The sequence below is a fragment of the Haemorhous mexicanus genome, chromosome 2, assembly GCF_027477595.1.
Source record: "Haemorhous mexicanus isolate bHaeMex1 chromosome 2, bHaeMex1.pri, whole genome shotgun sequence".
In the NCBI taxonomy this organism is placed as follows: Eukaryota; Metazoa; Chordata; class Aves; order Passeriformes; family Fringillidae; genus Haemorhous; species Haemorhous mexicanus.
In genome coordinates, this window is record NC_082342.1 from 116,398,957 (window position 1) to 116,470,098 (window position 71,142).

Below are 71,142 nucleotides of genomic sequence, written 5' to 3' on the forward strand. Positions count from 1 at the left end.
ACAAGCAATCAGGCTGCAACTTCCTCAGCATGTTGCCATTTTACAGCTGGATACTGTTCTGATCTCACTGGTCAGGAGAAGGAGAAATGCCATTAAAACCAGAGAAATTGTCTCAGCCAAGCAGAGAGAAGAGCATCCCTACCTTGGCACCCACATCTGCCTCCCAGTGCTGGGAGATCAGCTCCCCCTAAACTGGAGCAAGACATTTCTGTGGGGACTGTGGGCTATTTTTATCTGGAGCCCCTATGTTTCACATTTTAAAGAAAACCCAAGAGTTTGTCTTTTTCTTGTTGAAATGCAGGTTAAAATACACAATTGCATGACACCAAGTTGCTGACATCATTTACATCACATGATGTCATGACTGCTGTCAACACTGTGCCATATTTATAAAGTAAAAAATAGCCTTTTACAGAAACAGCTCAGATTTTCACTGCTGCACAGCTCTTCTCCTTTGCTTTTCTGCATATAACACGCATAATTTACTTTCCTATGCAAATAAATCCTAGCCTTTATTCAACCCCTCTGGTTGCACCTATTTATAAAGGATTGATTCAAAGGCATACAACTTCCTTTTTCACAATTTCCTGTTCAAGACCTCCCTGTAACACCTTTTAAATGACAGCTAATAAGTTCCCAAATACCTGCTTTTAATCTTACACAAATTAAATAGAAACAACACCACCCCACCACAAACTAAAGAGAAATTAACCACCTCCACATCCCCACATATTTTTATTTTTTCCTCACGTAAGGCAAACCCGTTCAGCCTGTGAGCTGTCAAACATACTGTGTGTCTTGGTTAAGGAAGGAAAAAAATAAAGTTGCATTGCAAAAGTAAAGATGCATTGTGTTTGGCCAGGATGGCAAAGCAATGTTCTTCTCACCAGTTGTAAAACTGCACTCTAAAAACCACTGTTACCACTCTTTTTAATAATTTTTTCATCATTTTATGTTCAGCTAGTGATCAAAGTTGGAAATCACCTATTCTTTTGCATCATCATATTCAGCTACATTTTCTCCCTGGGGCTGGACCATCTTTGCAGGAAGTCCAGCAGAAGTTCTACTGGAAGATTCCCTATATTTGCACTTTAAAAGAGTTTTGTTTTCATTATGGTATTTAAATCACCCTTCTATTTCCTACTCAGACATGTGGCAATTATAATTAGCAGGAAAACAGAGAAATTTGAGTAAATTCAAACTAACACACTCTCTAGCAAAAAACCTGTCAACCTTCTTCTTCACTACACATTTTACCAATTGCCTGTAATTCCCTAAAGTTGGAAGACCTGCCCAAGGAAAAGCCATGGGTGCCATCACTGCTGGCTGGCTTATCTTTCTTCTGCAGTTTTTAAAAGAAGTGGTGGATGGGGGACAAAATCTAGAAATTATAAGCATTAAGGCTTAAAGTCAAAAGATGTGGTGAGATGATTTACTTAATTCAGTTGTGACTCTTTGGATTTTTGCAGCCATAGTGACATTCAGCCAATTAAAATGGGTCTCATACACAGCTGTAGACAAAATGTTGTCATTAAGTCCATTTTGTACCACTGCAAAAAGGCCACTGCTGAGAAACCCTGAACTGCATTTCTCTGAGCCATCCTCTACAATACCTCAAGCACAAGCTTCTTGGTGAAAAAGAAGAACATGGGAGTAACACACTTGAAAAAATACTGATATTATTATAAAAACTAATATTACAAAGGGTAGCACCTTCTCAGCAGGATGCTCCTGATATAAATGAAATAACCCAAGGTCATTACTAACACTTACAATCCTTCTTTCAGAAATTTCTCAAGCTGTATATATTGTGTGACATTGTTTCTTAAATTTGAAGAAGCTAAAACTCACCTGCCAACACCTCTGATTTCACAAGGATGATGAAGAGCCACTACCTGTGCTGCAGAAGATCTTTATAATGTTGTATTTGGTTTGGAGCTCCACTTCTGCTTTTGCTTGTTTTGACACACTACTCCTCCAGTGCTCCCCTGCTTTCTAACTTGATTAAATCAGCCTGACTGATGGCTAAGGGGCTGGGACAGCTACACAGACATTAGCTAGACAGAGTATTCACCAAAAGAATATTTTGGGACACACCAAATACTGCTGACCCTGAATGCATACTCTGTTGTGGTGTCAGTTAAAACTGAAGTTGTAGTTCTCAAAATTACTCTCAGAACAGCCCTATTTCCAGTTGAAGAAAGAAGCTGGGTGTTATAAAAAATCCATTATAGGAGTGATAAGAAGTGCAGGAAAAATATATTACTTAGAAAATCAAGGTACTTAGACAATCAACCTCCTCAGACCTGAACTTACTTAACAGAAGCATTGGAAAGGCATAATGGGAGGAAGGACAGAACTGCAGGGCCAGAATTTGTAGTATTCCTTTACTGCAGTTGATATCATGACAGTCCCTGCTTTGCTTTGCTGCAAATATGGGTTTTGTGAATCTACTGAAGATCAGGATCACACCCACCCTGCAAGCAGCACATCCCAGTGGAGCTGGGAGCCCCTGCTTCCCAGGCTTTTCAGCCAGGACTACAAGTGTTCATCCCATGGCAAAACAGTTCCAGCTAGCATTTACCTAAACTGCAGGAGATAGAGGGAAAACCATCTGAGCTCCTGTGTAACTCTCTTCTCTCTCCAGGAGCTGTAAGTATTAACCTTCCTCCCACCACCCCAGGCACACTGACACTTTTAAATGCTGTTGCTCTCCCTGTTTTTCTAACCTGCCCTATGGATTTTACAGCCCACTTACAGCCACCAGCACTTGAGCTCTGTTTGGATTAACCCCCAGGTTATTTTCCTGTGGTTTGTGCTCTAGTCAGTCTCACACCCAGCTCCAGGAGGCAGTTTGCAGGAGAACAGAAACCACTGACAGCAGATGCTGCCGGAGAGCAGGTATGCAGGAGAAACCTCTGCATCCAGGGGGAAACCTCCTGGGGGAGAGGGCAGGACCAGGACTGGAGCAATGCCCCAGAATGGTGATGAAGGTATGGTTTGAAAGGACATGTTTCCAACAAAAACCTGGCAATACAGCACTGGAAAGAACCCACATCCAGCCAAACTCAGCTGCAGGCACCCCAGAACAACACAGGTGAGAGGCCCCAGATCCCCCCCTTGCTGTGACACCTGGGATGGGACATAAAAACAGAATATTCCAAGTTCATTTGCTGTCCTCTCCCTCCACCTGAGAGGGATCCCCTGCACCCAGAACACATCTGGCAGATGTTTTCCAAACCTTTCAAGACTCCCATGAAGGAGATGCCATGGCAGGAGCAGATGAGAGGGCCCTAAATCAGCTGGGATAGCAGGATTCCCACACGAACACCCCCTCTCTCCAGCCAGTAGGATTTTGACATGGGTGTCACAACCTCCCTCTGCCCCAAACACACCCCACAAAAAATTCTGGGCTCCAAACATGAGCAGGAGGATGAACATTTCTGAGGTACATTGAGTGATACCTCCAAGGATGTTCCAGTTCCCAGTGATAGGATTTTTCTTTTTTTTTTTTTTTTTTTTTTCAGCCAGACAAGAATTCTCTTATTGGTGCCCAGAGATTTCAGGACTCAGCTTCCAGGAGTTTCCAGCAGGAAATTCTCCAGCAGGAAACTAAACATTTTTGTGATTGTCCTTCAAACTCTGAGCTAAAGTTTCCCAAAATCTAGCATTTATTTTGTGGGAAATTCCACCTTTTTCAATGAAGTTTTACTCTCAAAGGAAAAGATCATTTGCAAAGTTTCCCATGGAATAAAAACCCTGAAATTTGTTTCTTTCAAAAAGAATAACTAGGAATTTACAACTATTTTGAAGAAATGCTTTATTGCTTAATTTAAATACACTGTTCTTATATTATTAAACAAATTAAACTACAGGAAATTTGTGATTCAGGAATTAAATATAACTTCTCCCATTAGTTCATAAAACATTAATTTTTCATTCCTATTTGAAAATCCTTAATGGCAGTAGCAATTCAACACACACTGAAGGCTTTGCTCTTCTTTCTGCTTGAAACTTCTTTCTCTGTGCTGGAAGTTTCATCACATTTTTACTAACAAAACATATATAAAAGATTAAATCAAATTTCAAGCAAAATATGCAGTTTCTTTTTGCACCATCTCATTCTTTTGAAGCGTTTTCCAAAATGGAAACAACTTGTTGTTGTTGTTGTTGTTGTTGTTGTTGTTGTTGTTGTTGTTGTTGTTGTTGTTGCTGTTGTTGTTATTGTTATTATTTTGTTTTATTTTATTTTATTTTATTTTATTTTATTTTATTTTATTTTATTTTATTTTATTTTATTTTATTCTTTGTGAAATTATTTGGAAAAGATATCCCATGGACATATTTCCACATTAAAAATTCATCAGATTTTTCTGACAATCTCTTTTCTGGTTAATTGCACTGGGATTTCCATGAGGAGGGCCCCTAAAAACCTCACTCAGTCAGGTTTTGCAGAATTTTGTTTCCTCTGTATACTTCCTTTTGGGATCTTGAGTGCACATGGACTTTTCCTTTCAAAATTAACCTCTTCTCCATTTCTCAGACAAACAGACCATTAAGAGACATCCATTAGGCTGCAGAAAGTGGTGGCTTTTATTGAAAATACACACCCAGGAAAGCTGGTGCCCCACCACGTCCCTTTATGGCAGTTCCAATTCTGCTCTCATTTGTTACATCCAGGCTTTTCCTCCTGTGAATGCTGATCAAACTTCTGCTGAGCCTGAGGAAGGGGCAGGAAGGATTTTTACCAAAGTGTTTGATTGATTAGTTTTATCCTTCTTTTTTTCAACATCAGAACTGAGGTGACCAGAAGTTTGTATTAATTGGCAGTAAATTAGATTAAATAAAATTTCCCCAAGTAGGGACAGTTTTGCCTGCAACATCTGCCTCAGTCACTTGTGCTTCTGTGCCTGCACTGGAATTTATGACAAAATAAAACCAGCCTTATAAGCACAATGACAAAGCAAGCAATAATTTCACAAGGAAACACTCACCACTCTAATAGCACTAACATGCAGGTGTTAAAATGAAGATCCCAGAGCTTTCACAGAAATATATTTCACATCCACCTACTGTAAACAGCATCAGACTCCTCACACTGACAAACCAAGGGGCACTGGATGCTTATTCTGAGAACAAGCAGGGGCAGAACATTCCTATCACATATGAATACATAAAATAATAGATCTAAACCTGACATATAATCAGATGAAACTATTTTTAAGATTTAAACAGTCTTTTCTTACAGACAGAGTTAATTTTCCTACCTTTCTGATTCCTTACTTGGCAATAACTCATATTAATGGACCAGCACAACTTGTCTGACTGCAGACACAGAGCACCACTGAAGTCCAAACTTCTAAATCCTGTCTTTCATTTGAGGGTTCCTGATGGTCTGCAGAGCATATTTGGAATGTCAGAAAATCAGAGTGCCCCACACTGTCACAGAAGGCTGTCAGGGTCAGGTGCATTAGGAGTCTCCAGGACTGACCCCCTGCCATGGATTACTTCTCACAGGAATGGAGAAGACATTAGGGGAGTGAAGGGTGTCAAAATCTCAACCCATGGGGCAGCAAAAAACCATGCACTTTACAAAGTTACAAAGTAATAATCCAGAAAGGATCCTAATGGATGAAGTAGACCCCATTCCCACCTCCCTCCTGGTGGCACAAGTTGCCCAGAGAAGCTGTGGATACCCCATCCCTGGAAGTGTTCAAGGCCAGGCTGGATGGGGCTCTGAGCAAGCTGGGACAGTGGGTGGCACCCCTGCAGCTGACAGGCAGTTTGAAACAAGATGGATTTAAATGTCCTTTCCATCCCCAAACCATTCTAAGACACTTTACAAGGGCAGAACCTGCATGAGGGAGAACTTTAGTTGAAATTTAAAATCACAGAGGTTCCAGGTCTGGGCCAAAACAGGATTTCTCTACTGCCTTAGAAGGGGCTGTGCTTCAATCTAGCAGCAGCACAAAACCAAACCTCCACCCTGAACATCCTCCCAACATGAGCTCATCTAAAAGGAAAAAGCTTTAAATTTTAGTTGTTTGTATCTAGGGAGAATAGAGGAAGAGGCAAAGAAAAGAGAGCAGGTATTAGTAAATCAGAAAAAAACTCTTCTACTTTCATATAAACTCCTTTATAAATTTCTTGAAATAACTTTTTGTTAGTTACCTCAGGGGTTTCCTGCCTCTTTTTTCTGTGTTCTCATGTTTGTTTCTTCTTGTTGTTTGGACTGTACAAAACAAACTCTGCTTCCCCACCCAGTAAGGAATTAACAGACGCTGTAAACTGAATCATGACATTTGAACCTGCTCATTCTTGTTATCAACTTGATATTCCCCTTCCTCCTCCCATTCTCCAGGTTTTTGAAGGAGGCCACAGTGTGGCAGCCCAGTACCAAAAACAGATGGCTGACAGGGTCAGCAGTGTCCCAGTGAAAACTGATCATGGCAGTAAATAAATAGGGAGCAAATACTCAACTCTTCTTGCTGCAGTCATAGATGGCAGGAGTGAGAGGGACAGGATTACTTGCTCTGTTGCTGAAGGAGCCCATTCCATGCAGGTGCAGTCAAATACTGTGTTAAGCATCTTCTCCCAGTCAGTCACCTTTGCAGGGAAATACTTTGCAGAATAACAGATCTGACAAAATTTCTTTGTGAAGTTTCAACTTAAGATTGCCTTTTTCAGTATCAATACATTTAATTCATTGTACAACTTTTACTTTAGAAAGGTGAGTAATATATCAGCTCTTACACAGTCATAAAGTAACTTTTGGCTTCTTTCCTTGCTCTCTGTGAGAAGCCCTGCAGCTGATATAATGGTGAGTTAAAAAAATAAACAAGTCCACAAAACTCCAACCCCACCGTTGTAGAGGTAACTCATGCAAGGAAAAAAGAATCTGAACCACACAAAATATTAACATAATATTTCAAAGACCCCAAAGAGTACCTGCATCTTCTCATTTCTGAAGTGTGAATGATGATTTCCCTTTAGAAAATTCTAAAATAAGCATCCAGAGAGCTCCAAATCCGTGTGTCACACCTCCTTCTACATCCTGGACAAACAACCAAGTCTGTGAAAATGTCTTTTTTTTTTTTCATTACAAATATGTTCTGATGTGACTTCAGCCTCTTGGGCTGTGACCTCATCCCACCTAGCAAGCTGAGTAGATCTGCAGGTCTGATCACAGTTTGGATGGACAGAGCCAAGGAAAACCTCGCCTTGTCCCACAGCTCTGTGGCTGATTCAGTGCTGGAACCTTCTCTTCTGAGTCAGCACTGAGTCACTGGTGGGGCTCAGTGCTATGGGACAAGGTATTTCCAAAGAAGTGTTTCCACTAAAACACAAACCAACTTCCAGCTGAGGACTAAACACAGCTCTCTTCAGCCAGGACCATGAGGGCAACAGCTTTACACAGGTAAAAATACAGAAAGTCAAGCAGTCCTTTATTTCCTGCATCTAGAAACTGGATGATTTTATCTAATTGTTAAATAGTAAGGCCTTCACATCAGGCTGTGGCACTGCTCTGTCAGAGGGGATCAGTCTCCTTATCACTTCCACACAGAGAGAATTGGAGCCCCAGTCCTGCTCCTCCCACCCACATTTCCCTTACCCAACAGAGCCATGGACAGGCTTCATCCTCCACCACCACAGCTCCTCTTCCCTCCCTGTGAAATGGAGCTGGAGCACTGGATGTGGCCCCAGGTAAACCCAGTGTTTCTCTAGAAAAGCCTACAACCACAGGGCAAGATTATGAGGGTAAGGGTAGGAAATGCTGCAGGATCTCCAGAGCTCACTCAGGACTTAAACCCTTTCCTTCCTTACCTACAGAGTCTTCTGAGCAAGCACAGGGTAGAAAGGTGTCCATATGCAAACCCTTCCAAGAGTTCATCTCTTTAAGAGCCTGTGTGAAAAAAAATCTGGGTTTGGTGGTGTTTAGATTGCTAGACACTGAACAGTAGATGGGACCCACAGACCTTTGTCCATTGTGCCTGCCAGGACAGGAGAAATTGCTTCAGCTCTTGTCTGGTGCCTGGGGCCAGACATTCTGTTCCTGTCCTGATTTCACTAAAGCCCTTGAATGTGCCATCCTCTGGAACACCCAGTGGGAATTCCTGAGGGGCTGAATGTGGGCCATGCTACCCCACTGAGCCCCAAACCCTCCTTCTTTTCAGCCCCACTCTGTCCCTCCTGTGGTGCCCATGCTGGCACCACAGCATCTTGGCCACTGCCCTCCCAACCATTGTCAGCTGTCTGGGGACAGCACAGCCCTCAGGCTGCTGAAAAAACACCCAGTGCTCAGGGTTCTGTCAGCTGGTACCAAAACCTGATGTTTAAATCCAGAGCAGACACCCAGTTCCTCAAGTCTTCCAGCTGTTGGCACCATGGGGTCAAGCCCACAGTCAGAAGGTTGGTTTAAAAGAAGAAATTCCACAGGGAAATGCACAGGACTCACAGCTGTCACACTGAATATGCAAAGTTGAAGAGGCTACACATGTTCTCACCATAACTGCCTTGGGCTTCTTCTTTTGCCTTCTCTGGTGTCTCATTTCCACACAGCCTTTCCCTGCAAGGTAGAAAAATATCCCAATAGTCTGCTCATCCCAGTGCTAGCTTTAGGTGGACAGATAACAATTAAAAATGCTTAAGGATAATTTTCGGTCATCCATAGGCTGCATTTTAAAGATCTGGTACAGCTGCATAACTGTATGTTACATTGTCATATATTTACATGAATTTACAAAGTACATGTGGCTTTCTCTCCAATGCAGCTAGAGAAGCACACTCACTAATCTCCAATTTTAACTCAGCAAGAATTTTTCCTTTTTTCCATAGGAAAATGCCAGTTCCTGAAAAATATGCATATATATTCTGCAGGAACAGATTGAGTGAATCAAATCTTCTAACAGCAAGCAAACACACTTCCTAGGGAAACCTGGCTGGTTTCCTGCTAGCTCCTGGCCTCCCTGGGAGCTTCCCTGGTGAGCAGCATGTCTGGGCTCACAGGCTCCCTGCTGCAGTCATCACAGGGAGCCCATCCTTTTCTGTTTAAAATTGCGAAATAAAAATCTTTCTTTTATTAATTAAATGAAATTTCATGTTCCTGCTCTGTGGGAAGTGAAAAATTCCAAGATACTTAATTTTAATACAGAAAGAATGCAAGAATGGTGATAAACTTGCCCATTTCTCCCTCTACAGGAATTTGAGGTTCTGATGAGCCCTTTCTACACATCATTGCTTATTCCATTGCCCACCTCTGGCTGGGTAAAGACAACTGGTGGAAACCCAAACCTGACAAATTAACATTTGGAAAAAGTTAAACTAAACAACTTATGAGTTTAACAACAAACAGGAGCCTACATTCCCCAGAGACCAACCATGGAGAGCAGCTGGCAATAAAACCTGATTGCATGTGGAAGTGGTTAGGAAAACAAAACAAAACAAATAATACAACTTCAGCACGCAAACTCAAACTTCTAATCTCACCCAGGCCTTGGGAAAAAAAAAAAAATCAAGTAGCAGAAAGAATAACTCCATTTTTAAGCAGCACTTTCCAGCCATGAATCTCAGAAAGTTTAACGAAGTTTAAAGTTTTACAAATAGAAAAATACACATAAAAAAATAAAAATAATAAGGTAGATGAGCAGGCCAGTGGTAGGTGAGCAGAGCATGCTTCACAGCCCAGCACTCAACATTCAAGAATTTATCAAGGTGAGTGAAGGACTCAGATTCTTAGGGCAAAAACCTTGTGCTCTTCAGTTTTGCCTGTGAGCTCTGGACTGTTCTGCTCCCACTGCCAACAGGCAGAGCAGCCCCTGGAGGTGGCAGGATTTCCAAACAGCTGGACTGATACCAACACAATCACCTTCTCCTTCCTATAAACCACTTAAATGAAGCTTTTCTCTTCAGGGACATCTTTTGTGGCTGGTATCTGCATCTCTCTGAGTGAAGGTACAACCAAGAAATATATTTCTGTTCTTACAGTAGCCTCCATTCCAACAACACATTTCCTACATGGGGAAATGGCTGAGGCTGGACTTTGCCCATCCCAGAGAAGTCAGAAAGCCCAGAGCCATCTGCCCAGGATCCTGAGAGAGCATTCAGCTGCAAGCATTGTAACATCCAGGCCAGCATGAGATCATGTTTTGGCTATCTGCTTGAGGTAATTTGCATGATGAGCACACGATCCATTTGTGGCTGGTGTTAAAAACATTTTGGATTAGGGCTCTAAAGGGTGGTGGGAGAAACCAAGTAGACATCTGGTCATGCTGTTGGAATTTATGTGGGAAGCAAGAAAAGTATCTGCAAACCACCAAAAAACAAGATTTAAACATAGAAATGGGGGAAAAAATCCTAGTTCCCAGTTCAGCAGGCCAGGATGGCAGGTGTGAGGAGGCTGCTCCTCCTGCTGCGTTTTCCCCCATACACTGCTAGGCAGTGTTAGTGCAAGGAGAATTTCCATGTTGAAAGATACAGAGGGATTCTCTAAACCACTCGTGCAGAGAACGGTGTGATTAGATTTTCTGTGGCAAGAAAGACTTCCAGAACAGGTTAAAACAGCTCTTAACAAAAGCCCACCAACTCTGCCTTGACACAGCCTTGCAACAAGCACGACACATCCACCCCTCCTTGCAGCAAAGGCATCTAGGGTAGGTGTTGAAGAAAAACTTGGTATCAAAGATGGACAAATCCATTTCTGTACTTTCTATGCTGATTTTTTTCAGCAGTGAGAGTCATCCCTTTTTGGTTTTGTCGCTGGGAAAATCTGTGGGGAGAGAGCCCAGGTTTTTGGTGCCATGACAACACCTGAGCCACCAGATCATGTCATGTTTCTGCACAGAAAGGGCAGTTACAGGCACAAGAGAAATATCCCACATGAAAAACCAATCAGAGAAGAAACTTAACATTTATTACTTTTTTTGCTAGGATGTTTTGTTTATTTGTTGATAACATAGATTATTGAAAGGAGAAAAATTTATCTGATTACAATGGAAGCATCTTTTTTTAAAAAATAATTATTCTCAGTTTACTTAAAAGCTCAGAATTCACAGTGCTCAGAAAAGTGGCATCTCCAGCAACCAAGGCATTCTCCAAACCTAGACATTTGTTATAAATATTATTTGCTCTTTAAAAGATAAGTCTTCCACTAGAGGACATGTTGCCTCTTGAAGGGAAAGGGGAGTTTCTCCACAGTCCTAACGAAAATCTTACTTTTAAATTGATAGTCCTACACATATTTCAGGCAGGACAAATATACTCAGCCATTAAGACTTGTGTTTTGAATGATGAATTATTTTCATCTGCAAGGAAACATCTCCAAACTTTGGGAGCCACAGACCCAAATCCTTATTTTTAAAGTTAATGCGGCCACCTTTGGCACAAAATGGACTTCCAGTTTAGATAGGCACCACTGATAATTCTGAGATAGAGAAAAGAACTGAACCTAAAATTTCTAGAACTTGGAGAGCTCTCAGAGTGCTTTGAGAATTGAATGATCAACTTGAACAAAAATAGCAGTACCCATGAACTTATAATGCCCAGTCAAACTGAAGATAAAAAAAAATTTAGAAGTTGTCTTGTCTTGCACTTCCAAGTGAAATTCCAATGTCCCCAGGGCTGAAAGCAAGTGCTTGCAAAACTTAATATAGGAATCCTTTGCACCTTCCTATTTTATGTGAGCTCCTGAGTTAGGAGCAGATGGGTTTTGCAGATTTAAACCTTTGGGGTTTGACTGCTTGAGGTGCACTTAAATACTTCTCATTGCTGCTGTTATAATGAACATATTTCACCAGTTAATAAGGTAGCAAACTTTGAAATGCAGGCAGATGGGCAGCGTGGGAATTCAAGTGAACTTGTGTTTCTGTGGGATGGAACAGCCTTGTGCCATCAAAGGTGAAAATTGTTAATGGCTGGAAGTCCAACATCTGCTACACCACCTTCACACAGTCCATGTGAAAACAAAATCCATATGAATCCCTGGTGGGAAGCAGGACCTCGTGAGCCCCCTTCAGGCTCACAGGATGCCCTGACCATCCCTGCCTGGCTCAGGCTCAGCCTCCAATTTCACCTGTCACATGAAGCAGGGCTGAGCAGCACTTCAGTAAAATACCAACCTTATATTTTTCCTGCTTTAAAACGACATCCTTATTTAATATTTTAGGGAGATAATATTTTTAAATTATTATTGATTTCTATTTTATACTTTTTTTTATGTGGCAGCAGAAAGCTTCAAAAATGAGACTGTTGCTGAGACTGATTTTGTCTTACCAATATTTTCTTTACCACCATTCTGTTTAATAAAATATATTTGTTAAGAAAAAAAATAGGCTGTTTTTAATTTTATCAGTGTTCACCCTGAAAACAATATTCAAAAATTTCAGAAACAAGCAGAAAATGAAGAACCTTTTCACCCTGAAAAATCTGTATTTGATTTTAAGTAATTTTTATTTCAAGACTTCTAAACTTTTTAATATACAAAGCAAACATTACAAACACATTCTCGTCATCAGAAAGGATCCTGCCTCACATCCCTTCATAGTTTAAGAATAGAAATTGTTGAAACTTGCACATTCAGTGCCCTAATGAGTCTTAAGGCAGAGGTCATTCCTCCAGCTAAGGGGACTGTATTGATTAGGGTGTAGGTACTTGCACAGAGGAGTTGTTTGAAAACCTTCTACAATTTTTTAACAGCTATAATTAGAAACACTGACACAGCTGAGTGAATCAGTGCAGCCACACCAGTGCAGACAGTGGTACAAATGTGCCTCCCTCCCTCAAGGAAGAAGAAACCACACATACAGAGATCTGCTGGTTAAAAAAAACCTAAATTACCCTACCCCTAATTAGTTTTAAAAATATGCAAAGTCCAAACCCTGGGAGAGAGTTGTGGTAACAGAGTTAATTGGCATTTCCATGGATAAATATCATTTGAGAGCTTATATATTGAGTAAATGTGGGTGTTGGTCACCTGACTCAGTACAGATTCTTCCAAGAGTTATTTTACAGATTACTGAGAGAAACAGGTAGGCCATAACTGCTTCATCCCAAGGAAGGAAGATGAAGCATGTCAGGTCAATCCCAGCCAGCAATGCCTGTTCTCTCCACTGACTGTAACTGGAGCCAGGGAGATTAGCTCTGATAGAGACACCTTCTTCAAACATCTGTAGGCATGCAAGATCATTCCTGCTCCAGCTAAGGCTCCAAGAGACCACAACCAACCACAAGTGTTGGTTTAGAGCAGAAATCTCCCACTTTAGGGCAAGAGCTGCACCAATAATCAACTGAAGCAGAGTTACCACTTCCTACAGTCATAGGGCAGAGCTCCTGCTGCTCCAGCAGCAATCCCAAAGGCTTTTGGCCAGACTGCCTGTGTGGCAAAAGGTTGGATGACTCTAGTGGATAAACCACATCCTGTCACTGGTCAGGAAGAAACCTGAGGACTTCCAAGTCCCTTGAGGACAAATTACTCAGAGAAAAATCTATAAGGGTTTAATTATTATTATTAGTAGTAGTAGTAGTATTTAAAATACAAGTTCCTTAAAATAGCATGACCAGGAAGGGTGGATTGAGGGAGTTGACATCTGACAGATGTTGGTAGTTAAGAAAAACTCTGGAATCCAGCCCAAAGACTCACTGACTGAAATAGGCTTGACACCCAGATCTAACCAGGGAAATAAATGCCCAGATCCCTCCATCCTCTGGTGCCTGGGTGCCAGATGTGTCAGTGTCTAGTCAGCTGCAGAGGGGCCACAGAGTACTTCCTCACTGTCACAAACAAAACCCAATCCTGGCATGTGTCATTTAATAAATGTGCCTTTCAGTCCTTAATGTTGTGGTTCCCAAACCAGCCCAAGCAGCAGGAAAGGAGGATTAGTGTCTTTCCAGAAAGGATGCAGCAGTGAGTCACAATCTCAGCACTGCTGTGAGTCACTTCAGCAGTGCTGCTGAATGGCTCAGCTATGAACATAAAGCAACAAAACATTCCCTTTGCATTAGAGATCACAGGCAAATCCCCAAATCCAGACTGGGAGGTGTCTGTGGTCCAACCCTGTACCCAGATAAGAACTTCCCCTCTGCTTCTGCTCACTTTTGTGATGACAGGAAGCAGAGAGGAGCTGAAACACGAGACAGCTGGACTGTAGCTGTGTTTGCAGCTCTGCCCCATCACCCACTGGAGCAATGAGCTGCACCAAAGCTGACTTTTCACTCACTGTGGGAGATGCTGCTTCTCAAAACCCAGTCTGTGCCAGTCCTTGACAGTCATCCCTGCACCTCTCTGGAAGGAGCACGGGGTCTGTCCTGGGGCAGGACAACCCTCCCCAGGCACAGGGTCACAGGGAACAGACAGATTTTCCTTCCCTTCCAGTGGGCAGAAAAAGCCATCCTCATTGGCACAAATCTCTAATAAATATCTCTTTTCCTAATCTAGCTCCAACAGGACCTAGGGAAGGAGTCAACATCTTTCTGTAAACAAGTGACTTCCCTGATCAGAGGTTGGACTTTCACTGGAAAGCCTTTGTGTTCTCTGCTAGTAATGTCACATAACTTAAGTCCTCAGCTTAAGCTCAACTCAGATGGTAAAAGGATCCCAGAAAAAGGTGATTCTAAAGACATTGCCTGCTGAGACAACCAGATCATTCACCCCCCAACCCTTCTTCTCATGAGCATCAAAGTGAAGTGAAGCTCAGTAGATAGACCTGGAGGTTTCCAGCAAATGAGTCCTGTAGGCAAATCTAAGCCCTTGAACAAGACACTTCTGCTCTTCCTGAGAGGATTGTGCATACAGATAAAGCATCAGCTCACTGCTTAAAGAAATCACAGTAGTTCATGGCAGGACACAACAGAATACCTGGCATTTAGATGGAGATGAAAAATACCTTTCATTATATAAAAACTCCAAATCACAAATGCTACCACACAATTTTAGATTACATATTTTAGTGAGTAAGTAAAGCTGAGCAGGGAACAAATCCTTCTCATTAGTGAGAGACTTACCTGGATGCATTATCCAGTTACTTTTGGATGACTGCAATTTGAGAATTGCTTCATTGCATCTCAAGTTCAAATTCCCTTGGAAAAGGAAGGAAAAGCTTGCTTGCAAGAAAAAAAAAAAAAAAAGAAAATATATCTAGAAAACAAAGGTTTGAATTCTGATTGTACATGAGTTGCATTTTCCAGCTGTTTCTATCAGTACTTTGCTGTCAGAAAGCCCCAACCCTTTGTCTCCACTTCTGAAAGTATTTTATAATATAGAGTTTAAGGAAAAGACAAAGGAAAGAACTGCTAAAACCTTTTCTTTACTATTTAATTTTCAGCAAGGTACATAATAGTTCAAAGAAAGTGGTATCCAAGCAACAGGTTTGAAAGGGGCAAAGTATTAAAAGATTGTTCAGTCTATTATCACAGCCTGAGCATGCTGCTGACTGGCATGATTGCCTTTGATGCAAAACACACTTTTTATAGTTATAAATAATCACAGAATATCCAAAAGCTATATTAATAATGAAGAAAACCATCTCTTGAAGTATTCTTCTTACACCCAGCTCTAACTTATATACATTTCCTCCTCTAGCCAGAACATCATATCTCTCTGGAACTAAAAGCTGACACCTCAAAGCAATATATTATTTTGATTTATTATTTTGATTTTCAGTTAACTATAGCCAGGAAAGTGATATTTCTTCAAAACATATATATATATATATGCATTCAAAATATATTTAATGTCAGATCTGGCTCTCTGAACAAACTAAAAATAATTTTCCACCATTTTATTCCCTTAGCTCCATGGAACTAAAGATTATGGGTAGGATTCTACATAAGCATTATTAAAGCAATAAGAAATAACACAGCACCACAGAGAATCTTTTTGATCAGAAGAATATACATTAACCATGGCCTAAGTGCTCCCCTGTGATGGCTGAGTCAAGGTTACAGGTGATGATTCACAAGCCAGAAAGGACACAGCTTGACTTTCAGAGTTTCCATGGGTGGCAGATAGATAATCTCCATTCCTGCAATGAACACAGCTGATGGAAAGACAGCAAATGGATAATCTTAGAATGCTGTATCTGCAGAACTGGGCAGCAGTCCTGGAAACATTCACATTTAACAAGCACAGAGCTGTTCAGACACGTAAAATGGTGTGTGTGTGCTTGGAGCATTAGGCTTTGGTTCAAAAGCCAGAACTGCACCTTATGATGTGACAACACCTCCTCCAAACTGCCACAGACGGGGCTGTTTCCCACACAGATTTAGAAAAGAAAAGACTTCTCCCAAAGCAAGGTATCTGGCAGTGCAGAAATGAGCAGGCAGGTTACCAGGCAGCAAGAGAGCATCAGTGAGGAGATGCAGCCATCAACCTTCCCTCCCTGATCCAGAGATGCTCTGGCAGAACCTGAGCCCTCCCTGTGGCAAACCAAGCACTTGGGCAGAGTTTATGGAAGCACAGAAAGGAAGGAAGGCATATGGCATCTGCCTGGCTCCTAGCAAAACTTCTTGTCTCAGATCTCTCTCTGTCTGCATTCCCCTGTGCCAGAGAGATCCTGGGTACGAGGATGGGGAGATTCTTCATTGCTCCCAGTCTGCAGCTCAGGACAGGGGCACTGCAGGGTCCTAGTAGCCCCTCCCTCTCATATCCTCCTCTGCTTGGCATCAAGGGATCCCACACACCTCCACTGTGATTCCATCAATCCCTTAAGAAGGGGGCAGTTGAAAAAGTTGCCTTTTGTCTCAAATAGGAGACAAAACTTTGTCTTTCCTGTCATGTATCAATATGCAAAGTATAAGGAATGAATTACTCTTGGAGGTGAATACAGAGAAATTAACTTATTGTGGGCCAGCCTCACAGCTACCTGGCTCCAAGGTGATTTCTGCTTTCCACTCAACTGGTTCAAGTCAACCTAAGCCTCGGGATAATTCATGGTAATCAAATTGTGTGGCAAGCCACTTTTTTTTGGAAGAAGCTTTCCAAAAAGGCTCTTTAATGTGGTATAGTCTTTCCACTAACTGTCAAATCTGATATCACTTGATTTAAGGAAGAAAACACCTTAAAACATTCCCCATGTAAAAACTCTGTGACAGTTTTGATCGTTGTTGAGTAAAGACGTTTTCAAAATGCAAATTCACAAATGGAAGATTCAGCAAATCTGGCATCACCTTGACTGCAAGCAAACAAAGCAAACTTCTTTTCTGGCAGGGAAGGTAGGTAAGGAAATGTTGCATTATTTGTGTAATTAATGTACATTAACACCAACCACCCAAGGCATACTAAATACCCTTTGTCTAAAGACACCTCAACAAGAAGAGGGAAGATCGATCTTGATAGGGATGAACACAGTGTTCAAAACAAAGCTGGGGACAACAGTGACTGTGCAGAAGGTGACTACAAACTGCACACCAGCAGCAGAGTCTGAGAAGAGGGACCCATTGGTCAGAAATAAAACTATAAAGGAACCAGAAACTAATTTTTCATGTGATACCAAAAGTGGCGAGAACGAGGAAAGTGTTACCAGCTAACAGATTCATTTTTGCAACTATCAGCTAAGACCCTCTCTGAACATGGCACAGAAAACAGATTATTATTATTATTATTATTATTATTATTATTATTATTATTATTATTATTACTACTACTACTACTGCACCCTTGTGTGCTCATCCCCCCCTGAAGCATAAGGGACTGTATGTTCTGGTGAGAGCTCAGGTCTCAACAATTACCTTGGGGGTACAACCCAAGCTGTTAAACCCTTGTTCTAAAAGCCAGTCTGGAAAATGTTAATATAACTCTTTAGAGTCTCCTGTACACTCAAAGGCTGATACACTGCATATCTTAAATATAGTCCTGCCACCAAGCTGTGCATTGGTAACTGATTTCAGACCAATTTTTCTTTGTTGATTACAAAGTGGTTTTAAATTAGAGCTCCTGCTTTGAGACTGTGTACTTGGTTGAACCTAAAATTTCATGATTTTTAGTACAATTCTGAAAGCAGATACAAAGTAGTACACAAATGGATGCCTCAGAAATAAATGTAAACAGCTCTGTCCCAAGCCAATAACCAATAAGTAGTTGGCAGGTGCTGCTTGAGCTTGCCACCTACACACACAAAATTTGACAGAAGATGAAAGACAAGTACTGTACTTGTGTTCCACCTCAAGCCCTCTAAATTCACTGTTGGGACTGACATTTGGGAACAGATTTCTGCAAAAGCACAGTGAAAGCTCAGCTGTACTTCGCTCAGCTGAAGTGGCACACCAAACTCACTGTACTAAGAAGGAAGTTGTAGCAAAGGATTTATTGTGCAACTGAGAGGTAGATGATAGCAATTCCATTCTCTTCTGCATTTTAGATATCCTACTTGGTTGCACAAGCCCCTCTACTCCTGAAACAAAGAGATCCCATCTTTAAAATGATAACACCAGCTCACAGCAGTGTTGTAAAATAAATATAAACAGTCTAACTGCCAAAACTGTGACTCAATAAGAGTACTTTATGTGTATTCACAAGCTGACCTTCCATAGTCATCCTCCCAACAGATTCTCTGTTTCAGCCTTCAAATTTCTTCTTCTTCTTTCTTCTTCTTCTTCTTCCTTCTTTCTCCTTCTTCTTCTTCTTTCTTGCTTTGGATGCCTGCAGGTGGTAAAGCTTCCTGGAGGTGCAAGATCCCACATCTTGCTGTTCAGGCTAAATTCTCTTAGGACACCTGGGATGTGAGAACAATCCAGTCCCACAGGACACCCCTGCAAGTCCAGACCAACCAGGCCCAGGGCTCTGTGCAAAGATGATGAGCTGAAGTCCATTCTTGCAGCTCAGGGCAGGAGCAGCTGCAAGGCTGATTTAGGGAAGGAGTGCCATGGGAAATGGCATTCACTCTGCTGGTTCTGACACCATTCACACCATCTTCTTCCAGAAAGAATTCACACTTTGCTTACAAAATGGTTATTTCAGAAGCCTCTTTAACTTCATATCTCCACATAATCCTACACTCTGATTGTACCTCATTTCTTTAACGCAGTGTTAAGTCTTCAGGCACATTTAAAGGCTAGAAAGAACATTAATTGCTTCATAGGTATTTTTAGGAGACATTTTGATGACTTTGCACCATAGAGTTCAGTTAGAGTTTTCTTTCTAAAAACAGCTAAGTCCTCAACATGATTAAAATATGGGTATCAAATCCTTTAAAGCATTTAGATGAGTTTGTGGCTAGAAATAAAAGAGTTCTTCAGTTTTTGGAGACACAGGACAACCTGTGCTATGGTTTAAAAGATAACTTTGACTGAGAAAAGGTCACGGGACTTCCATAACCCATCTACAACCCACATAAATATTATTTCACAACCTCAACACAATTCAGACCTAAAATTATCTCATGTGTATGAATTTGATCAGTCATCACTGATTTCCCTCAGATGTGGCAAGTTAATTTGTGTTTATGAAAGAAATAAATTGTATTTGAGCAGGGATGAGAGGCAATAAAGCATTAAACAAAAGATGTGATTGAAAATCTGACAAGTTCAACACAAAGTCTGTTAAACACATTTGCTCACGCTCGGTAAAGCACAGCCTCTTTCTCTGCAGAGCCACAGAGCTGGGGATGAGCTTACACAAAACTTAAGGCCCAGCCCACAAATCACCATTGAAGAATTATCCCCATTGTGCAAATATTCCTGCTCCTTTTAAAGGTGGATAAGAATTACCTTCAGAAAACAAACTCTGGCAGGATGAATGGACACAACAGAAATTTAACTAAAGAAATGCTGTTCTGGTTCACAACACAACCAAGCTGCAGTGAACACCACCAGACCCTTCCCCTCCTCTGGGGAATGCAGAGGAACACAGCTCTCCAGCAGCCCACGGGGCCCAGGAAGCACCAGCAGATGGTGCTCTGAAAGCAGGCAGGTCTCTAAGAAAAATCAGCTTTTATGAATTGAAATTTGACAAGCACCAATGAGAAAATGTCTTCAGTAAAGATATCACAATAATATAAGTTATTCCTTCCTTCAGAGAAAAACCCAGCACAGTAAAAGGGCAATTTCCCCCCTAACTCATCTGCTTTCAGGTGATGCTGCTTTAATTATAATGGCACTGCTTTGTTTCCAGAGCACAAGTGCCAGTGCAGCAATCTCCTCCTTACCCATCAGAGTGTCTTCGAGACATCATTCCTTCTTGATACTTCACAGATTTTCCTTGGAGGCAAGAACAGTTCAAGTCTTTCATTTATTAAACCAAAGACATTCTCAGTGTTGTCAGAAACTGAAAAATTTGGGTACATGATTCCAGTGCCTTCTCTTTTCCAATTGCTTGGCAGCATAAAACAGCACTGCTTGAATGGATCTCACACCTGAATTTTTTTTGTATATTCACTATTTAACAGCTTCCACAGTAGGACTGGCTTTCAGCACATCCAGATGCAGTCACACAGCTGCAGAAGGATGGAGCACCACCAAAAATGGACTTCAATATTGGAGAGCCCAAGTAGGATCACTAGAGGAAGAAACTGGTGATCGAAACATTTATTTTCTCAATTTAATCAAATCAAGATATTTAATTTCACCAATAGAAAATTATCATAGACTCAAGCCTGACAGAGGTCAAGAAGTGTTTGGACAACACTCTCAGGCACATGGTGGGATTTTTGGGGTGTCCTCAATGATCCTGAAGGGTCCCATCCAATTCAGGATGCCGTGTGACTCTATGAAAAATGACCACAAAAAATGTGACCTGAAGTCCCCAAACAGGCAAATCTCCTCATTGGGAGCATGGAAGGGATCCCCACCACAGGAGCTGTACCTTGCAGAACAACAGGGATGTGCCATGGCCAACCAAGGTGTTCCAGTCAGCCTGGGCAAGACTTACTGATCCAATGGATGAAAAAAGCAAACAAAAACACCCCCAAACTAGTATATATGTTTCTACATTTATTTGACATATAAATAATATACTAATACACTAATATATTAACAATATTTTGTATAATAATAATATTGCTAATTTGATATATTAATAATGATACAATATTAATATTGTATCAATATATATATAATGATATAATAAATGTATATTTATTGATATGCATTTCTACTTTTTTTTTTTTTTGCAGAAGTTTATTTTACGTTTGCTAAACCAGGGGCCAAATCTTTCTAGCAACATCAAATAAGGTATGAGGTATGTGGTTCTCTCTTTGGCTTAGGAATCATGTCATCTTTAATTAAATATTTAATCATTAGGTGCCTCTCTGAGGACTCAGAAGACCTGAGCTGCCTAGCCCAGCTCAGGATTTGGTCAGTGATAAGACATCCCAGCTGCCAGCAGGGAGATAAATCAGCAGCAGAGGGGAAGGAAGGGCAGCACTGGGTCCTGGGAGGAGCAGAGGCAGCTTTGCTGGGCTGGAGCAGCAGGGACAAAGAGGGGTGAGGAGAAAGAGGAGTGGGACAGGTCTGAGGTGCTGGCACCCAAGGCAGAGCTGCTGGGAAGAGGTGTGGAGGAAGGGGAGAAGGGTGGGAAAGAGAAGGGAATGAAGGATCTTGCATGGAAACAACTGGAAACAGATAACTCATTACACCACACACTAATCCTAATTAACAACCTTGGATATCAAGGACTTAATTTGTGTAGAGTCTGAGCTTGACTCCTCTGGCTGGTTTGGGTAGGCTCAGGACACAGGAGGGGGATTTCAGCCTCAGGGACTGCCAACCCCCAGAGCTCATCAGAACCAGGTCTGCTTAAGGTGGGCTGGGCACCTGTGAAGGGAGTGGGGAATACTTTTCCTCTCTAATTGCAGAGTCCATCCTTTTCCTGTGCATTTTGAAACACAGGTTGGACCAGCTTTGAGGACATTCCTTACAAAGCTGATCACCTGCCAGGACGGAGTTCCCCCTGCACATTTCCATGTCAGTTGCTAGCCAGCTCTTTCACATCGAGGTTTGTCTTTGGCAACCAGTTTCACAATGAGAATATTCACACCTGACTTCTCTCACCACAGCATTTAGCTCCAGGTAGAGAAAGACCTGCAGGGGCAGCAGTGGCCAAGGGGCACTGTTCAGTGGGGATGAACCACTTGCCTCCCACACTGGGTCACAGGAAAGACTTGTAAATTCTCTTTTTATTTACTTGTGATCAATACAAGAGGAGCAGGGAACACACCTCACTCACTGCACCAGAACATGCATCAATTTGCTGTATCAGTAGAACAATTCATATGTTGATTTAGAACTCATTAGCTCCTATGATCTCTCCCTTATCATTAAACTTCTCTCTGATGCCCTGCCTGATTTTAATAGGACCTTAAAATGCTGAAGGACTGTGCATTTTGAGCCACATCTGTTTCCTCTAAGATTTTTTATGCTGTTGCCTGTAAAATATTTCTGTATGTTTCAAAGTGAAAGGTCAAAAATTATCATGAGGTTGTTCCCTCCTACTGAAGCACTGTTTTCCCACCAAGTCATTGATTTGCATGCAATTGGAAAGTTCCCCTTGCTTAATATCATTGTCCATTCTAAATCTTTCATTACCTTGATGAAGAAAGCAGATGATTTATCATTTGACTCTGTTCCTGGATTAATATTTCCATCATCTCCACTAGAGTTAATTGTCTACATTTTTTTCTCTTGGAACAGTGTTAGAGACAACAGGTAATGTGGCAATGTTGCATACATTAGATTTTATCTCAGCTTTAACTGATGCAAGGAATTCACATTTGCTGTCTGCCTCAGTTTCTTGGACATTTGGGTCACAGATCAGCCTTAGGGTCCCTATATGTACTTTTTCCCCTCATGAACAATCTTTCAGCCCTTCATCTACAGCAGAAAAGTATTCTTTCATTCCACTGGGTGGAACATTCTACCTTTACCCTTATTTTATTTCCAGTGCTTCCTGACATCATTGCTATCAACTCCTACTGGTGCTACAGATCCCTCCAGCACAAAACCCAGCACTTTCCTCAGGACAGCATACAGAATATGATTTAATTTAATTTCACTTTAATTTCACTTTCTAGCACATCAGGAAAAAAAACCCTGAAGTGTGAGAAGCAGGCAGTGGATGCAGAGTTTGTTCAATAGACAAGAGGAACATTTTGCAGCTGCAGAGCACATTTCAGCTAAGGGCCTCGAAACATAAAATAAATTTCACAAGAGCCTTGCTGAGATAGGGTTTTCGGAAGTTCATTTAATTAAAGTTTAGTTGATGAATGAGGGTAACGTTTGAGTTTTTGCAGAGGAAATCACAGGAGTGACAAACAACTATATTTCTCATTTATTATGTGAAATTTGTGATCTTTCTGGAGAAGTTTATAATAAGCTGTGAAGACAGTCCTGGATAATCTTTCTCACACCAGAAAATTTTTAAAAATCTGAAGCTCTACTGTGTCAAACCATAATTGATTTCACATTGACCAGCAGAGTCACAAATTTGTATCAAGGCACTGAGGAGCAAAACACACCACAAAAGCAGAAGAGAACAATTGTGAGGAAAATAAGTGACAGGATTATTGAACCAACTTTATCTGACATGGCATGGGAAGATGTTTTGCCATTCAGGCAGAAATTATACACAAAAAATATCCTTAAACTAGGAAAACAGTTATTAATACACTCAGCTTCACAGATGTTTTAATCAAGCATAGTCAGGATGATTGAAACTGTAACTGTTTGCTATCCTGAGTAAAAGACATTAAAATAAATCTTCAGCATTGAATCCTGACATGAATATGAACCTTCTATTAAGGCAAAAATTTACAATAAAATTAGCATAGGCATTTTTTGACAATACAATTAGCTTAAAGAAATGTATAGTTTTACAGAGATCACCAAAGATCTGTCACTTGAAGGAGTCAAAAATCCTTTTCCATTTACCACTAAGAAATCAAAGAGTATATACCTCAGGCAATACAGAAATTTCAAGAATATTAGCCACATTCTTACAGCTGAATCATCTTATAAAATAATAACTTCGAATCTTTTTGTGGAGTGGAAGGAGGAGAGCCTTTGGGAGAATGAAAATAGAGGGATGGTCAGGTCCTACTGCATGGAGCTGGTCTGCCTTGGGTCTGACTTGGGGAGCCTGAGTAGCCCTGGGAGATTCATGTCACCACCCCTTAAAATGGAAGCACAGGTCTGGTGAGATGTTCTTCAAATGGATCAAAACTCTGGGACTCCAGTGGTGGAAAAACAGAGTGTCCTGTTTGCTGTGGAGAAAAACACCCATAAATCTCAGCAGACTGCAGCAGGGGTTAAAGAACAAGGTAATGGAAGTAGGGAAAGTGAAATCATAGAATGCCCTGGGGCATTGGAAGGGAAAATAAAGATCCTCCAGTTCCAACCCCCCTGCCATGGGCAGGGACACATTCCACTGTCTCAGGTAGCTCAGAGCTCAATCCAGCCTGGCCTTGGACACTGCCAGGGACCCAGGGGCAGCCACAGCTGCTCTGGGCACCCAGTGCCAGGGCCTCACCACCCCCACAGGGAGGAATTTCTTCCAAATATCGAATTTAAACCTAGTCTCTTTCAGTGTGAGGCCATTCCCCCTGGTCCTGTCACTGGGCTGTGTCAGTGCTGTCCAGCCAGCCAAGAGCTCCCACTAGTGTTGCTCTTTATTTCAGTTCCATTGCTTGAACAAGGAGATTATTAAAGAGAGGGAAAGGGGATTATTAAAGAGAGGGAAAGTACAGTAAGAGAAAGAAGCTGTCGTAAGTGTTAGGCTCACAGATACTTTCATACTCAATTTTTCAGTTGTAAACCTGATCCATGCTGCCAATTCCTCAGAGTTTATAAAATCTGGGAATTATATCATCTGGAAATCTTGTTGAAAATATTCAGATGCCATTGTCAGCACCTAATGAGGAATTGCAACCCTTTGTGAAAAACTCAGCTTTAGCTGGAGCTCTGGAGAAGGATGGAGGTCACAGGGTGATCTGTCACTGCTGCCTATGTCTCCTTTTAGGGGCATCCACTGGAATTCTACACCTGGTCCTCCAAATTCATGGTGTTGGGACACAGAAGGTGTCTAAGGCCAAGGGGAAATGCATCTAATTAGAATATTTAGAGGAGGGAGGTTTGCTTCATTTGGGTTATTTTTTTCCTTTAAATCAGAGCTGCAAGTTGAAGATCCTGCTTGTAAAAATAAATCATGGAGCAGGAGGGAGGTTTGCTTCATTTGATTTTTTCTTTCCTTTAAATCAGAGCTGCAAGTTGAAGATCCTGCTTGTAAAAATAAATCATGGAGCACTGAGTGTTGGATTGGGCAATAGCAGGTACCACTGGAAAATGAAATCTTGGGAACAGAGTTAAAGCTGGCACATCTGGAAGCAAATATTTCCATCACTGACAACTTAAGCTGGTTTGTATGGGATAGAAATTTGCACAGCTTAATAGTAACAAGTGCTTTTCACCAGATGATCTTTGTGTAGAACTGAGAATTTCTAATCTTGGAAACTTTGTAATATTCCAGCCAATTTCACATCTTTTGAAATATATCTTCTAACACACTAAAGTACACCCCTGACTTGGATTCTCTTTTCTAGCAAACATGATGAATATGTATTAATAAGAGCTACTTATTGGGGAACCATGAGCTTTTTGGTCTGTGTGCACAAGAATTGGATATCTAAATAGGAAGGGGCCACAGGAAAAAATGTTTACTTTTGGATTAGATAAAGACATAGGACACAAATAATGTCTTTGTATTTTCATTGAAATTTGCATCTAATCTGGCAATTTCCAGGCTCATATCCTGAATTCATTATTAAATAAATACTTTATATTTGTTTCCTGTGTATCATGATTTATCTGGCATGATGACTTGGGGGAACAACCAGACTGTCTGCTGGTACTCAGAGTCTCCTGAGAAAACTGTAAAATGCCAAGTATTTTACATTTTTAAAGTCTGGAAAAATAAATATGAGGTAATTCCACTAAAGCACATGATAGAGATATTTGTAACTCTTCATATCTCTTGGCACAAGAACACAACAAAATGCAGAGCTCAGAAATGAGAAAGCCACACAAATCCAGATGAGAGACCAGCCTTTGATGTGGAAACTAGCAGCAATGACCTACTTAAGACATGGTCCATTTCCTGATTTTTTATTTTATTAAGCCTTTAATTCAGGTTTGTGCAAATACAGATTTTTAAGTAATTGCTATTCACCAAATATATTCAGACTAATTACCTGTGGGACAGCAGTTATGTAAGAAATAGGGAAGAAGTTATGACTTTAAAACCCTAATTCCCTTTCTCAGTAAAAAATGAAATTCCCCAAGTAAGTGTCACAAATTACACAAATAAGTGATAACCTTGCTTTTCTGGAAACTGTCTTAGAAAGTAAAATAAAACAAGAAGATTTATGGATACATGTAGAATTGCTGCCACTAATGAAATTCAAACTCCCGTGTGCCTCCAGGACTACCATACACCAAGTTTTGCATAAACAAATAGTAGTTTGTTTTTAAATCTTCCCAGACTTGTGTCCATTTAAATGTATCCACTTTATCAAAGGTGGGATTTCTGCCAGCTTCTTTGGAAAAATTAAAAACTGAGACAAAAAGGCGATATTTTTGGGTTTGATTTTTAAAGGAGAAGGAGTGAAAAATTAAATTGAGCCTTCATGGAAATGAACCTTTACATCTTCAAAACCTGAAAATTTGCTGTTTCATAGGAACAGGTGCTCCTGCTTTAAGTGATTGGATGCCCTTGACACTTCCATGAGTGTTAAAGCCACGAGTAACCAGCTGTGTTTCATGTATCTGTGCTTGAGTACCTACAGGCTACCAAAAAGAAATCAGAAATAATCTGCACAGCTGATGGGCTGTTATCTTTGGTATAAATCTTCATTGTCTTTTGATTGATTAACTGAAAGGGGTGAGGTTATTACTGAACCTGATCAATCCTGCACTGTTTTCCTTTGTCCATGTCATTAGGATAATGCATGCCTTTGTTGACAAAACAGATACTGAGCTCTTTCTTCTTAAAAGGGAATCATCATCAATTACCCTTGAACTTTAAAATTGCTGTTTTGCAAACTTTAAAAGGATTTTTCAAGTTAATGAAGGCAAAGGTATTTTCCTGTGACTCAGAACTGAACTTCTCTAATAGGGGCACACAGGGTTTCTATTTCCAGCACCAAAACAATGCAGATTATCACCACTGAACATTTCAAAACAGCAACTGTAGGCTTTGATGACTAGACACCAAATATTTTTTTAGCAGAGATAAAAACATTGCTGTAGCAGATTTCATCCTGCTTCAACAGGCTTGATTTCCAAATCACCTTGCCATTCACAAGCCCTTTAGGTAAAGCCAGAGCTATCCAGAGTCAGCAGTTTAAAAACAGTCCCACGCTGGAGCACTGAGAGAAGGAAAATCCTCTGCCCGCTCCTGCCCATCCATCCTGTCCCCAGGAGGGGGAAGCCGAGCTCTGCCAGTTGCAGAATAAAGTTGCAGTGGATTAAAGGGAAATGTGAGAAGGATCTTTTATTCTTTAACATCAACTATTCTTATGCTTGTTCCCAGGAGTGAAGTTAATACTCTCCAAGTGTCTCCTCCCATGGCTCCCCATTGTGAACAAGGATCTTTCTATCCTCATTGAGAATGCTGTAAATTTTGGGTCAAAGAGGATTTTTTTTCTTTTTTTTTCCTAGTCCATTTTGCTCTTGAGCAATAGGAGGATGAAGCTGACATGAGCCACATGGCCTTCCTGGCTCTCCTCTCACCCACACAAATGTGCTTTAACAAGGAGTCCCGAGCCCAAGCATCAGTTTCAATTAATACAAAATGCAATTGCTCTGTTATCCAGGGCCAGCAGCCTGTCTGGAGGGTTGCTCTCCATAATGAGGAGAGGTGCTGCTTTCACAGAAGGCCATTTGCACTGCTGGAAATGAGGAGGGTGAGTCCATTGCCAGAACGCTTTCGTGCCATTGATGCCTTGTGAAGGCTGACCCACAACAGAGGCTGGACAGAGCTAAAGAATAAAGCAGGGATTTATTAAAAGGATTTCCTCCATGGATGCACCTTGGGCAGCACCAGAGCCCAGCCCAGCCAGGGCTGCACCCAAGATGAACCAAAATGGTCCCAAAATGCACGGCTGGGCACGGGGTCCCTCACTTTTAGAAGTTCTGCTCCATTTGCATATTGGTGTCAATTGTCCAATTCCAGCTTTAGCCCATGCAGTCCCATCCTGCTTGTTTTTCTCTCTTCAGTCCATGTTGTTTATGCTCTAGGGCTGAGATTTGGATCATTTGTCCTTGGTCCCCAGCTAGAGAAGGAGAAGGAAATGTTTTGTCTCCCTACTCTGTGAAGAGAGCTCACCATCCCCTAATATGAAGCTCAGAACTACACACTAAAGCATTACAGAATCTGAAAAATATAAAAGCTAAAACCTGAGGTGTCACCATTGGAGACACCTTGGTCCCCAGGAGGTTCCAAGCTTCCTGTAGGTCCACAGTGCACCCCCAGATGGCCAGGGTCATCTGTCCTGGACCACTGCCACCCTTTGGGCACCAAATCCTCCACTTGGGCGTGCTGGCTGCCCACCCTGCAGGGCAGGGTCTGGTCTGTGAGCAGCTGTGAGCAGCAGGATGAAGTGTGGGACTCAGAAAACAAACCTTCCCATGAAGCACCATGACCACAGTGAAGTGATGGCTGGGTGTGTGTCTGCAGCACATCAAACCATTAATTCTGCAGTCGTTACCTACAGCTTCAGCTGCTCCAAGGATACAAAGCCCACAGAACTGTTTTATGAGCTTCCCAGCCATGAGGAGCTGGGGTGACAAAGGAACATTTGGGTGGATCATTTCTTTAGGAAGGGCAGGCTGCAGGCAGGCAGTGATTCCCCACCACAGCAGCAGCCCTGCTACAAGCAGTGATGCAACATCCACAGCAAGCACCACTCCAGACCCCTGGCAAATCAAAACTAAAAGCTCACCCAAAAAAAAAGTATAGTTTATTATCCTCAGTGGATGACTTCAAAGACTTGGACAATTACATGAAGCAATCTTTTGATTCAGACAGAATCCTCCTGCGAGGTGTCTGCCTGAGGGCCCACACCAGTGTCCTTTCCCTGTTGAAAGGTGAGCACACCTGACAAGCCTTAGGGTCAGCAAACAAACACAGGATGAATCCAGGGACTGACCAAGCACATTCTGCCCCACTGGTTTTATTGAGAAAACAGCTCATGTATTAGAAGTAGATCTTGCTCCTGGTACTCTGGTAAGCCCACAGAGCTGTTCCCCTTCTGATGCCTTGCAGTTAGCCTAAAAACTTGACAAGAAATCAAAAAGATTTTTTTTTTTATTACAGAATGTATTAACAAAAGATATTCAGGATCTCCTGCAATATAGTATTTATAATAGGGTGTGTTAGCCCTGAACTTTTAAATCATTTTACTTTCCAGCCTTCCTCAACATGACCAAATCCAAGCAAATCAAAAAATATAATTTTTTTTAAATTGAGAACTATGGAGAATATTTTTTTCATCCTAGTTCTCTGCTGTGCCTTTCTGTGCATTTGTATAATGCACAGACTTTTGGTTCTTATGGGAAAAGCAAGTACACAAGCAAGATATAGCATTGTTGGCCCAGACTTTTTGGAGTTTCCTCTTAGGAAAAAAAGGAGCCTCCTTCTTGAGTATGCATCCTCAGGGAGCAGAAAACTGATTCTATGCATGCCAATTTCTATGTAGAAATAAATAAAATTTGGCACTGTGATTTATATCTCCCATCTAGAATAATAAAAGAGTTTGAATGCTTGAATAAAGGAGTTTCTAAGAGTGTACATGATTTAATGATATACAGGACTCACTTCCACTTTCTCCATTCCAGGAACTTATATTTCCCATCAGGAACTGCTGAGTATTTTCTTCCACATTAATGCAAATCAATGCAATATAAATTATTCTGTTAGACTATTTTTTTTAATTATGCCTGCTGGAAAAATCCTTATCTGGATGAAAGCTGTGTTAAGACTGTGCAATTCAGTGTCTGACTGTATCCATGCTCATTTCCCTGCCAGTGCCAAAAACAGCTCTGTGATATAAACCCTGTTCATTTCTGGGCACAGCAATTCCAAATCTGGGGCTATAGATAATGGAATTTTTTTCTGATGGTCCTTCTACCTGTCCTCTTTTACTTTTTCTTCTTTTTTTTTTTAATGCAAGAGGGTAAATTTAGATTGAGATACAAGAAATAAGTGCTTTACAAGTGGTTTACAAGTGGGTTTGTGTTCAAGAAATGATTGAACGTGGCACTTGGCCACAGACAACTTGATTTGGGGTTGGCAGCTGTGGGAACAACTCCAGAGCCACACCACACAGGGCCCTCTCTCCTTCCTTTATTTTCAGGGTGACTCTGGAGTCACTTCTGTACACACTTGATTAACCCCACACAAATTTTAGCTGGTGCATTCTTTTTGCATTTGGATTTGTATAAGTCCTTTTTTTTTTGCCTGCCTGTAGACACCACCGGAGTTCAAGAGAGGGTGTGCTCTCTGCCACAGTGCCACACCTCAGAGACCCTGTGTCACTTACAAGTATGGAGCACATCCCAAAATCCCTCTCAGTGTGTTCCTGGACCTCATCCAGCCCAGGGTCTGAAATAAACCTGGTGGAAGTGGCTGCTCCATGTGGTCTGGGGGCTTGTGCTGACCCTGAGCATCCCCCAGCATTCTCTCTCCAATACACATCACTGAGCTGAACCTGCAAAAATCTTCATACACGTGAGAAGCAGCAGATTCCCTCTCAAACAACTTCTACTGCCATGTCCTCCTTACTTAAAAGAGAGAATTGGGGAGCCTGTTTTCATGAGCTTGAGCCAGTGGGGCTTTGTGTGCCCACTGCCCTTCCTGCCTCTCCCTCCTCCTCCCCATGGCCTGGAGTGTCCCCCAGCTCCTGGCAGTGATGGGGGTTCACTCCTGTGGTTAGATGTGGATAATCTTGATTTAATGGGCAACAACAAGCAGTTCCTTGCCTCTTTAAAGTGCCTAAAAGTTCTCAGAAAAGCCACTGTTTTCCCTTATTACTCACACTCATGCTTTTGAGTCTAGCTCCTTCCCAAGTGAAGAACATTTTGTCCTTCAGAGTGACAATGCTTCTGTTTTCTTAAAGAAAAACTTGAAGACTTCTTTTCCTGCTCTTTAAGCCTGTCAGCTCCTGGTCTGGGTGGGTGCAGCAGCCTCTGTGGTGTCTCTTCAGCCAAAACATCAACCACTCACCAGATTAAAAATGAAGGGAGGGTCTCAGCTTGAGCCTACCCAGGGTTTGAAGCAGAGGTCCTACAAGGATTAGAGAAAAAATAAAAGGCTGTTGTTGAAAGCCTGGAATCCATCTTGCACAAATTGATCTCATATTACACTGGGATTCATATCTGAACATCCTCAGCTGTGGGAAGTCTTAGACAAAGTTTTTGGCCTAACTCTGTTATGGATTAATGCTAAGTGACTTTAAAACAACACAAAAGCAACCACAGAGTCCGTGCATGCCACAGGCATCTGTGTTTCTAGTTTTGATGCACTAATATGAACTTATAAAGTGAATACACTCTGATTTATTCTGCTGTGTGTTTATCATTTTCCAGCACCTCTTTCTTCAAGAATTTAAATGCTTTTATGAGAAATAGGTTTTCCTAATGATTGCTCTTCAAAACCAGAAACAGCTCTGTACCTGATATTAAAAGAACTATAAACCATCCACACAATTTAAAGCAGATTACAATTACACCAGATTTATCACTGGTATTACAGTATTATTTGTTGGAGAAGCCCACTCCCACAGAGTTGGGATGCTGACTCTTAGAGAGCATGAGAGCCACAGGCTCGTGGTGGCCTCAGCAGAAATCTCTTCACCAGAGAAGAGAACTGCTTTATCCAGCCCACAATACAAAGATTATGTCTAATGCCCCTCATGCTATTAAAACCTGTCTGACACTGTAGCCTAAGAGTTGCACACAACTGTGTATTTTTCTCTTTTAAAAGACAAAAGCTTTGACCATACAGAGATATCACACAAAAAACATCCAGAACTGGACAATCATGGGAAACAACACTGCTCAGCATCTGCTCAAAGGTGACCAGCCAGGGAGCTTATGCAGGTTCAGGAGTTCTCACTTCTGGCCCTACTTTTTCTGGTGAAACAGCCAGCTATTCCCATAATCTCTTAGGTTACTACTGAAGAATAAAGCCTACTCTGTTATCTGCAGGTAGCATAGCACCATTTTAGGATCTGATCCTCTGGTTAACCAGTGGACTTGGCTTTGGACTTTTAAATAAATTTTTTCCCACCTTGTCTGCAACTTCACAGTATTGTCCTCAGGCTAAAGAACCAAAGATATTTCTTGAGATGGCAGATATATTGCTCATATTCTAGACAAGACTGCCTTACATTTCCTGCATTCCCAAAATTTATAGAGGTTTTTTTTGAGAGCAAGTCACTTCCCCCAGCTACATCTCATAATGAATTCAATTATCACATAAACTGCAAAGCAGCTCCTCTTACTGCCCTAAACTTGGTGTACAATGAAAATCCTATTAAACATTTTGAACTCTTCCTTTGATAAATAAAACATGTTTCTTTTACCTCTTCAAAGCTGACCTAAGACAATAAGGTCACATTTTTATTTAGCTAAATCACAAGCAGAGAGTGCTTGTTTGGGTACAATTATGGCTAAGTTTCAGGGTCTATGTCTACCACAGTCACTATGAAAACATTCTTTTAAAATGCTTTTTAAAGGACAGTAAACATTCTTAATACAATAGAGTTTTGATAACTCTATTTGCTGGCATGCCTAAAATATGGACCTAAGAAATTCTTCCCTGACTTGGACTAATATTCCCTCTAGTGCTACAAGAACTGCTCAATTAACATTTCCAAATATATGGTAGGTATGTAAACTGACTAAAACAAGCTGTCTCCCAGGTCAGGAATTACCCAAAATTTGTGAGATTTCTGTGCTTTTTTTTTTATTAAGTCCTGGTTTAAATTTCACTTATTTACATAAGATCCTGCTGACTCTTAATGATCTTGATTCAGATCTAGACTGCAGCTTTCCTTCTTCATATTTCTTCCACGGTACATAAAAACCCACACTTTTTTCTTTCCTTCCACAACCACATTATTGTTTTTACTTGACACGAGGATGAGACTGGTTTTATGTTATTTCATTAGCTACTCAGAGACTGTTTATGCTGACCTTTGTGGTGACTTTGTAGAGCACTGAGGTCTTGATTCTGTAAATCCCTTGTTGAGGCAGCCCCACTGACACCTGTGCGGCCTCAGTCACAAAGCCTACTTGCCTGGAGGGTGCAAATCTCCATCAGTATCCACCAGGTCTTTTACATAAACACTAACATATAAAAATTGTCTTTCTCTTTAACCTTTTCAAATGCTTACCAAAGAAATGATTATTTATAGGTTAGAATAGGAAAATGTGTCTCGTTTTGAGAAAACTGTACAGGACGGTGAGTCTGAGAAAAGAACAGGATTTCTTAGTCCACAAGTTTAAAAATCATCCTGTAAACATACTTGAAAGTGTTTTATCTTGCTTCTAATGGTGTAATTGAAAGGTTTTTCACATCTGAGTAGAAACAGGAAAATAATCAGAAAATATAAACTCCTGAGAGCTGACAGGAAAACAGAAAATAAAGTCAATGTAAGTGGTACAATTCCATCTGTGTGTTATTGTTTTGTTCTGGGCAACACCAACTCACATCCAGTCTGGCAACAGATGAGAAGCAGACACAGAACGAAAGCAATCACATTAAATTACATCTCCACTATTATTTTACTGGGTAATTAGTAGAGATAATTGCTTTCAGCACTTGAGGAAAGGCCATATAAAACACTCTCAAAGCAAGCACCACTGCCAGCTGGGAGGAGACTGAGCTCTGCTGCTGCTTCCTGACTTTGGCCTCCGACTAATTCACCTCATGGTCCTGTCCCAGGCTCAAAGTCCACCACTTTCTGGCAAAGCCTGCTGCTGAGGTGTGAGTGCAGGCAGTGACCAGCCTCACACACCTCTCTCTGCTCAGCTACACCCCCTCAGCAGAGTAAAAACCCTGCCTGTCTCAGATACAATGCCAAAGGCAGCCCAGCCATGCAGCTGTGTTCAACAGCTGGACCTCAGCACAGCCCCAGTGAAACCCCACCAGTCACTCTTACAGCCTTAGGACACCCTTTTTAGACACTTTCTCTGGCTGCCAGTGGTCAGCAGGAAGTTAATATTTTCTACAAAATATGACTCAGAAAATGCTCAGGGCTGTGGTACTAGAGCGGGGGATGTTGTCCCCTGCAGGACTTCCTTTCCTTTTAATGGCTTTCCAAATATTTTGATCCTTCCAGTGGGAATTAGAAGAATGCCAAATGGATGCCTTCTGCTTGTACAAGACCATACTGGACTGCCTTCACACAAAGCCATAGTCATGAACCAAGAAATAAGATTCTCAGAAACAATTAACACACTCTTGGGGGGTAATACAGGAACAAATGCATTTAGGAGCCATGAGGACATCAGATAACTTACTGGAGTCTGATACTGGCTGGGGAACAAATAAAAGTTCCTGGCAAGGAATCTTATTTAGAAATCAATAGACTTGGATAATCCCAAGGAGGTAGTAAAGCTGAAAACCTTTGTAATATATATCAGAGGTACATCTGGTATTGTGGGTCCAAATTGCAGATTTAAATTAAATCCCTGCAGATTTCAGGGACAGAAACATCCCAAATATTCTTAAATGATTTCCACTGCTAGCAACATTCCCATTGGGAAGGAATGCTCTCCACCAGTCTCACCATGGATGATTTAGGCACTTGCACACTTTCCCACACTTTCCTGACTGTGCTTATTTGGAAGTGTGCCATACCCCACATAACATTTTCCATTGTGTCACTGAGTCACTGCCTCACCATCTCTGCCTCTTTCCACAGCTTGTTCTGCTTTTGTGGCTGTGGGGGTGGACAGGCCTGGGCAGCCCATGCAAGGAGCCCAGAGGCACAGGAAGCACCTCTGCGTGCATGCTCCACTGAGACCCTTCCAGCTGTGATTCCAGGAAAACCCCTGTGTGAAAAACACCAATCACTTGTTTTGTAAAATTTTAAAGATTTAATAGTAATAAAATAGTTATAAAAATAGTAATACAATTAGAGTAATAATAATTTAGACAGTTTGAATTAAGACAATATGAGACAATAAAAACAAAGAGTTACGGACGTCCAGGTAAGTTTTTCTGGGCAGCACAAGCCCGAAAAAGGACCCACGTTAACAGAGGATTAACCCTTAAAAACAACAGCCTGTTGCATATTCATACACCTCATACATGATGCATAAATTCCATTCAAACAAAGGATTCAGTCTGGTCATCGTCAACTTCCTCCTAATCCTAACAGCGCCTTCAAGGCAGGAAGAAATTCGTTTCTTCTAATAAGAGGGCAATAAATTCTTTTTCTCTGAAAGATTTAGGTGTCCTGTGGCTGCTATCTTGCTGCAAGCCCTTTCTTTAAAAAAAGTATCCTACATAGCATAGTTTCTATTTTAACAATTTTTATAACCTACAACTATATTTAACACACTACTGAAGAGAATTAATACAGCATCACTTTCTAACACAACACATATAATATTCATTTTAATATTTGCGAAAAGCCAATCATAAAATAGACATTTTTCACACCTGCGAGGAAAAACAGGTGTGTGGGTTGGGAAATCAGCACAAGAGGGGAAACTGAGTGCTCTTACATCACCTGTGCTCGCATTTTTTATTCCAGCAGATTGGAATCTGGGTGAAAATCTCTGCATGGAATGTGGAGAACAAGGCAAAAGATAAATGTCTGCTGGATTTTGAGTTGGTGATGTGTGTTGTGTTGCCAGTGTATTCGTTCAGTGTGGTTCTCATTCCCACTGCGTTCTTTTCTAACCTCCTTTGCTCATGGGTGGAAGTTCTCAAAAGTTAAATGGTCAAGGGAAAGATACAGCTTTTTAACAATGTCATCTTACATTTCTTGTGGATCCATGCATATGGAATAGATACTTGCATTCCCTTGCCAGGGCTCTGATATTCTGAAAGCAGTGCACAATATGGATTGCATCTGCTGTGCAGATACATGAGTAGCATGCAAGAGAACTGGGATTCCTTCCCTCCCCTAAAATTAAATGAATGCCCAATTTGGTCCATTTAAAAAGAAAAAAAAGCACCAAAACAAAAACACAAAACCTACAAAACTTTAAAACCCCAATACTTTCTCTAGAGCAGTCTTATGGGCTGTAAGGGCAATGCTTCTTTCTATCAAGGTTGATTAATTATACACCGAGTGGGAGTGAAAATAACTAGGGCAAGAAAAATAATCCCAAACTTTTTTTTTAGTTCATAGACAAGTTGTCTTGCAAATTCCTCCCTGAATGTCTGTAATCATCCTTTGTGTTCTCTCCCACAGCCATAATACACTAAATCCTAACAACAGACATAAACAAAGGCAATTTTTCAGAGAGATGTGTGACAGCACAAACGGAGGTTACCAACTTTGGGAAATACAATTAAACTGATTGGAGCACGGAAAACAACCCCTGCTGAGATGAGTCAGTCCCTAAAACAGCCACTCAGAGAAGGTCTAAACATTGCTCAGCAGCTTTTTCACTCCTGAGAAATCTCCTGAGGATCTGAGAGGGAGGACAGAGGAGGGACACAGCTGCACATCCATCAGCAGCCCTTCATTCCTGATCTTGCTGTGTGCCAAACACACACAAACGTGCTCATTAGGGGAAGAGAAATGCATATTTCTGCACCCCAGCCGAGGTACAGCAGGAGCAGACAGCCTGTTAATCTTATTTGTTGCAGAATTACAGACTTAGACAGATCCTGCTAATACAAACACACTCAAAGAGGAGAATGGAAGGGATTACAACTCCTCATTCACGCTCCAGAGAAACCTAATATGTGCTGTAGAAAACTAAGCCTGTAATCTCTTAAACATTCAGAATACAATCTTAAAACATCTCTCAGCAATCTCAGACCTCAAAGGCTGCACTTTCAGTAATAAAATAAATATTTGTCCTGCACTTTCAGTAATGAAATAAATGTTTGCCTTACAAGGGCAATATTTCTTTGTTTCTACTTAGAGCATGAATTAGCACACTTAAAAAAAAATTAAAAAGCTTCCTGTACAACCAAGAACATTTCAAATGTAGGTACTTAAGACTCTTTTAAAAAACTGTCTACTGGTCACGAGAGCAGATTATTTGCATTTTTAAAATAACAAAACTGGAGACCTGTTTTTCCTGAGATACAGTGGAATTATAAAGACGATGGAGGAAAAGCTGAACTCTGGCCTGCCCTTCTCACAAAATCAGTTTCTACAACATTTAACATAATTAAGGTTTTTTTATGCAAGTCACCTGGTCTTAAAGGTGGGTTTACCAGGATGTTGTATGTCTGCCTGCCTTTCTGTTCTTCTTTTTCCATATTTCACTTAACCTTTTGGGAAGAGCCAGTCTGTAACAGTGCAATGAAGACAGCACTTCCAATGCCCTGCTAAGAATAGACACAAGGGTGTATAGACTTTAAATTTGTCTGATAAGTTGCTCCTCTGATGGAGTAGAGGCAAAGGACCTGATTCTGCACATTTAAAGCACCTCAGTCCTGTTGTACTGACTCATTCATTGAACTGCCTTTGAATTTGGGCTCTATCCCACCCTCAGCTGCAGTGCTGTACAGGTGAAGAACAGTGGGCCACGTCAGTAATTCCTCAAGCTGCAGAAAAGCAAGAAATGCAATGAAAGGTCAATGTCCACAAAAAGCAGAAATGTATTTCAGTGCAATGCTGGGGCACAAAGCCCATCAAATGGCTGGCTCAGGGAGAGGAGGGAGGAGGCAGTCACTCCAGCAAGGTTCTTCACTCCAGCACAGAAATGAGAAGGGAAACCAAAGACTGGAAGCAAATCTAGCCCACTGCCATGGGAGAGTGAAGAAGTTGTAAAGAGTAAGAAGCATGAGCTCTGGAAATGAGCCTCTGACTGACATAACAGACCCATGTGGATGTGTTTGTCTTGGGCTTGTAGGTTAAACCTGGAGGTCTTTCTCGAGGTGATGATCTAGCCAAGCACTTGCTGAAGAGCTCAGGGCTGGTGGCTTGGAGGAGTCAAAACAGCAGGTTTAATGGTCCCTCGGGCTCTGCAAAGTCACCAGAACAAACACAGATCCCAAACACCACAAGAGATGAGTGAGGTGCCTGTGGGAGCAAACAGGCCAGAGTCTCCAGCTGCTCTTCCCTCTGCTACTGTCTTTGGAATGAAGGATGAAGTCTGAAGGGAGCCTGGGTGGAGGTGGCTGGGATGTCTGTCAGCCTTGGGGGCTAGCCAGCTTTCTTATTATTCTGGTACAGCATGTTCAGAAAGCAAATTGGGTTTTGTTCTTCGTGCCAAAGGGAGGTTGGGGCTGAAGCCAACTGCCCCAGGAGCAGGTCCCAGAAGTGCTGATGCCTGGGAAGCTGAAGGGCTGGAGCCAGATGGCAGAGCAGGAGTGTCCTCCATTCTCTGGAGCAAGGTCCCCTCAGCTGTCACAAAGGCAGGGGACAGTGTCTGCTCCACAGAGCTGGCTGTGCAGCATGGCCACCCATGTGTGTGTAGATGAATGGCAACATCCATCTCCTTTTCACTGCTCTCTGGAGTATTTCAGGGAAGTAACATCAGAGTGGGCAATGTTCACTGAGCAGCTGACACCCTGCCAGATCACATCCTTTTTTACCCCAGGAAAAATGATTTCTGCATCATTTAAGGCAAAAACTCATCTTAAATATCATCAAGTTATGGCAGATCATTCTTTTCATAGAAAAGAGCAGAGTCTTTGAAATTTCTCTTTCAGAAATGAAAATCGGAGCATATTATCTCCAGAAAGATCACATTATTGCCTTCACCTCTCACAGGAGCACCTACAGCTCTGTCAGGTAGATTCTTTCTTTCTTTCTTTCTTCCTTCCTTTCTTTCTTTCTTTCTTTCTTTCTTTCTTTCTTTCTTTCTTTCTTTCTTTCTTTCTTCCTTCCTTCCTTCCTTCCTTCCTTCCTTCCTTCCTTTCTTTCTTTCTTTCTTTCTTTCTTTCTTTCTTTCTTTCTTTCTTTCTTTCTTTCTTTCTTTTTTCTTTCTTTCTCTCTTTCTCTCTTTCTTTCTTTCTCTCTCTTTCTTTCCTTTCCTTCCTTCCTTCCTTCCTTCCTTCCTTCCTTCCTTCCTTCCTTCCTTCCTTCCTTCCTTCCTTCCTTCCTTCCTTCCTTCCTTCCTTCCCTCTCTGCAAAGTAAAGTCATAATCAATAATCTGACAAACAAAACTGAGAAATAAAACCCACTTCTCTCTCTCTGAGCTGTAACTAGTACAGCAGTGTATGCTGCTCCACCAGATCCTGTCTGCATCACACCAGCATCAGAGATGGGAAAAGGACAAAGAGGCCACGTTGCAATATTGGCTGGAGACAAGTGCCAGGAAAAAAAAGGAAGCAATGAGGTTGGAAAAGTCAGAATTAAAGCATTACAAAATATTACATATATGCAATCAGTGGTGCAAGAAGTTGAGCACCAGGGGCTGGAGGAAGATGTAGGACAGCTGATCACCAGCTGATAAGCCATGTCATATTGCTCCTTTTTTACTTTCTGGGGTGAGCCCTGTCCTGTTGTGAGTAGAAGAGGCAGCACATCCATGGCTGCCTTTGATGGCATGGCAGCACACACAAAAATCCAGCAGCACCCACAGGTAGATCCCCACCTGTACTCACTGTGCTGACAGCTCCTGACCTGCCTCTAACCCATTATGGGATCAGGTTAATGTCCTGACCTCTGCACCTCCTGAAAGGCAGGGCTTTTAGGGGAATTCAGCCCAACCACTCATCTGTCCTGCACCCACATTTCCAAAAACCCAAATGCCACACTACACTGTATCTGCCCTTTACACTTGTACTGCAAGTGGTATCAAAGGGACTTTCTTGAGTTATTTAAGGGCCAAACCAGCTTTTTACAATAATATGAAACAACAGTTCTCATCAAATCCTAGTAGTAGAACCATATTTTATCAAATAATTCAATAAACAGCATTAAGTCACACAGATTTCAGTTCCTGTTTCTCACTAATTGGCACCGTATCATATCCTGATGCATTACATGGTTTCCTATTCGACTGTGCTATGAGGAGAAAAAAACACTTTTCTATATATTTTTATTTCTAAAGACAATATTAGAACATTCTTTTTGGTATGTGATGGGCACTGTTTTGCTCTGACACTAATGTACCCAAAAATTCAGCTGTTTTTCTTCAAGAGGGAATATTTTCATATTGATATCCAAAATTTGCTAGATTCTTTACTTCATGGCAATGGCTTAGAGCAGGACAGATACATATTTGCTTTCTAATGTAGTGTTAAGATTTTTTTTTTACAACACCTGTTCTTAAAATAGCTTTCTATAAGGTCCATTTAGACTTGTAACACAATATCAGTTTTCTAAGCCATGCTTAATGTGTTTTATAATTTCAAATCAGAGCTCATTTATTTTAACAGTTATGATGACATCATGATAATCAGTTTACAATTATATATATAAAATTATAGATAGTATTCTTTCTTTTAATCTGCTTCTTAAAAATTGTTGAAGTAATCTCTAATCTGTACTGTACTGAATTTTATTTCCTAAAGTAAGTATTAGTCTTGAGACTTAGCATAATTTTGTTTGAATCTGAAAAATGTTTTACCTGTTTAGATATTGCCACGATGACTCTTAAGCATTTTCTCTGAACATTTCCTTTGTTCTCCTCACAGAAGATCATCATGATCACAAACAAAAAGACACCATAATTGTAGGGCATTTTATGGACTTTGTCACACCACAGTTTGGGAAGGCTGAGGTTTGAAATCAGTTTTGGTGGGTTCTAAATACCATTATGCTTTAGTTTTAACCAGAGAGCAGCCAGTGTGTGCACCATGGACTCCCTCTCCATGCTCTCTGTGAGAGTTTGCAGTCACCAGAATGAGGTCTTTTAATTGCTCAGAGGATTTCCAGTGCTCTGTGTGTTATGTGGGATCAGAAATGCCATGCTGAAGAAGTTGTCCTGAAATCTAACAACTTCCTGTTGGAGAAGAAAAATCTCTGCTGGACAGTTTCAGACAATCTGCTCCTCTTCCTCAGCTGAAGGCATCTGCATCTGGCTTGAGGCTGAGTTTCTTCAGCTCTGCTCCCTCTCTAGTCATTCTTATAGTCAGTGGAGTGAACCTGGGCAAAAGAAAGTAACCTTCCTCCAGCAGGCATTTCACACTCTAAAGCCTGTGAACTCAAAAACCTGAGAATTCTATTCCCAAACAGATTCTTTGATGCACAATCTCATGTCCTGAGCAAACGATCAGAGGACAGGCTATGTGGCAGAAATGAAACTGAGCAAAGGAGCAGAGGGCAATTCAGACAGTGAGAGTGCTCTCCTCTTTGGAATCATTCCACACAGGATAACGTGGCCTGAACAAAGAGGCTCAAGAGAGCAATGACATAACATGGTGGATCTTTTTTTTTTGTTTTAATAACATGCCCACACACAGTGAGCTGGGAAGAGTATTGCTGAGGTAGTTATTCCCTTGCTATTCCTAAAACAACAGGAAATCAACTATCTAAGCATGCACAATTAATAAAGAACTGTGAATATCAGTGCTCCTTTCTAACAACATAACTAAACATAACAGTACTTTCCTTCTCTGGGTATAAATAAATAGATTGTCATTGCTGCCACACTCACTGAGTACATTTTGCTCAAAACATGTGTTTTACAGGGCTACAAGTTTCATCTTTTGCATGGAACAATCTTGGAATTTGGGCGTTTAAAGTGATAATTTTGGCCAATTCCCTGAGTGCCTGGTGTGACAACAAAATGCGAGCGAGAGAGCAAACAGACAGACAATTGCTTCCTCTTTTTCATTGACTTCTCACAAATGGTTTTCTCAGAATCACAAGATACTTTAATTGCAATTGCATCTTTTCCCTCATCACCAGACTATTAGCAGCCAGCTTTGCTGTCTTACTCCACTGACTCCACCAGTTGAGGGAAAAAAATTATGTTTGTGCACTGTCCTCCCCTCATCCTCTATTATTTGCTAATTCTACTAACTTCTCTGCAGGCAGAGAGAAAGTGTTGGAAAAGTGCTGCAAAATCATTCACACCTTGTACCTTCTTTTGTTCTTTACTCCTACATAAAATTGCACAAGTGGCCAAAGCTGCTGCAATTTCTCCCTTGACTTTTTTCCCAGTTCAAGTCATGGTTTACTCCAGTAAAGCTTCAGTGCCATGCACTGAAACCTCCACAGTGCAAAAGCCAGAGATTTGTGGACACCATTCCATAAGGATGGGATATATTTCAGGTGTCACAGCACTTCTTTCATGGCTGACTCCAAATACAGTTGAAGTCTACACACCACACACAGCCAGGTCACTCCTTTTTCCTGTTCCCAGAGGTGTTCAATCTGTCTGAGATCTTTTCTTCTATAAATGTAGAGAGGTATGTCTGGATTCTCAATAACTGTATTAATAAGATGAGTGTTCTGCAGATCCACCAGTTCTATTTGCATGACACACATTTGAAAGCAAACAGCTCCCTCACTTCTCTGTCTAAGAACCTGGAAAAACTGGGATATTGTTTTCCTCTCTTTTTTTTTCCAAAATCTTCACAGTGTTTCCAGTTTCAAAGTCCACAGGCAACATACTTGCCACACACAAGCTATAGGAGTTACTTTCTTTTCCTGACAGCCTTAGATGCTTTGTGTCAAGTCGTGTGTCCACCCTAAAGAGAGGACACACTAGCTGTCAACAATTAGGGTGTTTTTAAAGTCACTCTAGGAACTCAGCAGTCTCTGTTTGAATTTTTCTGTAAGTGCATGGTAATAGGAATGAGGAGCCACATCTTTGATGAAAACTTTTCACAAGCCCCTGTCTGTTATTGTTCATCTTATTTTTGATGGGATACTTGGAGGGCAAAGATCATGCCACTGAGGTCTCTCTTTTGACCCTGAATCAAATACCCCAACTTATTGCTAGCAAATGCCATATTAAAAAACCTGTGTTCAAAAGAATAAAAATACATTTTATTGTATGTTATTCAGGGTAAATACAAGGAACCGTATCAGCTGCTTTTTTTTTTTTGCTTGTGTGGTAATAAACATCTTACACATAATGGCAATGATTTGGCAGTGAGAACCCACTTTTATTTGCCACAGGGTTGTTCAGTGTGTGCCATAGGAATGGAGGCAGGGGCAGAAGAACACCCTTATATTTCTTGTCCTCTGAGGAATTCTGCAGAAAGGGACAAGTTACCTGCATAAGGCTGGGCCTTCATGAACGCCATTTAGAAGGGAAATAGAAGACAAGGTGGCTTTATAGATTAAAAATTCATCAGGCAACCCATATTCAAAAGTCTGATGCAGGCAGCAAAGTGGTTTGCAACCTGCCCTTTCCAAATCCTAAAGAGATTCCAAACTATAGACACATTTGCCTCTCTTGCTTATTAGGAAATTCCTTTCCACCAAAAGTGGTAGATAGATATGAAAAAAGCAGGATAGAAGTCACTGCAAAGAACAGCAGAAGAGTTCATTCAAATTATATATCTTAGAAAGAAAAAAAATATATCCAGAAGTGTGAAAAGTCACATATAAACTCCCAAGCCTTTAAAGTCAGGAAGTTTTTAGCCACAAAGAACCAATTCCATGTGCATATCCATTCACCAAATGCCTGTTATTAAAAACAACACCTTAAATATCAAAAGAACAGTTCCCAAACTAAGCTATCCCATCAGGAAATGTTTAACTGAAAGATATGAATTGGCTGATGCAAATATGTTCTGATTCAGGCAGAATTCCATAGGAATGTTGATCTTCCTTTAAATTTAGCACAGATTTAAGCCTACCCTCCCAAACTGATCACTGATTTGCAGGTGTCAGTGACACACAGAGAGGCTGAAGTAGTGCCAGCTGTGAGACCCAAAACTGAAATCCCCTTCTTGCTGCTGTCTGGCCGGGGAAATGGCCTTGAGACTGCAGGTCTTGCACAACCCCAGTTTCATGTTCATTGTGCACAGCGTCATCTCATTCTCAGGGTGACTAAAACCGAGAAAAAATAAAACATGAACGTGGCAGGCTTTAACCATTGCTGTGACAGCTTTGTGCCTTGTGTCACAAACACTCATGTTGGCTGGGTTTGAGCTCCTGACAACAAGCAAGGCAAACACAGCCATTGATGTGGAGCCGAAAATGAAACTGCCGAGACTGAGAACCGCAGTTTTCAAACACCCGGGAGGTGCTAAAACACCCCCTCACCAACACACCTACCACAGCTCCAGGTGCGATTCTGTTCTCTATCAAGTCCCACCTAGCTATTTACAAAATATAAACACAGAATAAAGATGCTATTTATGCAAACATACACCTAACGAACTTTGAAAAACAACTTTCCCGCTTCCCAGGCAGGATTCTTCGAGATCACCGGGTGCATTCCCTGCCCTCCCCCGGAGCTGGGGCACCGATCTCCAGCGCCTCGCAGAGCCAAGAGGACGCTTGTGAAAAACACCATTCACTTGTTTTTAAAATTTTAAAAGTTTAATCGTAATAAAATAGTTATAAAAATAGTAATACAAGTAGAGTAATAATAATTTAGACAGTTTGAATTAAGACAATATGAGACAATAAAAACAAAGAGTTACGGACGTCCGGGTACCTTTTTCTGGGCAACACAAGCCCGAAAAAGGACCCACGTTAACAGAGGATTAACCCTTAAAAGCAACAGCCTTTTGCATATTCATACACCTCATAAATGATGCATAAATTCCATTTACACACAGGATTCTGTCTGGTCAGTGTCAGCTTCTTCCTCCTAATCCTGACGGCGTCTTCATCACTGAGCGAGGAAGGAAAAAGTTCGTTTCTTCTGATAATGGGGCAATAAATTATTTTTCTCTGAAAGATTTAGGTGTCCTGTGGATGCTATCTAGTGCGAGTCCTTTCTTTAAAAAAAGTATCTTACATAGCATAGTTTCTATTTTAACATTATGCTGTAACCTAAAACTATATTTAACACACTACTTAAGCAAATTAATACAGCATAACTTTCTAACATAACACACATAATATTCATTTTAATACTTGCTAAGAGCCAATCATAAAATACACATTTTTCACAACGCCGCTGTCTCCGCGCTGGGGAAAAGCCGCCCAGCCCCGGCTCACCAGCAGCGGTGAGGGGCGTCCTGCCTGACGGGGACCGGCGTCATGGATTTGTGGGAGCCGGGATCACCCATCCAGCGGCACAGAAGAGGATCTAGAAAGGGCTCAGTGCGGACGGGGGGGTTTCCAAGACCCCCACACAGCCGGGCCGGGCTGTGCCGGCTCCAGCTCCGCGCAGCGCACCGCGCTCGGAAGGCGGAAATCGCCGGCGGAGGAGGCGTGGGAGGGAAAAGGGAACGGCCCGAGGCGGGCAGCTGCTGCTCGGCTCGGCTCGGCTCGGCTCGGCTCGGCTCGGCTCGGCTCGGCTCGGCTCGGCTGGTCCGGCACGACTCCGGCACGATGAAGCAGCGAGGGTGAGTGGTACCCGCGGGGAAGGGTCGCTGCTGCCGCTCCGTGCGCGCCGGGACGCGGGGACCCTTGGATGGGCAGGGATGCGCATCCCCCTTGGGAAACGCGGGTTTTGCTGGTGCGGCGGGCAGGGAAAGTACTGGCGGGGGTTGGGCTGCTAAAATGCAGTCAGAGCGACCCAGGGACAGGTCCCGTCCGCCCGCAGAGCTCCGGGAGCCGGGAAGGGGGAGCCGGGGATTGCCAGATCTCCCTGTCAGCGCGGGCAGGGGTCCCCTGTTCGTACGCTGCCATCGAGGGCTCCAGGCAATTTATGGACATTTTCAGCCGAAGGGTTGCGATGGGACATGACTCACTGGGGTTTATTGCCCCGGGTAGCGCTGCTTTACAGCAGGTGCTAGAAAAGCTCCGCAGGTGACATGCTTAGGGCACCTGCTGATCGAGAAGAGCCGTGTCGCCGCAAGGCATGGGGACAAAGTGGGTCTCAGCAGTGGAGCAAAGACCCCAGAATTGTTACTGCAAGCATCAGGATGTCTCTTGCCTGGCTAGAGAGTGCCATGGCAGCAACATCCCATGGCTTTAAGTAGTGGTGGAGAAGTTGAGGCGCTGGTAGGAAGAATCGTCTCACCCATGAAAGGAGAAGTGCAACTTTCTCCTGTTTCACATGGCATTTTAAAAGACTTGCAGAAGAGGAAGGTGTGGGAAAGAATTGAAAAAGTAAAAAAGTTTAAATATTTTTCTAAAAATTAGGAGAGCAAGACCCAAAGAAGGTAGTGCAGCTATGCCAGCACTTAATTGAGCTCACTGCTAGTGATGGACACGGGAGCTGAGTGAATGTAGAGGTTTCTCTGCAGGCAGAGTATTTCTCCCTTTTTCCAACTGAAGCTTGGAGCTAAAGCCATTCCAGGGGAACACCGTGGGTGGACACCACCCCCACAAAACCACAGCTTCCTTCAAGAAGTAGGAGGAGGCATCTCTGGATCTGTCTAACCTTGACTGTGGCATCATTTATTAAAATAAGAAATCAAGATCTGCTTTGTGTACATACATATGAGAATCAGTTCTGGCTGAATATCAAAATGTCTGTTGGCATTAGCAAATGCCTACCTCGGGAAATTCCCTAGAGAGTCTCTTAAGTATTAATCAGTTATTGTTTTCATTCTATTCAAATGAGTTGCTATATCCACAGCTTCTAACTTGGGTTGGGAATAATAAAACAAACACAGGCATGGGATTAAGAAAGATTGATGATTACATGAGCTGATCTTGTCAAGACAGACATCTACAAGCCTGGCACGAAAGTGGTGACTCCTGAACAGTGTGAAAAATACAAGAGAAATAAAATACAAATCCATGTGTAGAGGCCACTGTCAAAATCTTTACACTTATGTTTATGCATTAGTAAAAGAAAATCATTGTTGTTCTGTTTAGTAGAGATGTATGTTTTACATCTTTGATATTGGTCAATAAACTACTTAATGTAAGAGAAATAGTAGAAGAGACAGAATAGAAGGTTTAGGTGTGTTTCCCTGGGAGACTTCCTTTGAGACTGATTCAGATTTACTGGAGTAATAGAGCAGAAATTTTCCACAGTGGGTACACACTTAAGCTTTTCAAGCCTCATCTATCAAATCATTTCAAAGGACACAGAAAAAGAATATAAAATGTTTTCTTTATACAAAAAATAATACAATTCAGATTGGTTCTCCCCTAAAATTTCTCCACCTCAGTCTCTGGAAATGGGGCTTCAAGTATAGGTAGATTTTGTGTCAGGAATGTCCTCTGCTTTCTGCATGGGAAGCTGAATATTTTTGGGGAGATGATAATTCTCTTGAGGGGCAGGTGGGAGTTGGAGACACTCCTCTGCAGCAGAGGAGCCCCAGGCTGTGCCCAGGCAGGTGATGGGAGTAAAGCTGGGCAGAAGCAAAGCAGTGCCTGGGAAGTGATGTGTGAACTCATGTGCTTGGCTGGACAAAGGAGCAGGAGCTGTGGGGAAAGGGCAGGAAGGCTGGAAGAGAGGGGATTTTGTAAAGCACAGCAAAGTGAGGAATGGCTGCTGGGGAGTGAGCCTGGGTTAGGCCTTGGAGGGAGGAGGGCCAGGCAGGGCAGGGTTGGTTTGGAGGGAAGGCAGTGACCAGCCTGGGTGGGAGAATCTGGAGCTCAGTCCTGGACAGGAATGGCCTGCTGGGAGCAGCTGTCCCTCTGCCCCAGCCCAGGGCTCAGTGCTGGGCCTGGCTGAGGGCTGAGTGATGCCTTGGGAGGCTACCTTGAACAGAGGATAAAAAGTGTTAAAAGAATAAAGTGAGGATTTATTAAAAAGGCCTTCAAAGGATGCACCTTGGGCAGTACAAGTGCCTGGCCAAGGCTACACCCAAGATGGGCTCCTGGGTCACACCTTTTCACACTTTTATAAGTTTTGGTCCATTTCCATATTGGGGTTAATTGTCCAATTACAGCTCCAGGTTATGCAGTCCCATCCTCCCAGATTGCTCTCCACAATTCCCTGTTGTTTGCACTTTTTGGGGCTGAAGCTGCAGTGGTGTCCTTGGTTCTGGGGCTGGAAAAGAAATTTTTTGTCTGACTGAACTGTGAGGAGAACTTGCTGACACTTTAAATGAAGTTCAGAGTTCTATACTAATGCAGTACAGGACCTGGAAAATATGAAAGCTAAAACTTAAGGCATCATGAGCACTCTGGGGGAAGGGAGCCAGCTGAACCTGGGCAGTGTGGCCTCTCAGTCCTGCTGGCAAAGGTGAGCTGGGTACACTGGTACCAGGCCAGTGCTCCTGTCACTCTGCCCATCAGCTCCTGAGCAATATCAAGGTGGCCAGCTCAGCCACACAGTTCCCATTCCAAAACCTTTCCAGTGCCTTTCTTTCCCTTCCTACAGCAGTCTGGAGGAAAGAGAGCACAATGTGTAATTAGGTGTGGTGGTGAAAGTCTATTTTAAAGTAACTCACAGGGAAGTGCTGTCCATTTATCTTAAACCCCTGTGGGATGAGAGTTAAATCACTTGGACTTTATAGATGGGTTAAACTGGGTTTCCTATGGCCTCCTTTCCTTTGGAGAAATCCTGCATGGATTTGCCCCTCCTGAGTAATCAAACTCACCAAATTCCTCCCAGCAAAAACCTTTGCACAGCTCTCCACTATCAGCAGGTTTCCTGTTTACACATTTTAACTCAGTGCACAACCTGGTGGGCAGCATGGTCAGCTGCTGTTTTTCTCTAACCAGGCAAAATGACTCCTTGAGTTTCAGCAAAAGGTTGGAAAACCTGGGTTTTGACCTGTGCAGCCACTGTCCCTCCCAGTGACCCAGACAGCCTCCAGAGCCTGTTTGGCCAGCAAGGCAATCAGTTCTTTCAGAAGAGAAGACAGGCCCAACACCAGCTTCATGCCCTCTGCCCTGATTCCAATATTAGTGCATTGTGCTGCTATTCGTGGCCTTGGCCACCAAACCACTGCTGAGTTGTATAAACACAAGTTTTGCAGCTGTCAAAAATGCAAATACTTAATGGGGCATTGCATGGGATCAGTACCTAATTTACCTACCTCTGCCACTATATTAAAACAATCAAAATTGGGTTTATTGCTTATCTAAACAACAGAGATTCAAAGTCATTGTAACACTCATTTGCTTTTTGTTTTAGGTATGGATTTCTGCTACTGCTCCTTCTTATCCTGAAAGCTGGTAAGTTCATAAAAACTCAGTAAAAATTAAACTGCCCTCCCTCTAATGTGTTTGGCCAAATGCACAAAGTAGTTGTGAAATGTACAACACGAACATCTCCGAATTCCTCAGAGTGAAATGTTTCTCTGACATGCATCAGGGAAAGGAGATAAAATCAATTTCTATCAGTTTCATTGCAGAGAGCAGCAAGGGACTTTATGGATGCTCTTGCTCAGATTGCTTTGCTTGCTTCAGAGACTTCCCTGAGTACTTATCTCTGTCAACAAAAGGCCTTAGAAGTGGAGTAATAAGAGCTGCTGATAAGCAGATCTAACATGCCTGTATACTCAAGAGTAGAATTATACATCACAGGATCAAGTAGCCAGTGCTAGTAATTTTACTAGTGGTTATTAGTAGTACATTTACTCCTACTATGAGTAATTTTACTTTTACTATGGTTCTAAAACATCCCTTGCAAAACAAAGGTAGAATTAAATCACACCACCTGCTGATATTTAAGCGTTTTTTAATACGTTTTTAAATAAATAATAAATAAGTGATATTTAACTTCTCTCCTTTGTTCTTGCTTAATCACTGAGAAGGACCTCAACAAAATCACCAAGGAAACTCCCTGGCCCCAGCATCAGGACGAGCTGTACCAGATTCAGTCTCAATAGATGCTGGCTGGCCTATTTCTGGCCAGTCATGGAGTTGCACCCATCTTGCCAGGGCATTACTTTTACTGCTATTCCAAGAGGTTTCCCAATATCTGAGCCAAGCAATTTTGTTGCATTTCAAGCCTCTTATTTCAGTCTCAGTACCTGGTAAACATCCTGCCTTTCTCCCTGCAAGCACTGTGTCTGCCCCAGTGGTGGTTTTAGACCAGGGTGCCCAACTCAGATGTGTAGATGAGCTGTTTCTGAGCCCAGTGCACCCTCACAAAGACAGGTTCCCTTTTAGCATTGGCACCTCCCTCCCACCTCACCACGCACTGTTTCTGCATCTCCAAACCTCCACTCCTGTCATCTTCCTTCCCCTCAGCCATCCACCCACGTAATCCCTCGCCCCAGCTGCAATCTCTCCCATCCAGCCCCACGCCTGACCCCTCTTGCCTGGCACTCACAACACAAACACTGCTCTGGTGACACCAACCAGTTGCACCAGTGAGGTTTTGGCTGCTGGTCTGGAGGGATGGATGCAGCAGGGAGGCCGTGGGCAGAGCTGCCCAGCCCTGTGGGACTCACTGAGCTGTGCTTTCTGCATCAGCTGTCATCACCTCGTGCCTTTGCCTTGCTCACATGGAGCAGAGGCTGCCTTTCTCATGTCCAAAATGAAGGAAAAGTGCTCTGAAAGCCAGATACAGTCCTGACTTTACCTCAAGGACCCTCAAGATGTAAATATCTAATGAATGTGCCACTGGAGGTATCTGGATGTGCTGGTTTGCCAGCTGAGTGTGTCTGTTCAGAGGGTGCCACTGACAGCAGCAGTAAAATGTGGTTTCTTTGTCATGCCTGCTTTGAGAAAAACTGCTTTTACTCCCCTTCTTAATTTTTTGGGTCTCAAAATAATGGTAGCACTCTTTCTTATCAATATTTCCACTTCTTGTGATTTAAGTGGAGTTATTTGGCTTTTTTTTTTAATTTAAAAAAAAAAAAGTGATTATTGAAGCATTAGGACCTGAATATGTGTCTGCAGTCAGTGTGCAAAGTGAAATGTGGGTATCCATGGGGCTAGGAATGATTAACACTGCTTGGCTGTCAGAGAAAAGGTCCCTTTGGACATTGCACAGAGAAATGGACATGGAGAGAATAAGCCACTGGAAATTTGGGGGGTAGGAATGACTATGAAGAGAGCATACTCACCTAACTGCTATAAAACTAATACCAGAGTCTATATGTGGTATAATGTACCTGAAAATAATTACTTTTTTCCCCACATAACCTCCATTTTTTCTCTCTCTCTCTTTTAATCTTGTAGTTACTGCACTAGAGAAGAAGAACATCATCAGTAAACTTGGAGACAACGTCACACTAAGTTGCATTTATAATGAAAAGAAACCCTTGCAATTAAAAAATCTCCGGGTATATTGGCAAATAGCTGATGATTCCTATCAAGAAAAGTGTTCAGTTGTACATGCACTGATCTCTGGCCAAGATGATAACAGTAATCAGTGTATTCACTTTAAAGACAGGACTCAATTATTCTGGGATAGGTTGGAAAATGGTGATTTTTCTCTGCTATTGCTAAATGTCAGCCAGAGTGATGAACATGCATACAAATGCATAGTGCAGGAGAAAACTGAAGTTCCCAAAGTGATTTACCAGGCAGAAGTGGTTCTCAGCTTAGCAGGTAAGAACTTGTGTCACTTTACCCAAATTCTCATTTCCACTTTTCAAATTTGTGCTATTTCAATACTATATTTAAGCACAACTTCAATTTTGAAACAGACTTCTGCTCTTTGCTGAAATGAAGTCTTCTCTGCTTAATTTAAGACAGAGAAACCTTGGAGAATGCATGTAAAAACTGTTTACCCAGTGTCTGTTTCTTTTTTTGTTCTTCATGGGTATGAGAGCTCTTGCATGTGCCTGGGTGACAGCAGCTGAAGTTGGTCCTTTCTTCCTTTGGGTTTGGCTTTAGCTTTCTGCCCTCCCAGCAATTCTCTCAGCTCTCTGGTTCACAGATCAAACCTGCAGGTGCTTCTCTTTCAAGTCATGAGGGTGGTGTGAAATCCAGCAGTTTGTTCAGAATCCATCCCAAAATTTTGCCTTTCCAGTACGTTTCAAAACGTCGACAACTATTTCTTCTTCTTCTTGCTCTCCAGCGAGTTACAGCCAACCAATACTCAGTGGACCAATAAGAAACAGTGACAGCACTGGAGAGGAGGTGACCTTCTACTGCAGGTCTGAAAATGGATACCCAAAGCCCAACGTTTACTGGATCAATAAAGTGAACAACAGTCGCCTGTCTCCGTCAGAAACAAAGATCATACCCCACGACGACGGCACCTTCAGCGTTTTCAGCACACTGAAGGTGACAGCCACTGCTAACATGCAAATAGAGTGCTCCATAGAAAATGAGATGCTGCAGGAAAATCTATCAGCCAACTGTAAGTTCCCTCATGCTGCCTCTGTTTTGTAGGTAGCAGGAATGTCAACCAGCGTGTCTCTGTCTGTGGATGCACACTAACGAGGGCTATGCATTAATTCAGTGGTTCCAAAATGTTTTGAGAAGATCTCAGGCTTTGTTTCAAGCTCCATTTATGCTTAGCCATGGACCTGATGTTTGAATCTTCCACACTGAAGGGAATAACCCACCAAGTGTGTTATGACAACAGCACTGAAAACCTCTTGCATCTGAGGGAGTTGCTGAGCTGTTGGTTTGGGAACATGATGGTTTGGGGAGTCTGGTTGTTTTTTAGGGGCCACCATCCAGCAGATCCATGATTTCTGACCCCCTACACAATGGCCTTGCAACACTAACATTTGCTTTTCACTCTGCTGAGTTCCAAAGTTCAATTTCCAGTTTCTCCAAAGCTCAATTGAATACCATGCACAACTTAAACTGGGTCTGCAGCAATGGGCAATATGAGCTCAATAGAACTATGTACCTTATAGCACAAGTATTATGTGCTAATTATTGCTGATGTGATGATTAATAGTAAAAGCAAGTATTTAGTCTCTCAACTCTTCACAAAACCAGAAAGCTATTTTAAAAAAAAGGTATTAAGAACACCCCAAACACTGATCCCAGGAATATAGACAAACAATATAAACTATTTCCAGGAGTAAGAATTTTACACATAAGCAGAAGTTGCACAGTAGAGTGTTTTTGTGATAATACACTGTGCTGTCATCCCAAATTAAAGGAAAACTAAGTAACCTCAGCATTAGTTTCCTAATGGCATTGTCATGTTGTCTTGTGAGGGAAAAGACCTTCATATTACTATTTTTGTGGGGTTTTTTAAAGTCTCTCAGTCGCACTTGAAAGAGAAAGAGATGTGATTTGAAACCTTCAGTTTGCAGCAATGAGTGAAGATTTGCACTAACTTCAGGGAAACAGGTTTTCACCCATTTTTCTGAATACTATCAGATTTACCTTATATATTCCATATAGATTTATTTTGAACTGAGTCTAGATACAGTCTAGACTCAGTTCAAAAGCCCAAACTAGAGTCTCTCAAAGCTGGAGGGAAAGAAGAAAAAAGAAAAAAGAAGGATGGACGCATTATGATGACAGGGAAGAGTAAACTCTTATTTAGACATAATTAGTTGGAGATGTGTCTCACTCAGAAGGAATCACCAAAATCACAGTGATATGAATAGCACAAATCCTGACTCCTTCAGAATTTTTTATGCATCTAAAACATGGGGAAATATTTGCCTGGTATGAAATGTGAAAAGTTACACCTTATGACATCCTTTTCTATTTTATCCTAGACACGCAGCAGAAGAAAATCAGTGGTCCTGGCACAGAAAGTGACAAAAAACAAGAAAAAAAAGGACGAGGTGCTCAAGCAGCTGGCATCATTGGCATTGTCTTTGTGATAGGTCTTCTAACTGGTTTAATCTGCTGGCTGTGGAGAAGGAGGTCCTCTAATCTAGTGTCCTATAAAGGTAATGAGAGTCTTCATTTGCATGACCAAATAATAAGAATCCTTTTTCACTTGCCAAAATACTTAATGTTATCCAACAGGAAGAGATGAAGTATGACTAAGCTACCTGCACTTGGCAGTAGGAAATCTTGCCATTAACAAAAATTTGGGGTGCCCTGGGTAGGAAATGTAGTGCCCCAGGATATGTCACTCTTTATGATTTCCTCTTCCTGTGTCTGAGCCTTTCTTCCTGAGTCAGTGTCTTTCTCCAAGCTGGGGGTGTTTAGCCTGGAGAAAAGGAGACTCAGGGGTGACCTCATCACTCTCTACAACTTCCTGAAAGGTGCCTGTGCTCAGCTGGGGCTGGGCTCTTTCTCCAGGCAGCACTGACACAACCAGAGGACACAGCCTCAAGCTGCACCTAAGGAAATATAGGTTGGATATTAGGATAAAGTTGTTATGGAAAGGGTGATAAAGTTCTGGCATGGCTGCCCGGGGAGGAGGTGGAGTCCCCATCCCTGGGTGTGTTTAACAAAGCCTGGATGTGGCACTGGGTGCCAGGGTTTAGCTGGGGTGTTGGGGCTGGGCTGGACTCGATGATCTCTTCCAACCCAGTGATTCTGTGAATTCTGAGCCTCACAGGAAGTAATTTCTGGATGTGAGAGTAACCCAGACTTTGTGTCTGTTTGGGCTATGGTTTGTCAGCTGTGGTCCCTGCAGGCTCCTTCTGGACAGAGGCACAAAACAGGACTGGGGTCTGTAGCTTGCTCAGCTTAGCACAGTTTGAAGCAGAAATCAGAGCATAATTCAGTCCTGAGAGCTTTAGAGCCACTGGCAGGATGATTAAGGGTAAGGCTCCTGCTGGGATCAAGCAGAAATGTAGCTGGTCCCATGGGTACCCTTGTGTAGTTGGATTTGCCCACGTGTGTGACTCTAAAAAAGCTCCCACACGTGTGACTCTAAAAAAGCTCCAAAAGACATCTTGTGGACCAGACTGAGTCTGCCAATGTAGCTGAGCACTTGCTCTAAGCCCCCATCCAGGAGCCAACATCTAAGGGACAGAGCAGGGACAACCACACTTTTCATGGACAAGGACACTCCATGTTTTCAGTCTCAGTGTTAGCATCCATGGGTGCCTCAGAAAAGATCAGGGGAAAGCAGGGTTGTGATCTTGTCCAGGATCTGCAGCAGCTCTTGTAGAAGTCATGTCCTTCCTTCAGAAACAACCTAAGAGTGAGGCAGGACTCTGTCCCAAGATGGGGAGCAGGGCTATCACTTCAATCCCAAAATCTCTCCTTTCTGAAATGGCAGCCTGGGTTGTAAGCAAATAGAATATTGGGCTGCATTTTACAGAACATTTAGCACATTGAACCTTCAGCTTTGGTGGATGTTGCTTAATATGAATCTCATTTTTCTGAAGTCTGTGGTTATCTATCCCACATGCTGAAACCCGTGCATTTGTTTCAACAGATGTCCAACAAAGAGAAGACCAAGGAGGACTCACCTGTAAGTATTAAAAATATATTATTTTGTTTGTCTCAAGTGACTTAACTTCACAGCTTCAGCACAAGCCTTTAGATTAGACTTGCTGCATGGTACAAACTGAAGCATTTTTGTAGGCACTACATCCTAGGTGATCTTTAACTGGGATACAGAGACATCATTTGCATCATGTCTGTGAGCCTGAGCCTATATGCACCCAATTTTTTAAACAACCCCTCCTTTCCTAGAAGAAACATGCTCTTCAGACCTTCACCATGTTCATATTTTTATTTTTATTGACGTGCAATATTGCAGGCCAGCTGGTTTACAAATTCATTTGTTATTTAAAGTAGGGGGAAAAAATGAAAATTGGGTGAAAAAAATGAAGACAGATTTGGAAAAAAAAATTGGACAGAGGACTTGCAAGAGTACAGGTGAAATATCTGCCTATTTGGTATCTCATTTGGTAGTTTCTACTGAATCTAATGACTGTTGCCTGTGTGTCTGCAAAAACAGGCAGAAAATACTGTGGTTTCACTAAAACTGTACTAGTTAAAGCATAGTTTCCTGTAGCAGATGCTGTGAATGTGCACAATGCATAGTATCAAGCAGAAGAAAATAACCCTTAAATAAATAAACCTATAAAAAAAGTTTTTACTTTTCCTGGAATGTCTTTGACAGCCATGGGAACTGGGTTAACAGTCAGTTATTTTTCAGACCACAGCCTGATCCCCAACATTTGTGGCTGCTAAAAATCAACAGCCATTGCACTCCCTCCTGCAGAGCATAATCTATGGAGGAGGATGGATTTTCTCTTTAAAATAAAGAGACATTTTCTCCTTTTGTTCCTAGGAAGTGCACTGATGTAAATTAAGCAGCTCATTTAAGGTCAATTTTTTCTTCTCCAGACTGACTTACAGCAGGCCCTTCTTGGTTTGATCCCTGGACTTAGCCCAGTAGTAAAAAACCCTCTGTGACATAAATAAGAGTAAATATTTATCTTGTTTGTATTGAAGGCTGCTCTAGCCCGATGTGTTTGTTGAGGATAAAACAAGGGCACATTCCAGATGCTGTCTTTTCATTGTCATTTCTCCACTCCACTTGTGGAAGAGGAGGTGGGACAGCAGCTTGGGTGGCTCACTGATGCCAGGAGCTGTCCCACCTCTGAGGACCATGTTTTGGGCATCCCAATTTAAGGGCAAATTGAATCAATACCAGAGAGATGAAAATGGTCCAGGGAATGTGATCTCTGGTGAGAGATGGATTATGTCTGTTTAGGCTGAGAAGGCCAGGCTGATTAAGGACACTACAACAACCCTCTTCAGAGTGTCTTGTGAGAGGATGGGACAAGTTAATTATTGTGCTGACCCAGCTGACTCTGCAATTGAGGCACAGCAGACTTAAACAAAGGAGATTTAAGCCAGATGTTAGAAGAAATTGTCTAAGGGAAATGGTACTTGAGCATTGAGGCAGAGTTTGTCCAGGCTATCAAGCCTCCATCAGTCCAGGTTTGCTGCTTTGTGATTTCTTAACAAAAGAGAAAACCAGTATCTGCCAGGAATTATTTAGAAATAAAGTTGGTACTACCTTAGTACAAAAGATGGGCTCTAAGAGAAATTCTAGCCTAATTCAATCATTGTTTGGTATTTTCAATCCTGTTGTGTGTGTTAGATGGGGAGTAAGGGCCCAGGAAGGTCCATCCAGGGGGATGCTCTGCCACAGCATTTTCTTTTCAATACTGCTGTAAATGCACTTCTGCTTAGGGCACCCTAAGAAGAAGGTCAGGTTGTTTCATGGCAGTGAGAATCCTGAATACTGCAAACCAAAATGAGATTACTGAAACCAACTTTGCTGTTACAAAGGCAAAAAAGAGTTTGGAAACTGGGAGGAAGGCAGATTGCAAAGAAGAGTGAGTCCATCCTGGTGGGATTAGTCTCTCCAGATCCCCATTCCAGTCAGTGGGGAGGAAGCTCTGGTGAGGAGAAATTCAGAGCTGGAGCAATTCTGAACTATCACATGAAATAATTCCTAATTTCCTGAGAGGACCCAGAGGAAGCTGTTTTCTCTTGGCCACAGAGAGGGTTTGTACATCTCACTCTCTGAAATAGTTTTAAATGGACCCAAGGTGTCACTGATATCCCTTCACAAGGGAGGCCACTTTTTCCACTTGCACAGAGAGGCCCTTCCAGGCTGTGGCATGAGGACAGAAAGCCCCCAGTGTCCTGGGTATCCAGGCAGGACTTCTCCCCAGTCAGTTCTCTCTCAGCAGCATGAATACATCTTTCCCATAGCTTTGCAGCTTGTTCCACTGGTTACATAGGAATGATTATTTCTTTGTCTATTTTTTTAATAAAAATAAGTTATTTTTCTTACAGCACCTGCCTAAATGGAAGATCTGCCAACAATCTGGGCAGCTGGAGATGTGTCAAGAGAAGCATCACTCCCTCAGTGGCAGCATTGTTTGTAATACAAGTGACAGATTTCTGCCAAGAGAGATGGCAAAGCTAAAAAAAAAAGCTTCTAGAACACAAGAGAGAGGAAAATCTGCAGGATTTTCATTCCAGCCACTGACTGTGTCCACAGAACAGTTGTGTCATCACTCCAGCTCAGCACTTTGGACAGTCCTCTGTGATTGTCAGTGATCTGGGCACCTGTACTGGGGAAAGCAGAAAGCCTGGGACTCAGCTGCTCTGTGCCAGACCACTGGAAGCTGGTGACTGTCCAGTCTCTCACCACAATCCTTGAGGACTCTCAGGAGCAGAAGCAGCCACCTTCAGGAGCATGGGATGTTCTTGCTGTCACCTTACCCTGAGGATGGCTACTGCGTTGAAGAAAGGCAGCTAAAACAAAGAAAGAAAACTGAAGGGCTCTGCAGAGTGAGATTTGTGACCTCTTCCATGTTTCTCTCTCTCTAGAGTACAATCCTTTCATTGTCTCTTTTCTCCAGCTGCTACTCTGTACAGAACCAGGCAGAGCACTTTGACCCAGTCCTCCAAAAACAGGAGTTGCTCTAATGGGGTCAAATACTGAATTTGTTATCAAAAAGGAAGGTGCCTTCTTTAAGCCTTGACAGCATTATTTTGGTTTTTACCAAATATTCCACCAAAAGGGGGACTTCCACTTTCAACAGGAGCCAGCTGTGAGAAAAAACAAGCTGTGGAAATCTGACCAGTTAAAAATAGTGCTCTCTGCTATGTGAATGCCATGTTACCTGGACTTACCCTTCTCAGGGTGGAACAAAAACTGTGGTTGAGCTCTGCTTGATTCAACTGAATCTTTATTTAAGCACCTCCCCGTGGCTTCCAGGGAGGATTTTAAACTGAAGTTTTAAACTAAACTTGGGCTTGTGTCTCATCCTTGCATGCTCCCAACAAAACAAAATAGAACAAAAACCAAATTCTATCAGTGTGTTGTCCATGAATGTCCAGAAAGCCAAGAACTGTATTTTCCTTGTGTCAGTCCATGTGCTTTGCTGTTTCAGCCCCAAGTCAGCCAAACTGACTGCCAGAAAATAGCAAAACAGTAAACTTTGCTGAGGATATGAAATTTTGAAGGAGGAGGAGGTTTTACTAGCTCTCTTTCCCAGATGGGACAGTTTCCCTATCTTGTCATGGGGGGTTGGAGATTGTTATTTTAAACTGAGCTCTGGAAACACTTGACCTCTCCTGCACCAGTTGCTAGACTAAATTTGTGTGATTTTTGTGAATAAGTCATAGTCTTGTTTGTTCTTGCTCTGTGTGTCAGAGGCACTCCAGTATCAACTCTGAGCTCAGACACTGATTTTTCATATCAAGATCAGCTTTCAATTCCCAGCTGAGTGAAAATTCTGTTGTACTCACATCACGTGGAAGCAGGGCCATTTGGCAATAGTGCAGCAGTTATCTTTTGTCAAAGCAATACCCCCAGGGAGGCTCCCAGCTGAGTAGCTGTGCTTCTCTCATGCCCATAAATCCAGATATCAGATGTTTTCTGAGTCCAGATCTAGTCTTCTGTGTACCCCTAAAGGGAACTTGCTTGAAGAAAGCTTGCAGACACCTCAAAAATGTGAACAACATCTGTGCAGATGTGCAGGGCAACCATCTCCTAGTGGTTCAGGAAAAAGTCCTGCAGACATTTCCTTCTTATCTGTCACATGAAGTTGTTTTGTGCAGCCTGTGGTGCTGCTGTACCTGACAGAATCCTTTCCTACAAGTAGTTTTCCATTGTTATATTCTGCAGCTGTAATGGTTCAGAGATGTAAGAAGTGACCTAGCAGTCACTCTGCAATATGGTATTGAAACAAATTTAGACTGGTTGGATTTTCTTCAGGGCTGCTTCATGGATACACCTAAATGCAAAAGCCTTTTCTTGCAAAATCTGTGCTTTCATTTAGCTTAGGGCTTCAGCTATTCTTGGAGGTCAGTGAATCCTAAATGACAGTTGGTTGCTACCATTCAAAAGGACTTGGGCATTTAGTAATAACAGCTTTTGTCTTCATTTGCCATGTTTATATTTTAAATAAAGTCTATTCATTCTTCTGATGTTTGACTAAATCTATCAACACACAGAGAAAAGTCAACCCAAGCCACTGCCTCCACCCAAAGTGAGTTTTACTTTTAGCCACATCCCTCAGTGCTCCTTTTCAAAGGCCTCAGATTAGGAGAGACAAGCAGAACACAGAGCTGACCACCTTTGCTTTATTTTGGCTTACACAACAAAATCCCTCTAACAACACCACAAACTCCACAAAAGCCAGGCAGTACCCTGAGGGCAGCACTAAGCCTGGGCTGATTCATCCCTTTCTCACCAAACTTCACAACCCCAAGCAGAGTAAAGATACACCACACACTCCTGCTTCCAGAACTGAAACAGCTCATGGCACTCCCCCAGACTAGTCTGGAAAAGGAGCACCAGCATCCCTCTGCTTGCCTTCATTAAAGACAGCCACTCACTTAAACACATGCACAGGAAAGCAACAGTTGATGCAGCTTTGGAGGAAGACAAATAAATGGACTCACTTTCACAGAAAAGTGAAAGACATTTGTTGTGGCATGGCTGGTAAACCACAAGTGGAAAGCCCCAAGAGAAAACATGTGTTGCTACTTAGTGATCTGGATCCATCTGTCCTGTTGTCAGATTCACTATTTAAATCTTTTTACCTGTGAGAGCTGTAGCACCTCTTTTGCTCAAAAAAAGCATTCCCTTTTTCCAGCTACCCTGACTCCAACATCTGTTCTCAGTAACTGCTGGGCTATGTCAAAGAAAACTTACTTGTTGCTTTCCCAACTTGAAAAATGAATTTTTCTCATATTTGTAGCAAACATGCACAAAAGGTAACATTACCCCCAAGTGTAATTTCTCTAACCCCTCTCGTTTCCAGAGGAGCAGAAACTGCTCTAAAGAGCAATTGAGTACAGCCCAACTCCACAGGGAGAAAACACCCCCATAGCTGCTAGGCTCTTGGGACTTTTCCTCTCAATATGTGGTGGGCATTAGGGCTTTCACCTCCTCCATGATATGACATGGGATGGGATCATTGCAATCTGGTCCCCACTTGAGGATTATTGTGGAGCTCCTGGAGCAAGTCTGGAACAAGGGTACAAAGGTGATGGGGGGACTGGAGCACCTCAGTGATGAGGAAACACTGAGGGAGGTGGGTCTGTTCAGCCAAGAAGAGACAACTGAGAGGGGACTTGAGCCATGTCTGCCATTGTCTGCTGGGAGGGGTCAGAGCAGGGAGCAGGCTGAGACATGGGACAAGAGGAATGGGCAGAAACTGGTGGACAGAAAGTTCCACCTGAAAATGTGGGAGAACTTTTTGTTGAGGGTGGCTGAGCACTGGAACAGGATGCCCAGAGAGACTGTGGAGATCTTCCCTGGAGATGCTCAAAATCTGTCTGGACACAATCCTGAGTAACGCATTCTGGGGCACTCTGTGTGAGCAGGGAGGTTGGACTGGATGAGCACCTGTGATCCCTTCCCAACTTACCCACTTTGTGTTTATAAAAGGCACCCCACATGTCCTTTGAGGTGATCTCCTCTGCATCTGGCACCCCAGGGAATTACAGAGCAGCGACTTCTATGCCATTCATCTCTCAGGATGCACTTAGGTGACAACAGGTCAGTTTGTACAATTACCTTCCAACAGGAAAAATGCTTCCAACATTTCCTGTGTTATGAGCACCACTTAGCATAATTACTGCATCTGAACCATGCTCCCTTGATGTCAAATGCAAGCCCTTGGCAGCTGCTTGTGACACTGCTGTTAATCACAAACTCTTTGTTTGCATGTTGTTGGGAAAGAGCCTGTCTCTCATTTCAGTCTGGCACAGAAAACTGCTATGTAGGGATAGATGCTCATATATCAAGGATGCTTAGGCTGACCTTTGAACTTGCCCAAAATTGGTCCCAACAATTTACTAATAAATTACTTACTTGTTTTTCTGTAATTCCAAGTAATGCTGCTTAGGATGCTTGGACACAGAATCATGCTCAGAGTCACACGAGGATGCCTGTGGCTGACTTGGTGCTTACACTCCTATCTCCAGCTTGCAGGACTGGAAAGTCTACTTTTTTGCAGCTTCCACCCCAGTAGACATCATAAGTCAACAGAAGCTCTTTGCTAATTTTGAATGGGATTACACTGCACAAAAAAAAAAATCACCTCAAAAAAAATTAGAAAGAGGAAAAAATATCTCTCATTCAAACTAGAAATCTTTAAATAATCTGTCAGTAAGAAGCAATAGTAACACAGCCATAATGGGGACAGGGAGTGACTGTTCATGTTTTCTTAATTTTTTCTGCCAGATCTGTGCTGTCACATGTCATCCCTCTTACAGGGCTGAGACAGCAGTTTCAAAACAAGATCAGATTTGCCTGCAAAAACAAATTTTCCACAGCATCATGCTGGACTAGAAGCAACTCTACACCTCTCAATTCATCTCTTTATCAATCAGACTTACCATTATTGTGCTACCTAGCTTCTACAATGCATCACCACTGCAGTTATCAGTTACTGTAACTAAAAATAGGTCATGGAATAAAGGTGCAAAATGTCTGAACTAATTTTATAACAGTAGGCAAACATGAAATATCTTTATCACCTTGTTGGAAGTTTTATTATCCAGCTCAGATCAGTCAGCAAAGGACTACAAGTCCTCTCATAAACCTGGTTTTCCAAAGCCTTTGGTTTGGTTTTCCCTGCCCTTAAGAATTAAGACTGGGCATGCCCATATTTCTGTCTGTCTGTATCTGCAGCACAGAAGGCTCTGTCTTATTCAAGATATGTTATTGAATTCTCTTATCAAAACCATGAGAAGAATCCAGCCCTGTGCTGGTTCCTGACCTACTGAACAAGGCAGGAGAGCTGGCCAGATAATGCCCACGCTTTCCAGGAGATTTCATTGACTGATTCTACTCAGGGTGAGGCAGAGGGACACCACCCCAGGAAGGTCTCCTGCACTCCTGGCACCAGCTGGCACAGAAAGCATGCCCAGAAACTGAAGGACTGGAGAAGCTGAGGAAGTGGCTTCGGAGACAGGGGAGTCTCCAGGGGTCCCTGGCAGGGTGAGCCTTGGTGCCAGGTCTCTTCTCAGCAGGTGGGGATCCCATTAGGAGTCCTGGGCACACCTCAGTGCTGAGGGATAAGTGCCTTTGAGCAGGAAAAATTAAAAGAATATATAATTAAACACATAAATAAGTAACCTCCAAACTTCACCCACTTGTTCTGTTTAACTTCAGATTATCTGTTTATTTTTTGAAGTTGCATTTTTCAGGACTATCATGAGACAGAGAGCTGCCTGCCCATGCTGTTTTGTACGGGACAGGTTTGATCCTGCTGAGAGGAGGAACAAGAAAGCAAGAGGGGAAAAAAACCAAAATATTTTAATCTGCTCCAGCCCAGTGACAGTTTTCCAGTCCTCAGGAGATGAAGGCTTGTGGGGGAAGTTGATTGGTTTTAAATTTATTTTTATTAAGAGAGCTGTGTAAAGAAGAGCTACCAAACATACACTCTGTCCAGCTGGAATGATTAACCAAAAAAATTTCAGTCATGCACAGAGTGAGCCAGTGCCTTTCATCAGCATTTTTGGCAACGTGGCAACTGTAGACCAGCTTCAAATAATGTGTCTCAGCTTCATTTTTGAGCAGTTCCTACTGAATCACAACATAATCTGGGTGGAAAATTATTTCTAAACAAAGTCAAACAATGGTTCCTCAGAAACAGAAAACTTGGCCAAAGGAATCCACCAGATTCTGTGGGTGCATCTATTGCATCAATGGACCTTCAAGTCTTGGGAAACAGTAGTAGATAATCTATGTAGTAGATAATAGTAGTAGAAAATCAAACACCTCCTCCGTTTTATACTTTATCAACTTTTGCATTAAAACTGGTTTTGGTGTTCCCAGGTCACAGGTGTTCAGGCTCAAGCACCTTACAGCCACGAGGGATCCCAGGCACAAGAGGTGTGCCCCTGCCTGAACATTTTTCAGAAGATTTGGGGTGTGGTTGAAGGGCAGGACAGGAAAGGAATTGTTTGTTTTAGTCTCCAGGCAATGCTGCAGCAAACAGCAAGGAGGGAACCACTGACCTTTTGCACCTAGGCAGAAACCAGGTGAGAAGCTGGCAAAAGACCCTAAATCCCTCCTACATAGGCCTGGCTTTACAGCCCAGCAATTTTACTGATCTCTCACTACACCAAAGCAAGCTATAATAATCTCTGCACTCCCAGGTGATGGGACAGAGCACCCAGCCTGGCAATAAAGACTTGCATATCAAATCTCTGATAGATCCCATCTCAGCTCCATGCAAGCAGTCAGCACAATTGAGAGGTGAGCACAAAGTGGCCAAAAGCAAAAGTGTATTTGAGCAGAGATAAAGGGAAACTCAGCAGTATGCCAAATGCTGGTCAAGTTTTGCAAGGAGATAAGCAAGAAAGCACGTGGCTTCCAAAAACATCCTTGTCTGAGTGGCAGGACTGTCACAGACTGGATGCAAACACAACTGGAACGTCACTGCTTTCATTCAGACTGTTTGTGTTTTGGGGAGGTGTGGAAACCCAGGGCACTGGGAATATTTCTCTGTCTGCTCTGGGGTGCCCTGACCCCCAGGGCAGCACTGACTTTGACCCTCATCCATGGAGAAAGTTTCCCAGACTTCAAGATAGACTGGAATCCACAAAAGTGAGAAATAGATTATAGAGAGCAGTGTAGGTGTGTCACTGGGTGAGAAATTGAGGTTTTGGGGTTTTTAGTATGTTGTGGATGGAAGCAAGATGGAGGGCACAGGGTGTTGTCCTGGGTTTCTTCTTCATGCTTCTTCTTCCTCCTTCTCCATGGGTTTGGGTGGCATTTTGTAATTGGGCAGAAAAGTCCCCATTGCAGCTCTGTGGGATCAGTTATTGGGGTAAAAGGGAAAATAATCCAGGTGTCAGTTCTTCATTTGGTAATTTAGTCTTAAAAGACCTTGGAACAAGAGATTGTTGGCCATTTTGTGCCAGCTAATGAAAAGCTGCAGAACTCACAGTAGTGAGACTGTTTTACTGATAAGAAATAATAAACACCTGAGTCTGAACATGAACTACTGTCTCAAGTGCCTCCAATCCAGACCCAGAGAAACAGATGACTGGTACTGCCACAGGGAGGGAAGATTGATATTCCTATCTCTCTTGCACCCCAAGATGTCAAAGCTCATGTCCCTGTTCACTGCCAAGACAGCACAGACTATTTTTGCCCTCTTCAGGAGCTGCTCCCCACAGGTTGGCAGAACATCAGCAACTTAATTACACAGACAGCTACTAGGGCCTGCCTGAACCTTCACACTAGGAAAAATTGTGCTTTCTCTCACGAAATTTAGAAATAAATATTGATTTTTAGCTAAGGTGAGTTCCAAGATCTGAAGAGTTGCTGCTATATACCTCTCCCATCACAAAGCCCCTGCTCACCTTGCTGTCCCTGTGGGTCACAGCCACAGGGAAGGTGTTGCCTTAAGGGCCTTTGGACACTCACAGCACAGCAGGTGTTGCTGAACTAAACAATTTCCCCACTATTAGACCAACTTCTGATAGGCCAAGGGTAAAGGACTGCAGATAACAACTGCAGAATGGGCACTTTCACTGCTTGCTAACATTGACATTAACACATAACCCTTCAGAGACAAAAAACCCTCTACAACATATAGCAAGAGTGGCTGGATCTGCAGTTGTGTTCAGAAATGAACACATCAGGCTTGACAAAGCCCACACAGGATAGCACAGACCATAGCTCTGACAGCATACAACAAGTTGTAGGATTTTTTTGCTCTTGGATCTCACGGTATCCCTGTCACAAAATGGAAGAACCTCTCCTATAACTAGCCTTACTAGGCAGCTGCATCTCTGGAGGACTGCAGATGGCATTGCTGGGACTGTGCTAAACCTTCCCCAGGTAGCTCTGCTCAGTTCCTGGCTTACACAATTCACAGGCCCAGAGAGGAACCCAGCTACACCCCCAAATATTATTATAGTTGCAAATAAGCTGGTTGGAATCTTAAATACCTTTCAAAATGTGGGTGTGCTCCCTGCCCCTTTCTAGGCTGAGCAGAGCCTTCCCCACCTGATTAAAGCAGGTCCTGCCCAACTGAAATAGTCTATTTTATGTCTTGCTTGTGCTGGGAGAAAAGCAACCGTGGAGCAAATTACATTTCCAACACCCCCCAGTGCTTGCTGCTATTCCCTAGGAAAATCCAGAAGCCTTGTGGCAAATACAACCATCAACACCTTTACAGAAAAGGTACAAATTCTCCCTTGAGTGTCTGAGATCCTGAGCCCTCAGGCAGCCACCCACTGCAGGGTACCCTGAAAAAGGGGGGAACTGACTTCAGAGAGAAACAAACAGCTAATTGATTGTCCCAAAAGCTTTATCATTTAAAAGATCAGACTGACAAAAGTAGTAGCAAAAATGAGCTTCACATTCATTCCTTTCTCACTGTCAAGCTGAATTTTTGTTCCCATCCCTACTGGCATGTTCAGGTCATTAGGCCTCAGTAACAGATACACATTTCTTGCCAAGCATTCCCATTGCCAGGACTTACACATCTCTTGGACAGAAATGCTGCTGGCTGTCGCCTCCTCCTTTGCAGTTGAACACACTGCTTCAATTTTTGCTACTATGGCTGCACCATGAAAGGTCTTCCACTGTTGCTCAAGTGGCTCAAAAGCCAGAAAGAAAACTCATTAATTTTTTATATGTCTGCATCTGCCCTCACCCTGGGATAAGAGTCCTGACCACATAAGGTATTGGTTAAATATGTGAAAACCAGGGAAGCCAGGCACAACCAGGGCTGGAAAGCCCCACTCTGCAGCCAAATCCAAAATGACAAATAAAGCACACAGATTCAGGTGCTCACTAGCCTAATTTGAACAGTCTCTTGGTTTCCACCTGAACTGGAGAAGGATTAAGGTTTACCAACAGGAAGTGGAGAAGACGAGCATGGCAAGATACAGGTGGTCTGTGCTGCCTTACCCAAACAACCTTGCTGTCTTCTGCTCAGAATGATAAATGGAGTTTGCATTTTCCTTCTGAGAGCTTGGTTAAGATTGTCTGTATCATTTGGTTAATCTGATAACAAAATGGGGGGGCAGGGCAAAGAGAAAAACTCACATTTATCAGTAATACCAGCTATGATCACCAATGTGAGATGAACAGCCAAAAAAGATTCAATTTTTTGGAGAACTCTGCCAGCAGGCTTAGAAGCCATTTGGATAACAAACACAAGCAGAGAAATAAATAACTAGAAAATCAAATGAAACAACTAGAAAAAGGAATATTGCAAGGTTACAATGTGCTATAATAGCACCAATTGAAAATACACAAGTCCCTTGACCAGTCTGCACCAGTACTTAGCTGAATGCAAGTTTATGTGCCAGATACAGGAAATTAAAATATATAAGCTATTCATTCTTACATCAATTCACAGGTGATGAAAACAGTCTGGCTCTGATTTTAGAAGCATCTGATTCAGTGTTTGAATTAGCAGATGTGTGGGCAGCTGTGTTTGGTAAAGAAAAGGGAGTTGTGTTCTGTGGAAAAGCAGGCTGTATTTTGCTTTAGTTGGAAACCTTTTAGCAAATATGCAGGATATAGCAAACAGAAGGGAGAAAGCACATTTATACACCCTAAAAGCAGCATGAGAAAGGTACTGATCATGTGAACATCTCCAAACACTGAAGTGAGGAGCCCCAGGGACTGAAAACCAACAAGACATTAGACAATGGCCTGTAGAAAGTGAGCCAGCTTAAGGATTTGTGTTGGCTTGGTAGCTTGTCTCAACAAGGTCTTGTTCTGTTCTTGTTTCATTGCAATGTGTAGGAAGGGAAAAAAGAAAACCAAGCAAAAACATACCGAGAGGCTTGTATGGATGAACAAGGAGATCCTGACAAAACTCAGGCACAAAAGAAAGTGTGCAGAGGGTGGAGCAGGGGTGGATAACATGGAAGGAACAGAGACACTGTCTGAGCATGCAGAAACACAGTTTAAAAAACCAAAATCCACCTGGAATTTGATCCATTCAAGGTTTTGATGGGATGCACCAATGAGTGCTGAGGGAGCTGGCAGATATCATTGCAAAGCCACTCTGGATAATCCTTGATGGATGATGGCAATTGTGAGCAGTGCCAGAGAAGTAGAGGAGAACAAACATCACCCCTGTCTTCAAGAAGAGAAAAAAAAGGATCCATGTCAGCCACAAGTCAGCATTGTATCCTTGTGGCAAAGAAGGTTAAAGGCATGCTGAGCTGCACTAGGCAACATATTGCCTGCAGGCTGAGGGAGGTGATCCCTTCCCTCTCCTCAGCACTAATGAGGACAACTTCTGGGGTTCTGGACTCCCTCATACAATAAAAATATCAATCTAAAGGGGACAGAGAGGAGGGCCACAAAGATGATGAAGAGAATGGAGTATGTCTTCTGTGAGGAAAGGCTGAGAGAGCTGGGGCTGTCCTGCCTGGGGCAGAGAAGGCTCAGGTGGGATTTCATCAGAGTATGGAATTGCCTCCAGGGAGGGTGCAACAGGACAGAGCCAGGCTCTCTTCAGTAGTGACCACACACAGGAGGCTCTGTCTGAAGATCCAGTAGGTGGCCTGGCTTGAGCAGGGGAGCAGAAGGAGATCACTTCCAGAGGTCCCTTCCAACCTCAACCACTCTGTGACTGTGGAAAAATTATGACTGGATTTTGAAAGCTTACAGCCATGACAGTACTCTCCTTCAGGTCACTCAACCCATGCTAAGTTTAATAGGACAATGTTGAAAGAACAAGAAGGCTAGGAAGAGAAAAATATTTCTTTCAGTCTTTTCTTTCTGTCAAGATAAACAATTATAAGCCAGTATTGCACTGCTGCCAGGTCTTAATTTTCTTCCAAGTTTGACTACACTCAGCATAGCACAGTGGAGCACTGAGCAATCACAGCACCTCACTTCTATCACATGAGCCATTGATGAGCCTGGAAAAAAGAATCATCCCCAACAAAAATCAACCCAAACTAAAGCTCAACCACACACTGGAAAGGTTTATCCTGGTGAGCAGTCACCACAGATCAGTATGACTCCTTTGTATTTATCACTTAAAATCAAATTGAGTAAAAACTGTAGGGCTGTGCCCACCAGACCCACAGCCTCCATCCAAACCATCAAATGACCACAGATGTCTGTGGCTCCTGTATTTTTGTATGCTGGGTGGAAGCCCAGGGCACAGGGAATATTTCTCTGTCTGCTCTGGGGTGCCCTGACCCCCAGGGCAGCACTGACTTTGACCCTCATCCATGGAGAAAGTTTCCCAGACTTCAAGATAGACTGGAATCCACAGAAGTGTGAAATAGCAGTGTAGGTGTGTCACTTGGTGAGAAATTGAGGTTTTGGGGTTTTTAGTGTGTTGTGGATGGAAGCAAGATGGAGGGCACAGGGTGTGGTCCTGGGTTTCTTCTTCATGCTTCTTCTTCCTCCTTCTCCATGGGTTTGGGTGGCATTTTGTAATTGGGCAGAAAAGTCCCCATGGCAGCTCTTTGGGATCAGTTATTGGGGTAAAAGGGAAAATAATCCAGGTGTCAGTTCTTCATTGGATAATTTAGTCTTGAAAGACCTTGGAACAAGAGATTGTTGGCCATTTTGTGCCTCCTATTGAAAAGCTGCAGAACTCCCAGTAGTGAGACTGTTTTACTGATAAGAAATAATAAACACCTGAGTCTGAACAGGAATCACTGTCTCAAGTGCCTTCAATCCAGACCCAGAGAAACCCACAACTGGTACCCCCAGAGCTGAGAGGTTTTGAAAGAACACATTAGTGATCCATACCTGCCACCTCCTCCTGCAAGATGGGAGGACAGCAATAATGTGAGAAAAGAATGGAAGGCACAGAGGGTATCTAAGCACAAAGCTGGAGCACAGTAGCCTTTCCATCCTCAGGAGGTTTTTTGCTAGGTGGTACTTAGTCACCAGGCAGGGCACGTGGAAGACAAAACACAAAAAAACCTTGTGTTTAAAGACATAGGACTTTAAAGGGATGTAGTGGAAAAGGCTGTTGGAATCAATGGACACACAGGGGAATTACTTCAGCTGATAGTTTAAATTTAGGCTTGTTCAAAGCATGTAAAGAAGGAATTTGCCTATGAAGCATTAAGGTCACATCCTTAAACTTTTTTATGAAGTGATTTTCTTTTATCTGGAGCAGGACATGGCACCTCTGAGTCAGATTCCAGGAACTGAATTAACTTGGCCAATACTTCTGCTGTTGTGAGAGGAGCTCTCAGAGTAGGATTAGGATCTTCCAGAAGAGCATGAGGGGGAAAAAACCCCACAAATATAACTTTGTCTTGACATTAGTGCAGCCATAGATGGTTTTGGTACTTCATCAGGAATTCTAGTATTGGAAGCCTTCCACTTCTGTGTTTCAGTGCTAGAGAGAAAATAACTTCTACAAACTCAGAAGTTTATTCTTCTGCTCTGTCTCCCACCCATCTAAATATGAGTTGCATCAGACATTCAAAGCTTTCCAAAAGTGAAGTGCCTCAGTAAATACTCTGGATTATCACTGCCACAGGAGAGAATGAGCAACTCCATTACAGCCCTATTTGAGTGAGAAATTACATATTGCTGAAATACTACCATGAAGGTGACTGATTTGTCTTACTTTTAAAACAGTTAAATAGAGTGTGGGTGGCGTTGTTTGTTTTCTAGTATCATGAAAGATAATTTTCTAGACTTTTTTCAATTATTTAACTTCTAGCTTAATACCAAAAAAACAAAACAAAACAACAACAAAAAAAAGTAGCAAAAACAAAATAGGCTTATTCTAAAGTTTAAGTATTTTTTCGTATGAGTGTTAAATGTTAATATTTAAATTTAAATTCTTCCAGCATTACTAAATAGCAAGTTATCTACTTAATCCAAGCAGAGAAGGAATATGGGCATGCCTTTTATGGCATGTTTATATAATGTAAAGTTCAACACTAATAGTGAATTAAGAAGTGTGTGTATACATCTGTAAAGTAAACAAAGGGAGATGTCAGAAGGATTCCATTCAATGCAAGAGATACTACCCAGAAACTAGCAGTCTGAATAAGTGTTGAACAGAATACACCAAACATATTTTTCCAAAATTGATGAATTGTGCAATTATGAAACTATGTGCAAAAAAACCCAAAACAAACCACCCTAGTGAAGAAATGCCCTTGGCAGAAATGCCCATTGAAAGGAAAACATAAATTTCTTTATGAAATGCAACAGCAGACCATGCCAGACCCACAGCTCAGCGAGATGCAAGATCTCTCAAGGAGAAAAAGAAAGGCTTCTGCCATGGCTGGCTGAAAACATAAGGGATAAATATTGCTTAGTACCTGCAGATCAGAAGCAGA

At 42.3% G+C, this 71,142-nt stretch overlaps 1 protein-coding gene across 1 annotated transcript; it reads left to right on the forward strand.

Moving 5' to 3' along the window:
* The first annotated feature begins 44,858 nt into the window (after positions 1-44,858).
* On the forward strand, positions 44,859-59,802 carry ICOSLG (inducible T cell costimulator ligand). Its single transcript, XM_059840021.1, is given in 10 exon segments — positions 44,859-45,306; positions 45,308-45,378; positions 45,380-45,455; positions 45,457-45,548; positions 49,190-49,230; positions 51,187-51,558; positions 52,031-52,315; positions 53,646-53,822; positions 55,271-55,306; positions 57,658-59,802. Coding segments are annotated over 10 exon segments (1,227 nt in total). The 5' UTR covers positions 44,859-45,240; the 3' UTR covers positions 57,669-59,802.
* Positions 59,803-71,142: the final 11,340 nt, after the last annotated feature.